This window comes from Enoplosus armatus, chromosome 8 (assembly GCF_043641665.1).
Source record: "Enoplosus armatus isolate fEnoArm2 chromosome 8, fEnoArm2.hap1, whole genome shotgun sequence".
Lineage (NCBI taxonomy): Eukaryota > Metazoa > Chordata > Actinopteri > Centrarchiformes > Enoplosidae > Enoplosus > Enoplosus armatus.
The window spans coordinates 15,916,465-15,977,412 of NC_092187.1; the positions used below are offsets into that span (position 1 = coordinate 15,916,465).

The following is a 60,948-nucleotide window of genomic DNA, read 5'->3' on the forward strand; positions in this document are numbered from 1 at the left end:
TATTCTCTCCACCCCGCTCCGCCTGGCATCGACGGTGCAAGTGTGGTTAAGGCAAAGCCAAGGCTGTCCCCTCACATTAGCCGGGGCTGAGCCAGACAAGCCGTCATCCCCCCCGCAAGACTGTCCTCCACTGCTCATCTCAACAAACCCCCGCCCCCCCTCACACTCTCTCCTCTCTCGCTCTCTCATCCTCTTTCCTCCTCTCCTCCGCTCAGCTCAGCTCTGCCATGGGCACCGGTCCCCAATCTCCAAGGTGATTATGACAAAAACGAACGACCCCCAAGAGACGGGGCCAGCAGAGATAAGACAGAAAGAAGAGGATGGCAGAGGGAGAGAACGAGGAGGAGGAGGAAGGGATTGGAGATGGATGATGTAACAGGGAATTTTGGCTGTGCATTATGATTTGGATTGAGAGTTTCAGAACCAGCAGTTCATATCAGCCCAAATCTATCTATATCTCCATCTCGCCATCATTTTCAAATTGTTTTTTGCAGAAGGAAAGAAGCAAGTGATGGTAGGTAGGTAGCAGTGGTGGAGAGTAACTAAGTATATACACTCATGTACTGTACTTCAATACAATTTTGAAGAACTTGTACTTGAGTATTTCCATTTTATGCTACTTTATACTTCAACTCTACTATATTGTAGAGGAAAATGTTACACTTTTTACTCCACTATAGCTATGTAACAGCTGTAGTTAATAGTTACTTTAGATGGATCTAATACTAATACCTTTGTCGTTTTACTTTTCTTGTGTGGTTTTGATACTTTTACTCAAACCTGCAGTAACTGTAACCTCCGGGGGGCAGTGAAAACTAGTTGTGAACACAACATTGACATATCATCACCTTTTGGGTTGATTTATTAGCATTAGCATTAGAAATAGTCACTTATTTACTCATCCAGCAGTAACAGAGCAACATCATCATTCATTTGGAGTCGTGTTTCTGGCGACCTGGTGAATGTAAGTTGAATATTCACTCTCTTTTAGCTCTGTTTCTGGTCTCTACCAACTCCCTAGGGAAATACCTGGCTATTTAGCAGCTAAATGCTCCATTATGTTCACCAGCTATTCTCCGTCTGCTGTTTGGTGCCAAACAGGTAGTGTACAGTGGGATTGTAGGGCTTTTTCACTGAAAACAGCTGCCTCTTATGGCTGAAAATGATGCAATGAGAGCCGTTGGAGTGAACCATAACAGTAAAATTGTGAGCTGGACAGTGAAAACAATGAGCTGAAACTCACTATGAAGCTCCATAAAGCCAAGGGGAGCTGCAGATTCAGGTGATAATTCTCTGTAGGTCCATCACTACGAGCAACCCCCATTGTATTGTAAAAAATATTGATGAAAGCCGCTTTAAGTCAATTATTTGAATACTTCTTTCATAGATAGATAGATAGATAGATAGATAGATAGATGTTGCTTACTGTACATAATTACAGGATCCTAGCCCTTCCATAAGATAAATTATCTTTGTGGTGTGTAATGGGGTTGTGACCCCACACGGTCAGCGGGGTCAACTCAAACAGCAGCTCTGAGCCCAAGAAGGTCAAAAGAGAAAGAGAGACCTGATGGGGGGAGCTGAGCAGGGGATGCTGTTAACCCCTTCCCCTGCCTCCCTGCAGAAATGAGAGAAGCAATGAGAAAGGAAATGTAGTGGAGGAGAAGAGATGAGAGGTCATATTATTGTAGCATAGCAACCCAGGTTTCAGTGTGGGTTGAGGCAAGCAATAATATATAATATTGCTGAGAGGTTAGACAGCTTAGAAGAACCTTTCAAGATGGATGTGGAAAGAGAGGTGCACTTTCTGCGCAGAAGAGGGGGAGGGAAGGTAGGAGAGGGGGTGGGGGTGAACAGAGTCGGTAGAAAAAAATAGCCCAATCCTCCCATCTCCATCCACTCCCCCCTTCTTCTCTCTCTCTCTCTCTCCTTCTCTGTTAGTCTCCCTCTCTCTCCCTTTCTTTCCCTCCCTCTCCCTCCGCTCTGTGCATCATTAAAACAAGCAGAGTAGTGTTCAGAGCGTGGGGCTGCACTGAGACGGTGACCTCCACAATAAGAAGATGTTCTTGCTTCGGGGAAGAGAAGGTTGTTTTGTACTCCTCTCTCTCTCTCTCTCTCTCTCTCTCTCTCTCTCTCTCTCTCTTTCTCCTACTTCTTCCAATGGAGTAAATGAGATTTGGAGGGGGGTAGGCTAGTGGAGGAAGGGATCAAGAGGGTAGACATGCAGAAAGGGAGACGGAGATAGCGAGATGCAGAGCGAGAGAGGGCAGTTTAATGTAGGATTCATAACACAGAGAGCTAAGATATGATAAACAGGGAAAGATCTGAATTCCCCTGAAGAAAAGTGGCTAGGAGGGTTAGAATGAAGCAGACAGAGGCTGAAACCTCAGAAATCCAGGGCATGAAAAGCCTCAATATGAGTCTGCCTATTTTTCATTTGGGAGGAAGATTATTTCTGCCCTGAACTGGGGGGAAATACATGTGTTTTCTCTACGCATGCAGATGGACACAGTGAGGTCAGCCAGAAGTTGTCCTTATCAAAGAGCACCACGACTTGAGGGATGATGAGCGTGCTATCTGCGTCCTCGTCCAGAGGCATCTCTCCATCATATACATACAATAGACACAAAGGCCTGTGGCTGTAGGGAGGACAGGAAGTCCTATGGGTGACATGAGGACAAGCAGTGGTGTGAACAGCCCCAGTACCCCCCCCCCCCCCGCATGTCGCCTTCACGCAGGAACAAAATGTGTGGGCAGCGAGCACAAACACATTCTCTGTATCCTCCAGATGATTATACATCCTTTAAATCCAATAACCTCGATTCATTCTGCTTCTCCCGGTGTCATTCTTCATTGGAATTCATTCATTTACACTTTCTTTGAGAAATCTTTCCTCTCCTCCTTTTCCTTTCCTCCTTTATTAATGCCATCCTTCCTTCCTTTCCTCTTGCCCCTCAATCCTTTCCATCCTCGCTTCCTTCCTACCATCAATGCACTTGGTTCCCATACTCTTAATTTGCTCTTTCTCTCTGAGGGAGGACTCCTTCTAAAAGCCTTGTCGTTTCCCAATACTGATTTGAGTATCACTAAGCTGCACCTTCACACATATTGTTGTCTCACACCTTGTGCCAAATATTCCTTTGTAAAGCCTTCCCCCATCCCCTGCCTGCACCTGGTAGAGATAGTGTTCTTTCAGCTGCAGGCTCTGCTTTCTATACAAGCAGGGCTAGGATGGCACAAGCAGCACACAGCTGTTCCCCTTGGTAAATTGATAGTGAAGGGTAGTGGATGGGGCTCTGAAAGCGCCTCGTGCTATTTTTATGACAGTTGTAGATTTTTTTTGCTGTTTAATTCGATGTGACCAATTACGCTGCAGCGTTCCTCAGCAGGGGGGCACTCCGGGAGAGCAAATTAATGCTTGACTTCAAAAAGTTTTCCTAAAGTGCGTTAACGTACCTCATTCCTTTGCTGCGGTTCAAATGCAAGCCTTCACAAACGGACCTGGTCTCACTCCCTGCGCTGAGCAAAGATGTGTGTGTTTCTCTTCTCTGTGTCTGTTTTTTGAATGTTTTCTCCCTGGCCTCAGTGACAAACTTATAAAGTGAAAACAACGTGCTCGCTTTCATTGTTTTAAAGTCAAACCCGAGTAGGAAATGCAGAATACAGTAAAAGAGCGACTGTCCCTTTGGCTAATCAGCAATTCAGCCTTATACACTGACCCCCCTCCTCAATGCAAACACACATGCAAGTCCACAACACACCCATCACCTTGTGTTTCAAGGACTCTTTGTGAATATAAGTACCACACACACACACACACACACACAGAGGAACAAAACCACCATCGTACAGAATTCTCCCTTTCCCCCTCACACCACTACTATCCCTGCTGAGTGGATAGCTGTGATGAGTGTTCCTAGGACTGAATACATGTGTAAGTGGCCTAATGATGCCTAAACCCATCCATGAGCAGACAAAGGGGGGGTCGGGATTGTGGAGGTGACTTGGGGGGGGGGGGTCATGCTTGCCGTGTCAGGCAGATTGTAAGGCCACATTGGCGTGAGGGAGCACAGCTTTGAGTAAAGCAGCTTGTTTCAGGCAGGGATTGTGTTTGCGGACCCTACACAGAGAGAGAGAGAGAGAGAGAGAGAGATCTGTGCCTGGGCATTACAGACCTACAGCCTTAATCCACATGGCCTGACATTCTCCATTATCCAGCCCTCGGCGGCCAACTACCCAGACTGACGGAGGCCCGGCTCTGCCCCCATGCTGTGTCATGCCACACACACACACACACTACATGTTTTGCTGTGCCACCCGCTCTCTTCCCCATAAACTTTTCCCACTTCCTCAAACCTACAACGATTCCTGGTCACGGCACGTATACTCTTATTTCCTGCGAAACAAGCCCCTCCACAGTTCCTCATTACTACAGACATTCACACACAAGGGTGGACTATATGAACTGACAGTGACACACACACCCACTTTCACTAAGAACAACAAAGTACATTTACTCAAGTACTGTACTTGCAGTGCAGTTTCGAAGCACTTTTACTTTACTTGAATATATTCATTTTATGTATTGTATACTTCTTCTCTGCGACCTTTCAGAGGAAAATATTGTACTCTATTACATTTATCTCACAGCTGTAGTTGCTAGTTACTTCTCAGATTAAGATTTGACATTAAAAAAACATGATGAACTCATAAAATGCAACACAGTGTCAAAGATTAAACCAGTGACTCCCAACCTTTTTTTGTCTTGTGACCCTCCACAAAACATCTGTCTGATTGAGGCCCCTGGTCACATTTCATATGTCGAAGCCCGAACAGGTAAAAATACACAATATTTCACAAAAAAGCAAAGATTAGACAAATGAATACAAATTTGTGTGGCATAACTTTTTTTTCCCTTTTTTCTTTCACACTTCCTGAATCATCTCATGACCTCACTATCTTGTGACCCTTTGGAGGGGCCCGACCCCTAACTTGAAAACCACAGGACTAAACTACCTAACTGTATATAAAGTATTTAAAACTAGACCCACCTGGACCAACTATATAAATATAATGATGCTGATAATACTTTTGGTACTTTTACATAAGTAAAGGGTCCAAATACTCAGTGGTACTTCTTCCACCACTGAGTATTTGGCCAATTAAGGTGATTCTGATTCTAAAGCTGCAGTCCTGCACATATAATACTAGGAAGTACCTTGAAATACATGTTCTACTTTCTAGCTGTTTAGGAAACCACGTATTTTTCTCTCTATTGTCTCTCACACACATTAAAAAAAGTTTGTCACCTCATAATCCCACCCCATAACTTAAAAACAAAGTGCAATAAGAAAAGTCCATCATGTGTGGAAAGGAAGCGGTCCGGCTTTAGTGGAATTACCCCAGACTTTTTGCCAAAACATTGGCCTGTAGACTACACATCACATGGCTTTCAAAGGTGTTTTCCAGCCAAACAGTGTCAAACTGCAAATGTCAGTCTTCTGTTTTTGTATGTGACAGACTGGTGTTTTCTTGTTGTTGCCACAAGGGGGGGGTAAGTTACACTAAGCCCCCGGTCCTTACTGAGCCCTATGGCAACAGACGCACAAACCAGAAGCCCCATGAACCACACAGGACTCCTGACAACCCCACTGCTGACATCATGACACAGAAATATCCTCATTATGATTAGTATTATTATTGTTCTTATTATTATTATCATTATTATAATGTAAAATGACAGAATTTGCCTGAGTGTCTCTGATAAGAGTGGGACTCGTCCTAGATCAGATGGATACGCGCGGTGTGTGCGTTCACGTTGTCTCATTTCCTGACTCTGCCCAGAGAGAGAGAGAGAGAGAGAGAGAGAGAGAGAGAGAGGAGATACGGGGACACGGAGAGAGAGAGAGTGTAGGGGGAGAGTGAGATAGAGAGAGAGGAAGAGAGAGAGACATAGACATGCACCGAGGAGGAGGAGGAGGAGGAGGGGGAGGCTCCTGATAGCAAGACACGGAAAAGCAGGGGAGGGAAAGAGAGAAAGAAAAAAGGGGCTGGTGGAGGAAGGAGAGCGGGGAGTGGGAGAAAACAGGGGGAATAACACTTAAAGAAAAGCATACACAGGAGAGGAAGGACAGTGCCTAGTGCTTTGGACATCCCCTCCTTTCTTCTCTCAGGCTGTCACACCAGATTGGACTCCGAAGGACCGACACCGCGTCCAACCCCAGACCCCATGGGGTAACAGGTATGTCTGACTTCCTTATCTTAGTAGTAGCCCCCTTTTATGTCAAAAGAATCAGCATTCAGCCCCGCTCCACATGCTCTCAGCTTTGAGATTTCATTCAGACGCGGCGGATATGGCAGGATTTCCAAGCCTTTTATATGTCATGTCAACAATTAGTTTTCTGCCTCACGGAGCCATCGCGTCTGTGCAGCTGATAGTTGCGAGGGCGCACAGGTTGGAGACATGACACAATGCAACTCTTCGCAATCGTGGCACTGCTATAGTTGGCGATCGGAAAAGCTACTGTATGGAGGCCTGTCTGTCTGGCTTCTTTTCCCCGCTGCTTATTATTATTTTTTGTTGCTGTTTAATTCCGGTCCATTGGGATCACGTTAGCCACAGCATGAGTGTATTTTGACAGCTAAATACCCGACCGAGTGAGCAGGCGACAGTCTGAAAGTACGCCTACCTGTTCCATACGTGACAGCCAGCTGTCTATTGCGCTTGTTGATATTTGGAGAAGCTGTCACCCGTTGACGGGATTCGCACATTGTACATTTCACACATTATGTAGCTGATTAAGGGACAGAGACAGTTGTCTTACAGTGGGGGGGAAATGCGATTGATATCTACTTTCTAATGCGTCTGGGTATGTGTTTGAATATGTGCAGCCAAACTGCTCTGAAATGGAATATAATTTGATATTTAGTGGACTAAATGGATATTTGGAAATACTTTTAAATGGTGTGTTGTTGACAGCGCGCAGGAGGGAAATGCATCCCCAGCTTTAAGAATTATTATTTGGAATGAGTGTCATCCACCTGCACACGTTTATTGTCTGTATACTTTTTTAGAAATAGCTCTCAACGCGCGCTCATTGTGTGACACTTGCAGTGCAGACACATAAATCACCCTCTGCTGGGTTTCATCCCAGCTGATCGAGTTGGAAGAAACCAGCGGATCATGGTGAAATTTGCAAAGTTTTTTGAGCGGCGTGACAGCCTACTGCCACATCGGCTGATTGGGGAAATCGTCGTGCACAGATGATCGTGCCACATTGAAGCACGGGTGATGCTCCGTGCAGACCGTCTGGACGGGATTCAAAATGAAAGCGCTCAGAGGCTGGAAGACAAGGGCTTAAACCCTCCTCCTTCTCCCCTCGATTAACCTCCAAAAGGGGGATTTCTCCAGCTGGAAATTTCTGCTGCGTCAACACCCAACCCTAGAGTGCTAGACCAGACTGGGGGGGGGGGGGGGGGGGTTGTTTGCAGATGGTGCTCTCGGGTAATTTTTTGTAATTGTTGAGTAGCCGCTGATCATCATCTGATCTGTATTAAGAGTTGAAAAGTGTGGCGTCAAGTGTTTTCTGTTTTATTGGCGACTGAAGCTGAAAGCGTCTCTCCCTCGCCGCTGTTCTGTCTGCCTCCCGTGCTGTGTGTGTGTGTGTGTGTGTGTGTATATTTATATATATGTCTACGTCTATGTCTGCTGTCTGTGTCTGCCCTCTCAAACCGGTCAGTTCCGTCTTCCTCCATTTTCTACCATGCTTACCGTGCGAGTAGGGGAGCAACCCCACTCCACTCACGCTCTGTGTGCAGGCAGCACCTCCAGTGCAGCCTGCAGCCAGGTGTGCCTTCATCTGATGAGCTGGAAAAGTCCCAGTGTCGCTCCTCATGTGATGATAGTCTTTGCATTTCCAAACTTTTTTTCATAATGTGAGACAAACTCAGATTGACAGAGGGGTTCCTTTTTCAGAAGGATTACACCTTGTTATATCATGTAAAGCCTTGTTGTTGTTGAGGAGATGATTAAGCCATCAGCCGAGAGGACGCTTTGCCATTGTTGCACTAACTTTAAGCAACTGAAACCACTCTGACTCTCACAGTTTGGGAGCTGCTCTATCTGAATACTCTGTGTTTCAGTTATTTGTTTGAGGAACTTTTGCAGAGCCAGCGAGCCATTTTTAAAGTGCACCCTCTCCGTTTATGGCTGTAACTGTAACAGCCAGTTAGATCTAATCTTTTCCTCTGTTTGACAATGGCTAACTGGATCTTTGGGATTAAGAGACCATCTAGCGATTTTTCCAAATTGTCTCAGGCCTCTCTGGATTTGTCTGGTTGTTTTGTCCTTCCTACTACAGAGTTAAGGGTTGGCTCTGGCTTGATATGATAAACCCTCCAAAGTCTTTTATTTAGTAATTCAATTACTGTGGGCTTGTGTGCGTGTGTCCATCTGTGCACATTTCGTCCTCGTGAGCAGAAGATGGCTTATCGCGGCTTTTAATGTTGACGATCCCCAACTATCGTGACATTAAAACAAAATAAACTTGCCAGCCACACCTTGGCATTGGCTGTCTCCCATGATGCTTTGTGTCCTGTGGGGTTTGCACCCCCTGCTGAGGCTCGCTTCCCCCAGGCGGGGCTGTGCAGTATCACAAGAGCAGTGGACATCAGCGTGTGCACGAGTGTGTGTGTGCACCTTCTCCATCTGTGTGTTCCGCGGGGAAAATATAATACAGACCAAGACAACAGCTACAAGGATGAGTGGAGGAGGAGTGTAGGCGAGATCGGCCGAAAGATGGAAAAAATATTAGCTGCTCGTGTGCTTGTGGGATTGCAAAGGAGGATTTTGAAGCACTTTCCCACTTGTGTTATCTCTCATGAATGGGCCTTTCAGAACTGATTAAACAAGATAAGTGAGTTAAATTTACCTTGCGGTTTCTTTTTCTTGGTTGAAGCTAAAGTTGCGTGTGGTGTTTGTCGAAGGTGGTGGAGGTTGTTACAGTGAATATTGTCCACACACACGGTTGCAGAGTTCGAGAGGGTTGTTGGGAAAGGCGTGGCAGGGTGTGAAAAGAGGATAAGAAAATTAGATAGAGGGGCTTGGTTTGGGTGGTAGTCAGGTTTGAAGCTTGTGACACTTGGCTGTGTGTGTGCCTGCTGGTATGTAGGTGGTGCTCAGTGGGCTGAACTGTGTGGTAGCAGGTAGTATACTACCCCCTCACAAGAGTATGTGTTTATGTAGACAAACTGTACAGTAAGTTTACCTCTTCTAGCGTACATTCCCCAGAAATAGAGAAAAGAGGGCAAATGCTTCATAAAGACACATTTGTTTTCCCTGTTAGCAACCTTGTACTCCATTCATCTCCCGTGTCTATCTCTCTCTGCCAGTTTTCTCGTCCCGGTCCCCCCTCGGAGCTCACTTGTTAATGGGAACACCTGTTTGGGTAACACACTGCAAAATGAACCGTTTACACTCGCATGTAGACACGTCTTACATGACACGTCTCTCCAGAGTTTTCTGACAACTCTGTCTCCTATTTGTCGCTTCGTGAATATTATCATTCTCACGTCTGATTTTCGTGTCAAGACAGTTTGGCACACATTAACCCCCGCATCCAAACCAGCCCCATCCCCCATCCACTAATAACTCCCAAGGCCTTTTAGCTTAACTGCTTCTATAGCTCATTGTGCAGTGCTGAATACAGGTGTTCCTAATCTCCATGGGGTTACACGGATGCTGTGGGGGATGTGTGTGCGCGTGTGTGTGTGTTTGTGTGTAACAGCTGTCTTCCCTGTCCACCTATCTGACCCCCCCCCAGCAGAGAGAACAGGTGAGTTTAAGCCATCTCCACCCTAAACCACACACACACACACACACACACACACACACACAGAAATACGGCTCCACCACCCCACTTGTCTTTTCACGTAGGTGTTAATATTTCATAGCTGTGTATGTGTGTGTGTGCATGCACCTGCGCATAAGATAGGATGTCAATGAAAGCAATAAGCTCTCTTGTTCTTTTCTTTTGTTCTTTTGTCCCTGAATTTTAAATTGGAAGGTAATTTGCAGCTTTCGCTCTAATTTTTGTAATCTGCGAGTAAGAATTCAGAAGTCCAGAAGCAAAATTATAATTCGATTGTTGCTAAAAATAAATACAAGAGGGTGCAGTGGAAATGGCAAGATGTCAGAATTATTTTTTTTTTCTTGGGAGTTGTTGATATTGCAAAACACCTTTTGGATCACACATTCCTGAGGAAACAGATGAGGGTTTTCAGTTGCACTTTCATCAGGGTGTGTTTTTCTTTTATTTAGGAATGCGGAGCAGATCGGCTCTCTCCAACCAGAGCCTCATAATCACACAATGCTTATCAGCATCATGAGTTATTTTCAGGATTTTTTTAGATTTGTCAAGTGCATCACTGTCCAAAGTCAGGCCAGCCTTGAAATCTTATCCGTCCCTCCTCTATTTCTGTTTCCTCCTTTAATGCATACACCTAATTGTTGGTTTTATACACTGTATGTTTTCACTTGTTCAGATGCTGTCAAAACAAATATTGCAACAACTAAAGTGATGACAGCAGTTGTTTTGCACATCAGGTAATGCAAGCAAGATAGATAACATGCACATATTATCCTTTCAATTAGGTTGGTGTTAATGAAAGAACAAAGGAAGGGATCAAAATTGTGCCTATTTTAGCTCTTCAGGTTTTGTGCTAATGTTTCTCTGTATAGAGCAGTTAGCAACAATGTTGTTTACGTATCCAAAGCTTTACATTTTCAATCGACTCCAATCATTTTTAAACCATGAATCACTTTAGGTTTTAGGATATTCTGACGGAAACATTTTATATTCCTGCAGGAATTACAAAAGAAACAGTATTTTTAAAGTTAAAATGTTTTTTTTCTGTCAAAGATCACATTGATTTACATGATTCGACACATGAGCATGTTTTAAAGCATCAACCACTGACATCGCTATTCCCTGGTAATGAGCTGACGTGGGACTGATTATTGTTGTTTGCGTGATTTGCATTCTTTTACCAGAAAACGACTGAATATTTTGTCTTCCCAAACAGACTTTCTGACTTATTCCTGCATGATTCACTTATTTCTAAATCTCTTACAAATTGTATTGTTTGTCCTTGAATGGTTCCAGTTGTCACTTTATTTGGCTCGGTGTTGTGGACAGTGCAGGTTGGACATCATTAATGCAACTAAAATTACCTAGCAGGACAGGACTGGTAAACCAGTGGGAAAGAACTGTCTGCACAAACACCCACACTCACTCGAAGTACTCTATTGACAAGGTAGTTAGTGTCCCCAGCTGTCCACTTTACAGAAAGATCACCATCTTTTTGGACAAATTTATATAAGCTATTAAGAACTTGAAGGTTTGGGCTTGGAAAAATCTCTTTGTTGAAGTCTGGGGTTTGCAGACTGCTGAAAGCCCTGTATAAGTACGCGGTTGTTAGTTGTTATTTTCCCAGTGAAAGAGTTTGTCTTTTATACACACAATGTGAGCATTTGATGAGAAATTGAGCGGCTTTGAGCAAATACATCTTTAGAAACAGTCAACTAGCCTCAGGCTGTGGCTGGTGAGAGATTTCCATATCAAAGCTCAGGTGAGAGAGGGAGACAGGGAAGGCAGAGAGAGGAAGGAAAAGAGGGAATGTGAAGGAGAGAGAATGGGGAGAAGGAGGGAGAAAGAGGAGGAGGAGGGGGGGGGTGATGAAACAGACATCCACTCCAAAAGAGTCCTAGCCCTTGTTATTCTGTCGCTTTTTTGTGCAGCACAGTTTAGTCTGTGTGTGTCAGTGCTGTCTGTCTCAATCTAAACTCCTGCGTCAAAAAAAACACACAGAGGGAAGGTTGGAAAGACTCAAACACAAACCAACACCTTTCTCTACTCTGTACCACACAGATACTGTCTCTACAACCTTGTGTTGACTGGTGCTGACCACCGAAACAGTGCGTGGAGCAGAACATTCTCCCACTAATACCGCGTAACATCTGACCTGTGAGCTTCTGCCAATATTTGGATCCCTGTTTAATATTATTACTGAAGCATAAAACCATCATTTTCCCTGGAAATATTTCTCTTCTTTAGCTATAAGTATCTGACCTGACCCCATGGAATTGATGGCGACACTCTAATTAATGGATGGAGTTTTCGTTTGGGCGCTTTCAAAGATGTGTGTGTGCCTCTGTATGTGTGTGTGTTTCTGACGAACATTATCCTGCTTTGTAGAGTTTTGTAATCCAGCCATGGACTCTGGCTAGAGTGCTAAAGTGCTGCTAACAAGGCCTGTTTAACATTCTCTTCCCTGCTCAACATACAATTATTCCACTTCGCTGCCATTAACATGTACAGTAGGACTGGGCTTTTAATTGGCCTGATATGACTAATGCCAGATCAACTTGGATTTGCTAATTAGTTTTTGCTTTAAAAGTGCCATCAGGACATGAAATATTCATTGATGTGAGGTGGAGCGAGGACTGTGGGTGGTATTAGTGGGATATTAGTGGTATAGGCAGGCTGTTCGAATGTGCCGGGAGAAGAGATTGAACCTACATTGGCCTGTTGTGGTCGGTTATTCATACTTTGGGTGAGGTGTTAGTTTTTCGTCATAATTTTAGACACCCACACACACACACACACACACACACACACACACAAAGAGACGCGCACATTCATCCCGCACACGCACACACCACCTCCATTCTCAGCATCACAAGGCCACCTCTTCTTCTCCAGCCCCCACCTCCTCTCTCTTTCTCTCTGCCTCTCCTGCTCTCACCTCCCCCCTGTGCCCTCCACCCCCTTCCCATTATTTCATCTGTTCTTTTTTTTTCTTGCCTCCACGTGTCACATCCTTTTTCTCTCCTCACCTTTTCCCGTTCCTTCACTTCACCCCAGCCCCCGTCCTCAACGTGCCCTCTGCTCTGTCCCAGCTGCACCTCAGGTTTTTTTTTTTTCCTCCAGGTTTCCTCCTCCTCCTCCTCCTCCTCCTCCTCCCTCCTTTTCCTACTCCTCCACCTTCTCCTTTTCTTTTTCCCTCCCACTCCTTAATCTTCCACCTCTCCTCCTCCTCCACCACCCCCTCCTCTGCTGTAAGTGGGCCAGGTGCCTCCTGTGGCCTCCCCTACTCCATTTCTCATTTTTACCCTTCCTCTACTCCCTTTCTCATTTTTACCCTCTCCCTGTTCTGTTTCTCATTTTTATCCTTCCCCCTGACCCTAGCTCATATTTATACATCCCCTTAATGCAACAGCTTGCAACAGTGAAAGCAGGGTCCAGTTTTCTGCTAAAACACAAACATTTGTTTTGGCCTGATGCAGTGTCTTTGCACCTTCAAACTCTTTAAGTTCGAAGGTGACGTCTCCGAGGGGAAGTTGGATTATTTTCATTTATAAAGGCCTTTTCACTAAAAAACTAAACTTTCGTGTATTATTATGTGAACTTTACAAATTGGTGAGGAAAGCCCTGTCATTGTTGGTGGACATTTTATGATCTCCCCCATGTCAGCATAGTTCCCTTTATGAACAAGAGAGGTGAAGCCGCTCCATATGTGAACAGAAGTGAGTAGGTTCACATCCCCTTTTCAGTGGCGAGGGGAAAAGATCCCCCAACGGCCTTCTCACTGCTCTTCCCAATGTTGCAAGCGTACACACACACACACACACACACACACAAACATGCATATACATGGAAGTCTCATTGTTGCTGTCTTTTTGTTTCTTCCTCTGTGAATGTGCACGGTGAGCTGGCAATGCGCTTTTCACCTCATCTCGTCCTCTCTATTTTCTTTCTCCCCCCCCCCCCCCCTCTTCCTTTCACTCATTGCCATTCTCTCTGCCTTTGTCTGTCTCTGGCTCTTTCTCTTGCCCTCTTCTTTTTACTCTCACTTTCTCACCCCCGCACGCATCCCTCCCTCCCTCCTGTCTTCTCCCCCCGGTTGTTTTGGTGTGTGTGCGCTGGTGTGTCACGAAGGGGGTGGCGGTTGATTGGTAGTTGGTGTTTTGGACGGACACCTGATACTGGCACTGCCTCACAATGTGGGAATGTGTAACTTGTTCAAAATTAGGTTTCCAAGGTGGGTGTTGTCCTTAGCGATGGTGAGCACGATCATGAGAGTTTACACAGTGGTCCTTTTGTCTCTACCTCTCTCTTTGTGTCTCTTATGTCTGGCTATGGCACTTCTTTACATGAATTTGCAGTTCTTTCCATCGGGGAAAAAAAAAGCAGCAATGGTTCCAAAAGCCTGCAAGCCATGGCAGCCGTTCATGTTAGTCAACAGGTGACAGTCAAACGTCAAGTCAAGTAAACACGCTCTGAGTGAAAAGACAGACAGATAAGGGGGGGGGGGGGGGGGGGGGTGACAGAAGAGGAGAGGACAGGATAGAAGTGAGAATCCAGGTGAGGCATTTGTCTGGTCAAACCTCGCTCGTCGTCAATCACAGTGGATGTGCTAGCCTGAAGCCACACACCACCGTCCATAAAAAAAAAAGTTGCTTCCTTTAAGCAATTCCGTTTCAGCAGAAGAAGAAACTTTGCTTGAAACCTACTGTTTGTTTGTTTTTGTCAGTGGCTTTAGCAATTCCTCCCTGAGTGACCAATGACATTAAAGCACAGAAATACAGAGACAAAGAACTTCAATGATTTTGCATCTTCAGTGATTACTACCAGAATTTACTCTGAAGACGGAGCGCAGCCAGTCTGCGTTGAAAACGCTGAAACGATCACTGAAGGGGCAGACCTTCAGTATCGACGCACATATTGATGAACGTATGTGGTGATACACTGTGCGGCATATTGAACTCTCAAGTCTTGCACACAAAATTGAGTGTCCTCCGTGTCCAGTTCTGCGGTAGTCCACTAAGCAACGCCACAGTAGATAAGAAACCCACCAAGGCTTTGCAAACATCGATCTCGAGCTACGCTTCTATCTTCTATTCTTCGTTTGCTGCTTCAACACTACTTTTCTTCCACCTCTATTCCTTTCTTATTCGTTCCCCATCTCTCCACTTTTCCATTCCCTCTTCTTTCCTTCTTGCATCGCCTGTCTCCCTCCCTCTTTCTTACCCTTCACTGTCTCTTTTCTGACTCCAAAATGTGAGTCTCTCTATATTTAGATGCTCCTCTCCTCTCCCCTTGATTTCACTCCCTTTATCTCACCTCCTTTTTTTTTTACTCTTGAAGGACAGATTTGCAAAAGCGCTCCGAGATTCATCAGTGTTGTATAGTAGCTGCTTTTTTGATCAGCTTGATGAGTGACAACGCAGCCTTGGGCTATTATATACAAATGTGTTTTCATAAACACTTCTCTATCTATATGTAAATCACTGTGCTGCTCAGTTGTTGTACAGCAGGCTGTGGGAACGTTAGTTATTAGTAGATGTTGCATGTCGAGGGCTAAGTTACTATAGTAAAATTATGTGTTTTCCTTGTTTGTGTGTGCTCTGGAGTGTTTGTGAATTAGATTAGCTGGGAGTGAAGTCTCTTTTAATATTTGCTCAGGGGGGATGGAGGGTGTGCCTGTTGTCCTTGTGAGTACACACTTAAGCCGCGGCTTTTTTGCTCCCCTCTTTGCATGAGCTCATTGTAAGCTGCAGCCCAGTGTGGATTTGAGAAAGATGCCTCTGTTTGCTGTCTGACAGAGCGACAGTCACACCAAGTTACCCTTACACACACAGACACACTCTCTGGACACCCGCCTCGGCACCAGAAAGCGACTGGCCACCAGCAGTGAGTCACCATTATTCAGTCATTCATTTGCACATTCAAAAACCACACATTTTAACAAACAACAATTAGCTTTTAGTCCCCCGACATTTCAGATATTTATTCCTTTAGGATTGGTTTTGTTGTACGATATATTAATTTTTTACATTATCTTCCGCCTGGTAACCCTCTGTTTCATTTCCTCCATACTGTTCACTTACTCTATGTGTGTGTGTGTTCTTGTCTGAGACCTTTGTAGCTGGTGGCTGCATTGACTGTTTCAACAGCTCGGGAACAGGCTGCCTGTGTTCTGTGTGGTACAGTCATGAACAGTCTTGTCTAGCTGAGTCGTGACAGGTTGCTTTTTTGCTGTGACAGTTTTGTGTTAAGACCTATGGAAGGGTCTGGACAACCACACACACACACACACACTCACTCGCGCTCTCCCCCAGAGTGGCTCGCTGGCAGAGAGAGAGAGATCAGGGTGGATGTTAAATGCAAGTTTTGAGCCGCTTCATAGCCTTATATTGTCAACATCACTTTAGCCACAAAGCCATTTGATGCTTTTCAAAACATTCGCCAAATGACAAAAGATGGAGTGAAACTGGAGGGGAAAAGGAAAAGGGATGTAAAAGTGTTTTTTAAAAGAATTTTTAGTGTCTCAGTGTAAAGAAAGCAGACGATCACAAAGGTTGGGGGTGAAAATAAAAGTGGGTGCACCCAAAGCTCAAAAGTGAGTTATGATCTTTTATTGCCAGTGGCAGAATAAGTACTCAGATCCTTTACTTAAGTAAAAGTAGAAATACCATGGTCTAAAAATACTCCAGAATTCAGAAAGTTACTTAAGTAAAAGTATTGTCAGCAAAATGTACTTTAAGTAACAAAAGTAAAAGTACTATAATGCAGAATGGCTCCTTTCATATTATTCTGTTTTTATCACTAACCCTAACCCCACAAACAAATGCGTGTAAGAGCATTTTAATGTTGTAGTTTGTCAATGTGGAGCCAAATTGATTTACTTTGTAAACTACTGGGTAGATTAGTGGTATAGTAGTGCGTTCTTTTATGTAAAAAGTAACCTGTAACCAAGTGTCAAATAAATGTAGTGGAGTAAAAAGTACAATATTTCAATCTGAAATGTAGTGGAGTAGAATTATTAAGTAGCACAGACTGGAAGTAAAGTGCAAGTATGTACTTACATCTAGTAAGTAGAGCACTTGAGTAAATGTACTATATTACACCGCTACTTATTGCATTGAAAAACTGTGAATAACTTGAGTACACTATATGGCCAAAAGTATGTGGACAGCCCTGTCTACGTACACTAGACAGTATACTGTGCCTTAGGTCTGGGGCTGTCATGTTAAGGGTTACGTCTCTTAATTCCAATTATGGGAAAGAATCAGCCTTCTTTCATGTTTTAGACAATAGTGTGCTTCTAATTTTGCAACAACAGTTCAGAGAAGAAGAGAGAAGGCCTTCTCCTGTTTCTACAAGACAAAGAAATGGTTTTTCCATTTTGGTGAGCCCTGAACTCAACCCCATTAAACACCTTTGGGATGAACTGGACCACCGACTGCGAGCCAGGCCTTATCGTCCAACATCCCAGCAGCCTGGTCCTTCCCAGACAATTACAGGCTGTTACAGCAGCGTATTCATGTCCATGTTTTTTTGAGATGAGATGTTCAACAATCACAAATGGGTGGTCAATTGGATGTTCACGGTTGGATACGTTTAATGTTTGTCTTCATTATCCCTTCCAAACAAGTACGATAAAACTCATGTGACCGCTCATGTCTGCTGCTAGATAGGACACTGCATTTTTAAAACCCTGATTTTAAAAACCAGAGGAATTTACATTTAAGTGAAAATGAGTAAGACCAATTAGTTCCCACACGTCTAACCCTGGTTAGGAAAGAAAAAATATGATGCATCTCTGACCAGAAAAAAACCCTTACACAAATGCAGAGTTCCCAGAAGTTAGGAACTATTAGCTATTAGACAATGTCACACCTTAAACCACCACCCATGACTTCCCTCATGATATCAGGGGTTTGTACATCAGTAGATGAGTCTCCAATCTGTTGCAGTGATGAAACTGGGTTTTGCACCTAGAGACCACACAAGGTGATGTGGTCATTGTCACATGAACCCCCCCCCACCACCACCGCCACACCCCACACCAATCTCCTCCCACCTGCAAAACCAAATACAGACACTTCCTGTAGATGATTTCACTTCCCTGTACCACACAGATATGTTTTTCAAAGAAGTAGCCCTTTCCTGTCTTCAAATTATACCTAAACCTGAGTAATTACGGGAAAGTACTGTCATGCATTTTTGTTTAGCCGGTGTAGTTCTGCTGTGATTAATGATGGAGCTGTGAAGATAAAAAATGAAACTCAGTAACTAATAATCCTCTTGGGGCATAATAAAATGATCAATCAACATGGATACATATGTACAAATATTCTTTTTGGTCTCTTCTTGAGAAGCGTATACATGACCTGCACATATGTTACTTGCAGCTGCAATGAAAAACTTTAGTATGAAGTAGATAAGTTGGAGGTTCTAGTGCTGGTCGTTTGACATTTGAGTGACGCCTCCGAACTCACAGCTCGCTTCATCAGGGCTCCACCCCTGTTTGCATAGGTGGCCAATCCTGGCTGCTCTCTATGTTAATGGCAAAACATATCAAACAAAAGACTCCCTGTCTGGCTCTCTGTTCCTGTCCCTTCACCTCTCCTCTCCTCTCCTTTCCTCCCCCCTCTCTGCCTTTCACATCCTCCCTTCCCTGTTCTTCTCCCATCCTTTCCTCCTCTTATTCCACTCCTTTATTTCCGGCCCTCACTCTTGTTTCTCCCTGTCCTCTCACCTTCCCTCCTCTGCCTCCCTCCCTCCCATATAGCCCTCTTTCTCCTGCCGCTTCGTTGTCTTACAGTCCTCCTCATCTGCCCCTCTCTGCTCCTCCCTCCTGCTCTCCCCCTCCTTTCATTTTGGGTTCTCCGACAGTGGTAATGAGATGTTTCATTATTTGCATTTCACAGCTTTTAATAGAGAGAGAATTTAGGCTAAGCCCCGGGTCGTCAGTCAGGGAGTTACCATGGGAGACATAGCAGGCTTAGGGGCCTAGAGAGAAAGATAGCCCAGAAACTACACACACATACGCGCACACATGCACAAGTGTAAAGGAGGAAGACACAGAAAAAAAGACAAACAGGGTAAAACAGTATCACTGACACTTTGTGGGTCATTGGAGGAACTTGAGGTGATTCATTAGTGGTTAGGCTAAAGGACTTCAAAATCATCGTCTTAGAGTCACACCTCTTTTCCGGTCACTCTAGGATGATCCCAGTCCATCCTTACCATGGCTGGATTTCCATAAGATCACTCTAGGCTTAACACCTGTGTGGCTGAAGGTGAGAGGACAAGGTGGCAGAGAAGGCACGGACCTGCTGTCCACATTAGTGTAATAAGCTGGAAGGGAGGTTTATAGAGGCAGATATTTTTGCAGGTGCACTGATGGGAACATGATGAGCAGCGTGGAGGTCTTCAGGTGTAGATGTGGAGGGGCCAGGTATTGTTTTGGGGCGGTGCATGTAGGACTGGAGTGAGGGAGTGAGGGATGAAGCAAGTAGCGCTAAGTCTCCCTAAGCCTCCTGGATCCTCTTTGGTCCCTCTCCACATGACATGGCTATCCTTCTTTGAGTCAATCTCTTCCTCCACCTTGACTCCCTGGACGTCGGCCAAAGAAACAGAGAGTGGGCCAGAGAAAGGGAGAGCGAGGTAGAGAGGTGCAAAATGTGGCATGATTAGAGCTGGTGGGGAAGGTGGAGAAAATAAAGGTGGACAGATGGAGGGTGTGTGATAAAAGAAACAAGGGGAACTGGCAACACGAACGCTTGCAGGGAGATATAAAGAAGTCAGACACAGAGATAAAATGAGAGACAAACAGGAACAGTAGCTTATTTCCAACAGAAAATAAAGAAGCTAAGAAACAAGCCTTTCACAGCTAATAGCTTTGTTGTGTTATTTTTTTTCCCCCTAATTGCAGCCTGCCTGTGTCTAGCTGTGTGTGCGCATGTGTGTCATGTGCATGTGTGTGAGTATGTGTGCGTTATTTTTGTCCGTGCTTGCCTTGTTGATGGGCTGCCACCCTGGCTTGTCCCGGAAGGCTGCCAGCTCCGTCGGATTGGGGATTAACCCCGGGATAATGGCCTTGATGCCCAGTTGAGTGGAAGCAAAGCTGTTTAAAAAATATTGGCTGCCTGAGTCACTCTCCCCTCTCTTCCTGTCTCCCCCTCTTTTCTATCTTCTGTCTCTATCTTTCCAGCCTTGCTGTCTCTGCGATGCTGCTCTATCGCTTTTCTCTCTGTTTTTCACTGTTCTTTATCTGTCTCATTCTCCGGCTCTTTAGCTCTTTCCTTTTCACTTGGCTTCATTTCTGTGTAACCTCAACCCATGTTCACACTGACCTTACATGCCCTCCCCCCTCCCCACCCCTCCCTGACCTGTTTACATCAGCAACATTTATCACACTTTCAGTATTATATTGTGGATTTGAAAATAATAGTTGTAAACTTTTAAATCTAGTACAACTTTCATTCTTCATTCTTTAGGAACTAGGGAAGTAATGGCTGTCCTCTGTCTTACTGTCATGTGTTTGAAGAACAGTGGCTCCATTGTACGGCTGAATATCATTTTAATTCCACTTATGCATGCTGTCATTTCTTTCCAGTATTTTCTCTCATTATATGGGAAAAAGTCCACTTGCAAGCAAACGAATTTGTTCTTCCTGTACCTTTTTTTAATTTTTCATAGACATTAGCATATCATGTCAGAGATTCCCTTAATATCTTTTTCTTGAGGTTAACATAGTTTATTTCTCTTTGTTTGGAACGCTTTACCTAATATATAATTCATTTAGTGCAGACCTGACAACCTGTTTGCCTTTTCCACAGAAACTGCCTGCTATGATGTGGCAGTGTGCTGGTACAAGTCACTACTAGAAAATATGCAAAGAGGAACGTGTTGCTTTTTTAGCTTAAGTGATAACATTTTGCAGCTGAGGCATGAAGCTGGGATGGTTGACAACATAAATGCCAACTCTTGGATACTGAATCCTGACTTGATATCCCCCTCCTCCTTCCTTTTCACATTCATTCACTTCACTTCAAACTCTGGCCAGTTTTTACTGTGTCCTCCCTGCTGATTTTCAACGACAGTGCCAAGATAAAAGTAGGGATGTGCAAAGGAGGGAATTCACTGCTAATAGAGGATCCTTAAAAGCAGAAATGAGATGAACCGATAATGTGTTGGTACATAAAGATTAGAGATTTTTTGCGGCACCATGCTTAGATGAGTCAAACTAGTCTTTTTATGAATGTTTTCTTTTCAGACTATCAACTGACTGTCCATTAACTGATTGTTGGCCATTTGCAGCAGCCTAAAGATCTGCAAACATAACATTCACATATTGTCATCATCATAAAGTTGATAGAATGAGTTAGCACACAGTTATTTACACATGCAGCAGATATGCTGCAACATTTGGAGCTGTGTTTCTGGCCACCTGATGAATGTATTCCCTCTCTTCTAGCTGTTTTTTGGTCTCCACCAACTCCTGAGAAGAATACCAGGCTGCTAAATTCTGGTTGCTAACTGTGTCTACCTTCTGTTTGGTGCTGGACAGGTAGCATGCAGTCAGTATTAAACCTGTTTCACTGGACAGCTGCTTCTGCTGTTGAAAAAAGATACTAAAACAACCCTGGAGCTGGGAAAAAATACAGGTTATAATTATCTGTTAATACGAACAACCCCTTTCACATTACACATAATAATATTAATAAAAATAGATTAGTGCAGATATGCAAAGACAGAAAATGCACATATTATTTGCAGCAAACCTACATTAGCAGGAACAAGTTCAGTTATTTTTTTATGTTAACATTGTGTTGTTGCTCTTTATTTATTAATGGCTTTTTATTTATTTTGCTACTCACATGAGGGGCTCTGTGAACGCTGTGTTCACTCAGTTTGACATGCTCGTCCAACCAAAGTCGTTTTTATCAAATAATGAGCAGGATTGCTACATTTGTTGAGCGGAGGGCCACAATTTGAATGAAGTGTGATTAGCTGAGGGTGGCAATTTTGCAAGCAGCACACTGGCCACTAAATGATAATTTGCCCTGACCAACTGGAAATCCCTTAATTCAAAATAAATATATGATATATGAAACTACTCGGATAGTGCTAACACACATGAAGGAACCTGCAGGAATGTTAATGAGGAGTGAATCAACACGGACAGGTTTTACCAAAGAAAGAGGGTGCTGCAAGTGAGTTTTATTTGCCAAAATGTGTTGGGTAATCTTGTTTTATCACCCTGTGTGAAGATGTTTCACGCGTTGTAACGTTTTCTTCCAGTGTGGTGTCTGAATACCTCGTGAAATCACAGCATGAGCCCGCTGTGAAAGCTGTCTATGTTAAACCCCGCACAAACAAAGTATCGCTCTGCCTTTGATCCAGAAGGACCTTGCGCTCTGTCTCCCCACGGTCCTGTGCGGTCAAGGAGGCAGAGAAGTGGCTCGGAGGGACAGGCTGCATTAAGAGAAGCACAAGAAGGAGGAAGCCCCATTCTCTCACTCCATCACACGTCTCATCTCTTTTATCGTCTGGCTGGGGCCTAAAGTGACTTTGCTTTGATGTGACCACGACAAACCGGGTGTGATGCCATGACGGCCCTGCTAAGTGTGTGAACGTGTGTGTTTTTAGTTCTTGCGTGTGTTTGTGTATTTAGGGGCAGGGGCTGGATATCTTGTGTGTGTTATGAGGGGAACAGGGCTCTTGATTGTGTGTGTTTTGGTGTGTGTGTGTGTGTGTGTGTGTGTGGGGGGGGGGGGGGGGGGGGGGGGGGGGGGTAAAGGAGGACATTCACTTTTGATTTGGCCTCAGAAGGGTGACGGGGACTTGGATTTCTGGTGGCATGCCTCTACTGAAACAATCGTCTCTGACCACAAATAAGCGCTCACAGACTGTCAGTCTGCCTCCTGATGACTTTTTTCTTTTTTTTTGCGGTGAAATTTCATAGAGGGATGAAAAGCAATTTTTTTCTGCTCTGTGACATCCTGAAAGCAGGCTTTAGTTTCTGTAGCCTTGGTGAAACTGCTAATGCTGTGGTTGAGACACAAAAGTCTCTGCCTTTCTCTCTTTACTTGATTGTCTGACAAGTTCATTTTATCTTACTTTCCCATCTTGTGTCAAGTGCGTATTTAAAAAAAAAAAAAAAAAAAAAAGGAAAAGAAAGCGTGCTATAAATCAAGGCTGTACTCCCATGGTTGAGGGAGTGGGTTTTGGATGTTGATGGTCTAAGCTCGTGGGGGAAAGATGGAGTAGCTCTCTGAGGAAATGAAAAGCCAGAATGAACACTGGAGAGGTTTTTGTGGGTGTTTATGTACTGTAGTAAGGGGTAGCGCTGGGATTGGTTCCTCTGGAAAGGGGGTCTTTGACTGGAGGGAATTGGACATGCTGAAATTAAACAAGCCAATTAGGCAAGCAAAGAGTTTAGAGGTCAAAGCACACTCCATTAAAGTTCCTCTTCTCTGCCTAACTACTAACTCAGTATGTCTGTGAGTCTGTTGAAGCAATAAATCTGATTAGACCTCTCCCTGTCTTTCTCTCTCTTTCTCTCAGTCCTTTTTCTGTTGTTTTACCCTCCACTGATCATTGTTTTTGTCAAATTTGAGGCACCATTTAACCTGTCTTTGGCCGCAATCCTAGCCAAACATCCACTCCACATACACACAAACTCACACTCGCACACTTTGCCTGAAAAACCGTAATACTCACTTAGAAACATGGCCTCCTGTATCAGTCAGAGTGACATTATCAATAGCTATTTGGACATGCATTATCACATAGAATGAAATGCTAATGAACTTAAGTCCCAGTTACTAGATTTACTCTATTCCCGCACACATGTTGTTTGAATTTCTAAAAACTTGCAAAGTTGTCAAGGTTTGTGCTTTACTGCAGTACAGGGTTGTACCAAAAATATATTTTCTCTCTTACCTTTTGTGCTATCTAGCCATGCAGATGGTTTTGGTTTTATTTGTCCAGATTTTGAGATTTGAGATTTCTGCCTCCACATCAGTCCAATAGAGGTGAATGGAATTTAGTTTGGAACTACTTTCTACCAAGAAAAATAAAAGTCCCCGAAAACTGTTGACTGTGTGTTCTGTGGATTATCTTGAGTAATTAGCACACTGTTTCTGGAGAGAGATACTGCTGTTACATTTTTTTTTTTTTAATCAATTTTCAAAGCCGTGAGCACCACAAATTAAATTCCATTCACCTCCATTGCATTGGAGCGGAGGCAGAAATCTCAGACATTCTGCAGGGCTGTAATTCGAGAAGTAAGTGAGAAAATGAACCTTCTCTTTAAATTTGCGTGCGCTGATGCTGCGTACAGTGCTGCGGCTGTCATTAGCATGTTGCTTGTTTGCTCGAGTGCTTGTCATTGTTGTTGCTCATTGATACTGGGACTTTAAAAATGGCAACAGAGATGGACATGGAGATCTGGGGGGGCGTGAACCATGTAAGACTTGATTTGTTGTAGCTGGCTTTCTTCCACTGCTTCCTCTGAGCTGCCGATAGATATGTGTTTTAAATAGAGACTGCTGACCGCTGTGCGCTACAGTGACCCTGTAAAGAACAAGGAATAGCAGGGTATTGAGGTATTTCTCAGAGAATAAATGACTTCTTCGGCATTTTATCTGGCTTTGAGAGGGAGCCTATACTATACTGTAGACCAGGCTATACAATTGAATGTGCCAGTGGCCTTGAGAGAAGAAGAGCAGAGAGAGGAGGAGGGGAGCTGCTGTGTCTTTAAAGCCGCTCGGTTTGTCTCTAAAGGTGAGAGGTGAGGACTCTCAATATCTCCATCAGGACAACGCAGAAAGGAAAGAATATCTCAAGGTTAGACCGCCAATAGATTTTTTTCTAAGAAAATGTGAGCTGGAGGATAAAAACACTTGCGTCAAAAGTTGCCTTTTGAGACTCCGAGGGACACTGTTTTTCTGCATTCACATCCAAGTTTCTTCCTCCTCACAATGCTTTCTTTGACTAGAAGAAATGCCAGTCAAAGTGAAAGGTTGTGAGTTAGTCGTGCATTGATCAGACCCAGGACAGAGAGGCTTCAGCACTTGTCACCATCACTCCATCGGCTCGTCCACTGCTGTTCATAGGAGGTGTGTTTGTCCAAGTGGACGTTGGAGACACTGTGGATTTATCTGATCTTACAAGCCATCAGGTTGAGCAGAGCTTTGCTAAACATGACCTGAAGTGTGCCGGCCCCCGAGCAAACGCTGCTGTCACCTTGGCCAACCCGAGCTGTCATCTCTCAGAATGGCCCATGAGAGCTGACAGCTGTAGCGTTCCCAAAACAAATCACTGCTGCGTTTGGTAACACTCTGCGTCCCCGCGATTTAGCCCTCACCAAGACGAGAGCGGCAGCGGCGGCTGCTAATGCTCTGGCTAATGCACTGCCTGCGTGTGTGTGTGTGTGTTCATCTTCTTCCTCTATGTGTGTGTGTGTGTTTGTTTGTGTTCGCAAGGGCTTATGCTGTTTCTCTTTGTTTTTCCGCCACCTCGTTGAATGGTTCAACATAGCGATGTGCACATCTTTGTCTCCTTCCGCTGTCCTGTGGCCTTCACCTGCATCCCCTCTGCTGTATGAGCTCAAAATGACTCTTGTACATCATCTAACCTGTACACAGAAAAACCACAGGCGATGTTTTATCTACGCTCAAGGAAAAACCCATTTACATCCTAGATCAATATTTGTGAGCCCAAAAGCCAGAAGTTGAGAGTCTTTACGGGATAATAAATCGTACAAATTCAAATCTTGAGCTTTTCTGTGGCTTTTTTTTGTGAGATGAACAATTAAATATGCCAGTATGCCTGTCACACTATCACGAATCCTGTCAATGAATACTTAAAAGTTGGATCTTCATTCACTGACAGTTGAGCAGCTCTAGAAATTGTCATTAAGGGTCTTTTCTCTGTAGTTTTCAGAAAAACTTTGTGTTCACAACCTAGACTGAACTGCATAAGATGAGAAACTCGAAGGTGAAGGTTCAAGAGTGAATTTTCGTCTTAACTAGACAGTTGATTGAATATTCACAGTCAAAGGAGAGATGGGGAAAAAAAATAACAAGGAACTGAGGCTGTGTTTATTGATAAATTTAATGGTAAAGTGGTCTGTACTAAATGAGGTGTTTTTCTCCCTCTCAACTGTTTTGTGAAAGTGTCACGCTTTTTAACTGACATTTTTAATGAGCTTACACACACTCTCTCTCTCACACACATACACACACTCCCACGCACGCACACACACACACACACACACACACACACACACACACACACATAAATGAACCTGTCAGACACGGTTTAAACACAGCGATTTTTGACTATTTGTTACTGGGCTGTTTTTAGACATCAAACTACTGCAGTTGAGATGTGGTTTCTATTGATGCCATTGTTTTTATGTCACAGTCATTACTGAGATATCCTTACCCTGGCTCGTCTTTAAAGGAGTATTCAGCTAAATTTGTCTATTTTTCCCCCCTTACATGAAAATGAGACCAACGCTATATGCAAAGGGTTTGAATATAGCTACGACCATCAACCGTATACATGGATTTAGAGAGAATATATAGGAGAAATACCTGAATGTGACACCAGAAAGAAATCTTGTTTTCTTTCCTAGAAATGTACAAAATGGCTTAGACTTCATTGCTCCTGTACAGTATCTTTCTGCTACTGTACAGTCAATGGTACAACATACTGCATACTTAGAATATTTTGATATTACACAAGGTTACACCTGAAGTTCATTTCTTGCGTGTCTTCTTTTGTTTCCCAGCAGATGTTTGGAGGAGAGGCTTTTGTTCAGCTACACAGATGAACAACAGGAAGGAGGACATGGAGATCGCCTCTCACTATCGTCAGCTCCTCAGAGAGCTCAATGAGCAGAGGCAGCATGGCATCCTCTGCGACGCCTGTGTCATTGTGGACGGAAAGATCTTCAAGGCCCATAAGAACGTCCTCCTGGGCTCCTCACGCTACTTCAAGACTCTTTACTGCCAGGTAAGGGACTGCTACACTTGGGAAGGGTCAAGGGAGTCTGATGAGTGCTTGTTTTTCCTCTCAGATCATAGTAGTTTTGTTCTGTGTCTTTTCCGATTGAGAAAGCAATGTCAGAAGTTGCGTCATCCTGCATGTGATAAATAAACAAGAATACACTCTTTCTCACCATTCAGGTTAAAAAAGGGGCAGAGCCTCACCACCAGACTACTGTCACTCACCTGGACATCGTCACAGCGACAGGCTTCAAAGCCATCCTGGACTTCATGTACTCAGCGCACCTCGCCCTCACCAGTAAGAACGTGATCGAGGTCATGTCAGCCGCCAGCTACCTGCAGATGACAGACATTGTCCAGGCCTGCCACAGCTTCATCAAGGCCGCGCTAGACATCAGCATCCGCTCTGAGATGGCTGATGAACTGGCCGATTTTGAGATGGGAGCTGCTGCTGGCATAGGCGGAGGCGTAGGAGGTGGAGGTGGAGGAGGAGTAGTGGGTATAGCAGGACCAGGGGGTGTTGCGGGAGCGGGTTTAGGAGGAGGAGGAGGAGGAGGAATAGTGGGCATGGCTTCTGAAGCCCTGGCCTCCATCATGTCTGGTCGCAGCACCTCCCCTTGGCTGGCGCGCCGCACCAGTCCGGCCAACTCTTCTGGGGACTCGGCCATCGCCAGCTGCCACGAGGGAGGCAGCACGTATGGCAAGGAGGACCAAGAACCCCCCAAGAGCCACGAGAGCCAGGAGGAAGCCTGCCATGACTCCCAGCCCGCCTGGCCGCACGACTACAGGCCTGTCACCGTCAAAGAGGAACAGGTGTCCCCCGCCTCCTCCTCTCATCCCCGGGACACTCCCAGGGGGGCAGCCCAAAGCCAGGGGGAGCAAGGGGCTGGAGGGGCTGCTGGAGGAGGTGGAGAGGGACCCTGGCAACCCCTATCAGGGTCAGGGCGGAGAAAGAACAGGAAGAACAAAGACACGGTCAGACATATTACCCAGCAGGCTGAGAGGAACTGGGACAGGGAGCGGGACAGGGAGAGGGACAGGGACAGTAGGCCTGGATCTCCTCTGCCCTCCATGCTGGCTGTGGCTGGATGGAACTACAACGGACAGGAAATCCCAGGTAAGGCTGATAAACCTGCTCCTTACAGTGTTTGCTCTCTCCTGTCTTTGGGAAGTGCTACTGCATATTTTTATGTGATATAGATAAAACTGACAGTGCAGTAGATTTGGGTCATCTCACAGCAATGATGAAAGCAAGCCGTGTTTTTTCAGGTCCAAATAGTCACAACAACAGATGAAATTAACTTAGACTTGCTCTCAAAATGGGAAGGATGGACGCAGGCCAAAAGAAATGCAGACCTGCACTTCTTGGAACGGAATTTGGGGTGCTGATTTGATGACTTTGAGGCTTTAGAGTTTCCCAGAGCTGCTGCAGTTTTGTAATGTTGGTACCTACTTAATTAGTTATCCAGTCATGTAATTAGTGAATGACTGGTGAGATAATAAGATTAGGTTAAATAATTAGGTGAGAGTGTTGTCCCAACACCTAACTACAATAGAACACTTTCTAACCAACAGGACAGCAGCTGCGTGCAAGTGATCAAACTGCTTTGTTGACTTTGCTTGAACTCAAGTTCAACAGAGTGCACATGACGCCTTACAGTACATATGCACTTAGACTTTGAGTCCTGCGTGGATATTTCAATGCAATGCAGCCATCCGCACAGTTTACTAGTATAAAATGACCTCTTTTCCTCCTCCGGGGTTGAGATTAGTGAGCTTCTACACTAACGTGTTAGGCCTAAGATGATTATCTCAAATCTTGGAGGTGTGAGGTAAAGCCTGGGTAAATGCAGATGGATAATACAATCCTCTTCTTACTGCAGTTTATGTAACTCACACTCCCACATAAACAAGCAAATGCAAACACAACACAAACACACTTAAGCACACATATTTATTTTGAGAACGTGTCTCTTGATCCTCAGCCTTGCAGAATTGTTTAGTGAATTCCTTTACACTAAAAACTAATACATGAAAAACACTTAACAGCGTGTGTTTGTGTGTCTATGTGTGTGTGTGTGTGTGTGTGTGTGTGTGTGTGTGTGCACTAGCAGGCCCAAGGCGTCGATAGGTAGATCATTAAAAGTAAGAGAAGCTAATCCTGGGCGCATTAAGGGAGTTGGCTGTGAAATGGGCACACGCGTCGCACAGCGAAAGAAAACAGGATAATTGAATTGACCTGGGTCACTGCGCGGATTACCAGCGCGTCCTCGCCATCCCAGGCTCCTCCCCCTCTCTCTGGGGTTTAGGGAAGGACCTTCTCGAAAGGGCAAGAGGAGGGAAAAGGGAGAGAGAGTGGTAGATGAGAGGGGTAATGACAGTGAGAGAGAGAAAAAACAGAGAAAGGCGGAGAAGACAGAGCATCCGTACGGGCTTATGAGGGTTTGTCTGCTTAGCTCCAAGTGTCCTAAGTCCCCGATTTTGTGACCTGCAGTCAGACCTTATTATGGTGTCCAAGTACATCTTGTCTTGAGCTTCAGAGTCACACACATGCAAAACCACATACACCCACAAAGTAAATAGCACTATTAAGCCAGTTGGCCAGTTCCATGGTTCTGCGCTGTGGTAGAAGGTAGAGTTTTAGTTTGGCTGTGGTGAAGCAACCATTACCAAGAGAAGTGTTTCCTCACCTAAAGGTTAGAGGAAGTCTAGTGTTGCTGCTGGTATAGACTCACCTGGTGTTAGCCAAAAGACAACCATTTATCTCCGCTTTCAACTGGGTTTCGGGACTAGGCTCACAATGGAGAAGCGCGGGGGGAAGGAGGAAACAAGAGCCCTTGTATCATGAGATTATCAACTATTTGGGTCTCCTTCAAAGGGCCGACCTCGCCATTTAGCAGTAAAATATCATGTTACCAGTGGGCTTACATGACTTTTAAGAGTGGTAGTGTATGACAGTCAGGATATGTGTCACTATTGTGTGTTGAGTGAAAGTTTGGGGGTTTGCTAAACAGGTTTAGTGAGGTCATTATTGGAGCCTGTATGGGGGTGTTGGTGTGATGTTTTGATTGTGGGAGTGCTCTTCTATTTCTGTCATTGTGATGCCAATAAGTTCTTACATTGAAAAACCTTTTAAAGTGAGGACATTTTTGTTACTTTGGCCAAGTCAGGGTCAAAAATACACAAGATCTCTACAGGCTTATCAGAGTTTGTCTACTTAAGTCTTAAGTCTCCTTAAGTCCGGATTTTGTCACCTACAGTAGGAGATCCAAATCAGATGTACGGGCATATGGAAGGGCCAAGTAATTAGAAATGATGTACGATTCTATTTAAAGTTTCTATTTACAACACTGCACAGCACTGCAACTGTAGGCCAGGTAGACAGCAAAGAGCTGTCACATGCTCGGCGTGACACAGTTTGGAAATGCTGGCTAGCACGTAAAATAATATTAACTTGATAATGAATAAAAACAAATATAATGAAAACATGACAATATCACTGTGATTGTTGGATTTTAGGCAATAAAATGCATCAAAATGATTACACTTTAATTCATTCATTCATTACTTCATTACTTCTACTGGCGTGTGCGCTCATCCAAGCAAACAAAAAGCAAATTATTTACTTTTCAATTATATAAAATGGAGACAAGCAGAAAAATTTGGGGCATTGCTTGATAAATGACTTCAACGATTTATCGATTTTCAATACATTTTCTGTCAATCGAGTAATAGACCATTTTTTTGCAGCGGACATTTTGACTAGTCACAGCAGGAAAGCCACCGGTGTCCCAATAAGCTTCGACAGTAATACGGCAGGCACACTGATATCACCTCAACTCACCTAAATAGAATGCAGCCATTATTAACGTCATCAATTACACCCTGTGCGTTTCCTGCTATCACATGTCAAGATGTCTGTTGCGAGAAAGGTCTGTTATTGATTAAGCAGCTGATCATTTCAGCAGTCCCTTTTTGTTTAGGGTTAGGTCAACAGTTTAACTATTTAGGTCAATGTGGAAAGGTATTTGGGAAGCAGGATAACAGAACTTGAAGATATGTGTTGTTCCATGAAGTCCAGTTGTTGGTTTCCATGAAGGGATATAGTAGGCATAACGGAGAAAGGGCACCTTCAGTCTGAGATGAGTTTAATTGCTTCATTCTTTATTGATGAGAAGTGCCGAGACACTCTCTCTCTCTCTCTCTCTCATTCATCTGTGATCGGTGTCCATGCTTTACTATTAGAAACGCTTATATTACATGCAACGCAGGGGGCTGCTTGACCGAGGATTTCGCTGGATTATTCTGTAATATAAGGATCATATATAGCTGTGTAAAGGCTCAGTGTATTAGCGTGGAGCCGCTTCGAAGCGCTTGCATGAAAATGCCGTGTGCCTGTGTTGACATAAACAGCTGCAGGAATTAGGATTTGTTTTCTTTAGATCCCCTTCCCTTGCAAACATCTGCTGTGTTCACTTGATGTCATTATTGAGGCCACTAAGCACTCAACTTCCTTTTCTCTCTCTCCCGCTTAACGCTTGATCTCACTCTTTCTTCCGCTCACCTTGTCTGCTGACACAAATATTTGAAATCTTACTTGTGAATTAGGAGGAAGAAATCAGGACTGCATTCCAGTGATCTGATCATGTGCGTATATTTTTTTCTGCGCAATACTATATTAGAGGTGACAATTTTTGAGGAGGGGAGTTTTTAAATAGTCTCTTCTGCTGCCTGCTTATGTTGTAAACCTTGAAATAATTACCTGGAATTATTTTTAGTTTGGCCCCCGCTGCTTCTTCCAGACCTGGATTAAAAAGCATCTGCAAATCAAAGACAAGAGTGTTTTTAATTTAAGCGTCAAGCTTTTTAAAATAATTCAATATATTCTTCTTTGATGCCCCATATCAGCCTCTCCTCTTGTAATCCATGTGGTGCTGAAACGACGAGTCGATTAATGAATTTGTTGATCGACAGAAAATAATGATTATGAAAATGCAAAAATGTCAAACATTTGCTGGTTCCAGCTTCTCAAATGTGAGGATGGGCTGCTTTTTTCAGCTTTGTTTGACTGTAAATTGAATATTCTAAACTAATTTCTGACATTTTATCAACTAAATGAATTGATTAATTGAAAAAATAATCACCAGATTAACAGATAATGAAAATAATCTCAAAGTGCACCCTTAATTCCATGCTATTTGTGATACATTCTGACCATAAAGTACACTCCAGTATAATTGACATAAGCTATGTCTGGTTGCATCCTTGCTAAAATATGCTTGCCACAATATTTCAGTATTCACTCTTATTCAGTTCCCTTCAAAATGGATAGGTCTTTTTTAAAGAGCAATATATAAAGAAATAATTACATGAAAGTCATGATTGAGTATCTCTAAAATATAGATTTTTCAGTCTGTAAATGTGTCATTTTGTTCACAAAGGCTTTCAGTATTTTCCTTACAGTCTATGCTATTATTCATTTTATTAAAGTAGGTGTCACCCCTTCAAAAGACATGTCGTTTTGGAGGCCGAACCCGTTCGTTCTGTGGCACCTTCACTCTCAGACTGAGAGGAAGCCTGAGCTGGTGAAAAACATGAGTTAACGATTGATTTCTCTCCTACGTCTTTTATACTTGGGGCAAACACCAACTTGATCTTTATCCCACATAATAACAGCACTGGAAATACTTTTTGTTTGTTTTTTTTTTCCTACACACACACACACACACACACACACACACGGGGTGACCTTTAGTGGCAGCTTGGGGGATTTTGGCAATCCGGTACATGGCCAGTGTGATGTACACGCACACTCTCTCTCTCTCACACACACACACACACACACACACACACAGCTTAGAGCATCTGATTATGTAGACGTGAACAGTTCAATCACACGTGGGCTGTTTTTTCCATTTCCCTCTAGCTGTTGCACATTGATTACATCGAGAATCTTTTTTGAAATCCAACATCTTTATCTGACTCTCTTCCTCTCCTCTCTGTGGCCTCAGAGTTCCCCTCCTCAACCACTAATACGTACACTGACACACATGCACATGCCCACAAAGAGATACAAAAAAAAAAAGAAAGTCAAATCGTTTTTTCCGTAGAACCTTTTCCTGTTTATTCCAGCGAGCTCTGAAGCGCTGCAGTTAGCGCTGCATGTTTTGGCTTGTTTGAGTTCAGATCTTCATCCTCTGGAGCTCCGGAGCCTCCTGGACTCACCTGGGGCCCCGCAGACAGGCGCTCTCAGAAATGCCCTCTAGTTTGCACTTCCGCATAAACTTTGTCTTTTTTTCTCTCTCTCCCACTCTCTCTCTCTCTCTCTCCCTCCCTGCGCTCCTCTCCCCAAGTCTCAGCAGTCTAAAGGTGAACACTTGAAATAATGAATCGGATCCCCCGTTCGCCCCCTTCCTCTCTGTATTCCAGTTAAGACTCTCCCCATAGTATTTGCACTTCATTAAACTTGAAATAGGTTTAATATTTAAAACACCGTGAACAGATTTCAACCCCCTCACCCCTCGCACACCTCTCCACTTCTTCTCTCCCTTCTCCTCGCTCTCAGTTTAATAATCTACTCTCATATTTCCTCCCTAATTCACTCCTCCTTCATTAAAAACCAAAATAGATTTAATATTTCAGACTGTGTGGACTTAATTTTTAACCTTGGTGCTTGACACGCTATGGGTTAGATAACTACATCGTGTTGAGGCCTCTCCCCCTGTATTTTCTCCTCTCTACCCATGTCTTTCTAATTTTTTTTGTTGTGGCTCCTGGTTCATCTTTCTTACTTTTTCCACAGTCTATTATCAGTTCCGTCTCTCACTGTCTTTGTACTCCAGCCCATTTTCTGTGTCTCGCTCTGTCTCCCCCACCCCCTATTTGCTCTGTCTCTTTGTCCTCTGACTGCACAGATGATTTCAGCCCTTTCCTCCCACCCTATTGACTTTTGTGGCCTGCTCACCCCACCTCCCTCAGTTTCCCTTATTCCCTCCGTCCTCTCCTCCCCCCTTTTGTGCCCTGCTAACACACATACAATACCGTTCTTTCCCCCTTTTTCCTCTTTCTGTCTTTCTCTCTTATGTCAGCCTCCTTTTCGGCCCCCATGAAAGTTCCATTATCACCGTGGAAACCAATCATTTCTCACCGCCCACCAACCATCTTTGTCATATGACCTCACATCCTGCTGGACATTATGGGCAGTCCACCAGCTAAAAGCCCCTTCTCCTACTCCACCACGCCATCACACCACACCACACACACATTCACACAATTTTTCACACTCTTGCTGTCTGTCTTTTTCTCTCGCAGCTCTCTCTCTCTCTCTCTCTCAGTTTTCAATACTGACACCTGCTCTATTTATAATTCTCTGGCTTTAAAAGAGCCATTTTGGACAGGAAGCTGCCCCCTCCCCACTCCTGACCGTGGCTTTTTTCCAAAACGTCAGCACCCCCCTACCTCTCCACCTCCTGCCCCTGGAACAGGCCGGAGAAGGATTGCTGGGAGGAGAAAAGAAGGAGGAGTGTGTGTGTGTGTGTGTGTGTGTGTGAGGTGGGGGGGGTTAAAGATTAGCCATCCCACCCTGAGTGCACCTGGGTTTGGCCCATGTGTGTGCTTTAGTCAGCCACGGCCCACACACATACTGCACACACTAACTTACACGCAAGCATATAAACACATGCATTTCGTAACACCTGCAAATGTCCTGTGAAATATGTGTAGAGTACAATCCCTACATTACACTTCAAAATGCATGTGGTCTACACACACACACACACACACACACACACACACATCTCTTGGCATTGATCACTCAGGTCTAAGAATTAAACTACCCAGAATGCATCCTGACAGGATGTCCTGTTGGAACAGCGCAGGGGTGGGTGGTTCAGGAGGTTTCTGCGGTTGAACATTCACAGCAGTACCCCCACAGCTCAAGCCTTGCCCCCACACGTCAACACACACTTTCAAACTCCATGACATACCCCAAATGTCTATACACAGATATATCAAGGGTTGCGGTTAACTTTGTAGATCACACACACACACACACACACACACACGCGTGTGCGCACACACACCTATAGATTCAGCAAACATCCTCTTTAACTCAGCTCAGTTATTTATTCTAATGCTCAATTCCATCTTTAAAGGAAGATAATACCTGAGGGGCTTTGGATCATTTCCCATTGCTTCCCTGCTTACTTTCCAAAACACACTTTTCCTTTCATACCAAGGAAGAAATACTATATGATTTCAGCTTAATTTCGTCTAATTTTTTGGTGTCTAAAAAATCATTAATACCCTGAATCCTGGTCAAAACAGATTTTTGAAATACCATTTGCCTGGCAAACACTCTGTAATTCAACCATTAATATGTTTTTTTTTTTACATACTGAGAGGGTTTGAGTATTAAGTGGGTGAATAATCAGCAGGGCATTTGCATTTCCCACTTTCTGTTACTGGAAGCATAAGCCAGGGGTTTTCAAGGTCTGATACTGTGCCCCCCCTTAGACAAAATTGAGACAACTGTGCCCCCCCAATACCCTTCTCTACTCTATTTATATAGTGCAACATGAAAAAAGTTTATATTAAGGGATTTGTCACTCCTATTACTATTTTTTGTCTTACTTCTGTTTGCAGGATAAGCATGCTCCAAGTTTGTAACTACATTTCCCATAATGCTTTGGGAGCTGTAAACAGGAAGTATATAAAAGTATGCTGAATTAGCAGTTCCTGTTTGCACCCATGGATGTAGAGACAACTATCAGTGGATTACTTTGATACTGAAGAAAACTTTCCAAGTCGAATTATGGACGTTTATTTGCGATGGACATCCAAGTTAATTAAAGTGTAAGTCACTGAATCTATAAATATGTGGCTGAGCATGACTTTTGATGGATTGTCTTTCACTTCATGCCATATCTTTGCCTCATGTGACATCTTTCTCTCTCTCTCTGCCCTCCTCCTTTGGGTGCATTTGGAGGCTTAAACCTTGTGTAAAATTGCCTCTCATATGAGCGAGGCCTCCTTCTCCTCTTCGATGAGAGATCCGTGACGAGGCTCCTCTTTTGGAGATATGAGATGGAGATGTGATGTGATGTGAGCTAGGATGCCTCTCTCCTCTCTCCTCCAGTGATCTGATAGCCAGTAATGGGCCCTGTAGCTGTGAGCCTGGCAGCACTGCTCACTGTGGCTTATGTGTCATACTGTAACCCAGCATTCACCGAGAGTTAGTCGAGCAGCCGGGATATTGAAACTAGTAAAATGTGTGTGAGAGAAAGAGGGGCAGATATATACACTGGCAGACTGACTGACATGAAGAAGCAGAAACAGTAACTTTCGTGAAGAGTTGAACCTTAAAAAAAAAAAAAAGAAGAAGTGCTGTACAGTAAGCCCTTGGCTGGGATCTGTGCTCTCTTTCTCTCTCATTTTCAGTCAACCTGGAGTTCCTCTTTCCCAGTCTGTTTATTTTAGAAAGGTGGCTTTGTTCTATTTACCGTACCCACTCCCTCGGCGGCCTCTACCCCCGTCAGACCAGTTAGAAAAGGGGAGCGACGAGGAAGAGGAGGGGGGGATGGGGTGGGGGGGTGGGGGGGCATGATGTTTGGACAAACGGACAACCCGAACAGGATATAGAGGTCTACAGCCTGTGGGTGTGTCGGTTTGGCCGAGGTGCAGCTCGCACACAAACACACACACACACACGTACGCACAATCGTGGGAGTGTTCCCGCTGGAGGGCAAAGTCTCCCTTCCTCTTACACATTCATTCTCTCCTTTTCCCTCCTTCCCTTCATTCCCCCTTTCCGCCGTCACACCCCTCCACACCTCCTTCCTTTAGACCTCTCTTTCTCCTTCATCCCTCATTCCTTCTCTTGTGACAACCCCCCCCCCCCCTCTCTCTCTCTCTCTCCTCCTCCTCCTCCTTTTGAAAAGAGGAAAAAAAGAAAGTGTTAAAGATACAGAAGAGTTGGCCAACAGCAATGAGAAACTAGGAGGGAGAGGCCAAAATCACCACAGGGGACAATTATGGCTTGGGCTGTGTACATACAAGTGTGTGCCTGTGAATTTGTGTGTACATGTGTGTGGTTCTTTTTGGGTTTGATAGTTATAGAGGCGTTGAAGACAGTCCTGGAAGCCACTATCTGTCCTTCACAACTATTTGTCCCCTCCTCCTCTCCTCCATCCCTCCTTCCCTCTGTCTGTTTGGACCTTCCTTTCCATCCCGTCAGTTCACGCTGTCACTTCTGTTTTCACTCATCTCGTACACTGGAGCTACGGCCGCTGCTTGAGTACAGTATGTGTGTGTGTGTGTGGTTTCACATTGAGTCTATGGGCTTTAAATAAAGGCAGGGCTGTGGATTCAACTTCCTCCTCATCAGTAGAATCCATGAGCTTCTGTATCTGTTTGTTTGCTCGTGTCAAACTTGAACTTACTGGTTCTGTTAAAGTAAGAAACTGACTTCATGATCACATTGATGTTTGTAATAATGTTCTATACAACAATATACAGCTCAACTGTATGTCACGCAATTTATTCCATTTCAGGATGGTACATTTTGAAAAAGCAATGCCTTATAGTTGTTTATTTAATATTTCTGTTTTTAGCTCCTTTTAACAAACAGGATTTTCCACAAGGCTAAAACCGTTGCGGGTTAACGGTCAGCAGCTTGACAGACTGAAGTCAGTCAAGTGGCGAGCTGTGAGAATGGACTTGTCAATCTCCTTTGTCCAGACATGGCTGTGACAATAGCACACCATCTTGCCTTTTTTAAAGCAGATATAATCCAACAATCAAATAACTATGTGTAACGAGAAGGGGGGTCATTGTGACGAACTCGCAGACAAATATCACCCAACTCTGCAGCTCCCCTCAGCTCTGTTGAACTTTTTAGCATCTTGCAGCTCATTGTTTTGGTTCTCCAGCCCACAAACTTTACTGTTTTGGTTCACTAGCACTGCTCTCGTTAGTGTCTCATCAGCACAGAAACCCAACAGCATCAACATGTAGACGAAGTTAGCGACTAGCTGGTGAACATAGTTTATCAGCCAGGTATTCTCCTCAGGAGCTGATGGAGGCGAAAAAAGAACAAAAAAATGAGTGGATATTGGACTTACACCCGCCAGGTCACCAGTAACACGACTCCTAATGAATGCTAATATTGCTCGGTATCTGTTGGATGTGGAAATAGGCAACTGCTTGCTGACAAGTTCGCCATAGCAACTTACAAGGCGATAATATTTCAGTGTTTAGAACTTGTTATAATGACACGGAAGGGTTATATGCACATTGTCTCGCTGGAAAAACATCATGGGTGTTGGAGTTTTATGAATGCTAATTGTTGTTTAAGTTTATTAAAATCACGATGGGTTCAAATTCTTATCGCAGCACCTGTAGTAGATACTCATTTAGCTTAACCCAAGTCACCTTTTCAGAATGACAGATAAAAGAGAGATCGTATTGAGTTACAGAAGCTTGTAGAACAGCAGCTAGCCAGGAACCGACGGCAGGACTTTGGCTCTCTCTATCCTCAGCTCGTTGTCATTAAACATGATGCTGGTTTTACAAAAAGGGGCCAAAACTCTCCTTTGTTCCCTCTGTCTCCCCCAACCCCTTTGCCCCAGATCACCTGCCTGCCCGTACTCCTCATTGTTTCCACCTTCCTCCACCTCTCTCTGCAACTCTGTCCTCCTCGCTACACCCTTGTACACCAGCAGCAGCATGTAAAGAATAACTTCATCTGATCCATTTGATCTCCTTTCCACTCTCTCCATCTCCCTCCTCTGCCCCCGTCCCTCTCCCTCGTAAGTCAGTATCTCTGAATCTAAAATGGTTCATGGGCTCGTTTCACAGGAGGCCTCCTGCAACAGGGGTACCCGTAAGTTTTTTTTCTTTTTATTAACACTAATTCTCCAGTGGAGACTACATCTGACCTGAGTGGAAAAAAAACTTTAAGGAAGTGAATTCAGAGTGAAAGAGAGAATACTTCAGAGTGCTATAAGGTAAATGAGGGTTTCAGAGTTTGTTCTAAGAGTGTGTGTGGGAAAGCATGTGAGATAGATAGAGAGGTGGAGAGACAGAGTGTATGGTGTAATTGTCTGTGACCCTGGCAGTTTTTTTTTTCTTTTCGTGGTTAGACTGTTTGGCCTTCCCATAGTTCCTCTGGCCTCAGAGACATCCAGCTTCAAGGTTTAGCGTGTGTTTCTGTGTGTGTGTGTGTGTGTGTGTGTGTGTGTGTGTGTGTGTGTGTGTGTGTGTGTGTGTGTGTGTTGTACAGGAGAGGAGAAAGGGGGTTAGAGGTGGATTTGATAGCGCAGGACACCCAGACCTCCCTCTCCACCCTCTCCCTCTCCATACCCCTCTGTTCAGGCCTTGATAAGTGGAGCCTGAGTCTGTGGGGGTTAGGGATTCCTGTCTGGCACAAACACACACATACACATAGAAACACACACACACACACACGCTGGGATCCGCCCGCTCTACATTCCTGTGTCCGACTAAGGAAGCAGCCTAGCCGTCTTCCCCTCCACTCCCAAATTATCCCCTTCTCCTAAAGTCACTGCATACTTATCGCACGCCTCTCTACCTCTCTCTTGCATTCTGACTCATACATACCTCCTCTGTCTACCGTGTTTTCACTCTCTCTGTCCTTCCACTGAGCACGCTGCAAACAGGGAGTCGTAAAAACGTTAAAAAGGAAAAACATTTGCCAGTACTGTGACATAATGTCACCAGTGGAAATACCTGTTCAAAACATGTCTTGTATCATGTTCATGGTGGTTGTGATCTGTCACTCATGAGAAACTGCAGAAACTGCAGTGGAATTAATTCAGTAAATAGCCAGATATTTCACATTTAATGAAAAATAAAATACAAAAGCCCAATTTCAAATATTTCTGCTGCTCATCTCTCTGTCCCTGTGGGTTTTTTTGTTTGATCTATCTCTGCTCACCTTTTTTTTTTTTTTTCAATCTTCTTCTCAAACTCTTACATACACTCTCAACTTTTCCCCTTTCACCCTCCTATCGTTCCCTCTTTTCTCTACCTCCCCTTTCACTATCTGACTCTGTTCATATATTTTACCCCTTTCTTTCCTTCTCTCCCTCCCTCCCTCATCCTACTCCTCCCTCCCTTCCAGGGGTGTGTAACAGGGGTTAGGAAGGGGTCATGTGGTCTTGCACTGCCCTTCTCTCTAATGGCTTCTTAATGAGAGAGTCAGAGAGGGAGAGGGGAGCAGTTTTGAGAAGCTGGGTGAGATATCAGTAGTTCTGCTTAGGGCACTGACTCTGTGTGTGTGTGTGTGTGTGTGTGTGTGTGTGTGTGTGTGCGCGTGTGCATGTCAATGTGAGGCAGTGTGTGTGTGGCTGCACTTTTTGACCGACCCCTTGCTCCATTTCGAGCCCTCTCTGAGCTCCATGTTCCTCTGCGGGGAAAGAGGAAATGACACGTTTGTAGCCTTGAATAAGCGCTGTGGCTCATCACACGCACTGTCCACTGGGTCTGGCTCAGGGGTGGGTGGGAGATGTTGTGGAGGTGAGGGAGGAGGGATGGGGGTGGGGAACGGGCCTGCTCTTTAATTTGCACAGCTTCTGCTGATTTGATCATAAGCAATTAATCTCAATGGCTCGGCTCGGCTGCAGTGGGGGAAGAGAGGATGAACACCGTTCTCTACATGCATGCGCCCCTCGCTCTTGTTTTCCCCTCCGTCCACACAGTGTGGTTTCTACTGTTCTGACCTCATGTACTCTCGTGTCATGGAGGGAGCATGCTGTGGCAAATTGCCATCCAACTTTGATCAGCTCAAGAGTGACACAGATCTCCACTGATCCACTAACACTAAGCTCGCAGCTTGCACAGGTTTGGCTCCCTCATCCACGTCTCATCTGTCTCACTTCCTTCCCCTTGTTGTTCCCCCCGCTCTGTATCCTCATTTTGACCTGGGCGTCTGTGCGCGACAAACACTGCAACTCGTTCCTTCACTTTCCCTTACTGTCCAGTCTTTCCGTCAGTTTTCCTTCTCCCTCTATCTCCCTCGCCCCTTGCTTTTCCTCTCCATGGCACCGTACTCCTCACATGCTGAGGCCAGAACTCTCTCCATTGTTGGAGGCAGGTTGCCAAGGATACAAGCACAGAGAGGCACAGTCTTAATGTTATGAGATGGGAGAGATGAGCAGAGAGAGGGGAGAGGGGCAATAGCTCTTGTACTCTCTGGTCACTGGGCAGCCCGACAACACACTAATGCTCTACGGGGAACACGTAACACCCCCCGCTCCCCGCTCTGTGGAGTGTCTCTCTGTGGACGGAGCACAGTGACATCGACTGTTTGTAGAGGAACCTCTTGTGCTGCTGGTCATCTGCTCTCTGCGCCTGTTGTGACTGTAGTGTGTGATTGCAGTGTACGTCTTCATGTGCTGCGTCTTTGTTAGGCAGCCACTTGATGGGAGGGCTCTTGAGCGGACGGTCTACACAGCATTTGTTCATCTTAACAAAAACCTGAAAAAGTCAAACAATCAAGACTAAAAAATATTTGAGGACATTACAGTTATAAGAGGTCTTGTTTTTTGCTGTACAACAACAGGGGTCTTGATGCTACAAACTAACACAAAGCAAATATCACAATTCATCTTTGTCTATAAGTCTTATTTTCTTTTGACAAGGTGAAAGAATCAGTTCAGTAGTATTGTAGTTCCAACCTAGTATGATAGTCCCATTCTATTTCCAATACAAATCAACCTGTCTCCTAAGTTTCCAGTTTTCTGCCTTATTCTGTCTCTTTCTGTGTGACACTAATTTTGGGTACATTTGTGAATGCTTTGAAGAAGCATTGCACTCTCAACATAATGCTAACAGCCTTAGAATACATGAAGAGCAAGGCTCTGCACACTTAGGTCCAATGCAAGTATTTGATGATAAAGCCTGATTCTTGAGGCGAGTTGATTTGTCTTGGGAACATGGTTATGCTAAACAGGATTTTTGTGGTATTTATGCCTGTTTGATAGCAGAGAGGTTGATATAACATGCAACAACTGGAATCACTGGGAACATTACAGTTATATGGAATGTGGCTTAACCATTTGACTATCAAGACACCCCCGACTGGTCATTTTTAAACAGACAGCAGATACACACACTGATCTGTGCATCCTACATTGGGTGTCCTGGACTTGAGCATTTAGTTTCCTATCTCATGTATAGTTTTATAATCCGCTTCAGATGGAAATATGTTCATTCTGCCAACTTTGCTGTGTTGTTAAACTCGTCCTAAATTCATTTCCAGGGAGCAGTAAAGAAGTAATTATGGCTAGTTAGTTGCCTCGAGCTTCTGAGCTGGTCAGCGTGAGTCGATGAGTGCGTTAACCCACACACCAATAACCCACAGGCTCTGTACAGCATCCCCACCCAGAGTCTTTGTCGTTCTCCTCCTCCACTTTCCATTATCCCTCCTCTCAACCTCTCTCTCTCCCACCTCACCCTTCCAATACGACCCTGGACCGGGCTGGATGGGGCTTTTGGGCACGTGCCCGCTTCACCAGTTCCTCCCTTGTGCATAAAGCCAAGACATAACCTCTGTCTCAATCTCTCCATCTCTCTCTCTCTTTGCTTTTAGCACAAAGCCCTGCGTGTCTGCCTTCCTTCCCCACCCAGCATTCTTTCCCCATGCAGACCTCTCCCCCGCTCTCTCTCTCGCTCTCTCTCTCTGTCGACTTCCCTCCTACCCGCCAACTCGCTCAGCCTCACCCTACCTTTCATTAGCCCACTCTTTATCTCACACACTCACTCGGCTCGCTCTCTCCCCCCTCCACTCTCCTATCTCTCCAGCTTTTACACTCCCTGCACTCTCTCTCTTTTTCTCTTATTCTCCCCCCCTCAGTTGCTTCGGCTTTTGTTTCTGATACATCTTCATTTATTCCTCTATCCCTCTCTTTCCCTGCTGACCCTATTATTTTTATATTCTCTCTCCCTCTGCCATCACTCCCCCTCTCTCTCTCTCTCTCTCTCTCTCTACCTCCCTCCCACTCCTCTCAGTCCCTCTAAGCTGCATTAACTCCCCAGATTACCTTGAGCCCTGCAATCCTCCATCCCCCACGCACTCACCGCTCCCTCTTTCCCTCCCTTCCTTCACTCATTCACTTGCTCACTCAGACTACGTCCACACCATGGCGGCTAATTTTGAAAACGCAGTTTCAAACGTTTGAAAAGGACTTGTGACCACACCAGGATTTTCATGTTCAGCGGTCTACATCCTCACTGAAACACTGAAATAATAGGAAACTTGATGAATCTGTTCTTTGTAGACAGAAAACAATAAAAGTGTGCTTCACTGCCAACATCTGGTAAACAGTGGGACAGACACAGCCATGTTAAGCCTGTGGTCTGTCACCTCCTGCTCTCCATGATGACCTATACTTTGTTTTAATAAAGCAGAACACACAACAATAATTGTTCTCTTTTATATGTTTTTCTGTTTTTGTTGTCAGACAACTGAATGAGCATAAAATAGCTATTTGATCGCGGGTCATCAAAGCCAGATGAACTTCACTCTGCTGCGCTGATAGTGTTGTATTGTGTGATAGTGTGACATTGACAAAATGAGTGATCACAGAGTGAATCGGTGGCAAACGAAATAATAAAAGTCCACTTTTATTTAACCTTCTCTGTCAAGAGTATTATCCATTCTACAAAAGAGAAATAGTGACAGTTATGAGACAGTCAATGGTACAAACAAGTCTTTTGAATAAACTGTGTGAACTCATTTTCCTGTTTGTGACCAAGCAAATCCACTTGCTAACCGCCTTTCATTAACTCTTCATTAAATAATATATTGTTCAATTCTGAGATGAAACAGCCCAGTACAGAGAAAGACTGGCTATACTGGTCTGGCTAGCTCGCCAGCTACAGACTATGGCCCCTTTATGGTAAGACCAGGCCTTAAAGTATATCCACCAGGCAGCAGGTGAGGGCCGAATCAGCGCACTATCTTTTAGAACTTCCAATTTAGCCAAATGTAAAGGTAACAAAACATGGCGACAGGTTACTATATTCTTAATGAGATAACGGCAGAAAACAGCGGCAGCGGCTACCAGGCTTCACATCCTGATATAATGCCCCTGCTGCTCATGTGTTTAATTGTAACTTTCAGATGCATATTTCCAAGCACGCACACAACCACTGTCTTCGAAAAGCTTAGTTTTTTTGGGAGTCAAAAACACGAGCACGGAGGACCAAAACATGGTGGAAAAACATGCATTTTCAAATTTAGCTGGCTTACTGTAGACGTACTCTCACACACTCACTTGCCCCCCCCCCCCCCCCCCCCCCCATCACTAACCCACCCTCCCTCCCTCTCACAGCCTCTGTAACCTCCCCCTCACCTCTCCTCACCCCCCCCTTCACTCACCCACCCACCCACACTCCATCACCCCACCGTCCACCTCTCACCCCACCACTCTTGCAATCGCTGTGCTCCTCTTCTCTCCTCTCCTCCCCTCCACCCACACTCTCTCTTTTTCTCCGAGCCCCCAGCAGTACCACCATCACCACCAGCACCATCATCTCTCTCTCCCTCTCCCTTCCCTGTCTTTTACCACTCTCTTCCCTCTGTCCCTCCCTCCTCTAAAGCCTTCAGGCTCTGCTTGATTTATGCTTGCCCTCCCTATCCACACACACCCCACCACCACCACCCACCCTTCCCTATCTCTCCTGGAGGTTGTGGCCCGGCTAGTCCCTAAAAACAACAGAGAGAGAGAGAGAGAGAGAGAGAGCAAGTGAGAGAGAGGAAGACGGAGAGAAAGAGAGAGAGAGAATAACAACCTCTTTTACTTTCCATCCTCCCTCCTTTTTAACCCAGCATTTTTTTCATTCCCCTCTCCCACACTGCTTTTTAAATTGCCTCTGAATTCTTGAGCTGTTTTAGTGCCTCACTCCCCCTTCTCGGCTGAAATTACTTTTTTACCCTCTCAAACTCTGGCATGCTGAGGAAGCAAGTTCCACCTTCCCTCCCCTCTTTGTCCACTCGAGGACAAACACACACTAATCACATGTACAGTGTGTGGAGCTGTGGAAAAAAAAAAAGGTGAAGGAGAGACTTGCGTTTTCTCGTTTGGAAGCATGTCGCAGCAACGTCGCGTAGACAATACAGCGAGTGGTGGAGTCTTGTGACAACACGGCTCTTGTAATGCCTTGTCCTTTTCAACCTCAGGCTAGCCGAGCCATTAACCAGGCCGACTTAGGGGCAAGGCTTCTTTCTGTGTCTCTCTCTCTGTCACACACACACACACACACATATACACACAAAGATACACAGTGAGAGAGTCTTTCTCTTTTGTTTGCACTCCCATACTCAAACATGCACACAAGCCCTACTTTCTTCTCTGACAGCTCTCTTGTGGTCGACAAGCCTCAGTAACTCGTTGCTTAACCACCCTGGACTTTTTTCTCTCCATTGTGTTTGGCTACTGTCTCTGTTGATTTGAAGGAGTGGTGTGTTGCGTGTGTGTTGTGTGTGACTGGAGGTGTTAAAGGAGTGTGTCCATCAGCAGCCAGGTCATGTGTGTGCATGCGAGTAGGGGGTGTATATCAATTTACATTTGTTCATCCATTTATCTATCAAAAACCTGTATCTTTGGAAAATGGAAACTCCCTCACACAGCAGTGTTTGGCTTCATTTAGAGGGGCATTTGTAGACACACACACACACACACACACACACACACACACACACACACACACACACGGACACACACGGACACACTCCTTGAGCACAATCAGAACAGAAGATCAGAGGTCAAACTGGGTCAGCTGACCCTTCCCTCCCTTTTCAGGCCTTCTCTCTCCTCCTCTTTACTGCGTCAAAGCACGCTCTCTAATAACACAACTCCCCTTGTGAAACACACACACACACACACACACACACACACACTTCACTCAGATATACAGTGCAGCCTCCAACCACACCACATAAAACTGTATCTTCTATCCATTAGCTGTAACTCTCTCAATGGATGATAAATGCAGTATCCCTCACAACACATTTGAAGTATAGTTCAACACACACACATCTTTTATTCCAAGGCAAGTCTTATTCCGCCTTTGCTTTTTCCCACTCAAGCCCCCACACAGCTTGCAGCATCGCTTACACGTGTGCACACACACACACGCAAACACACACATGAACAAAGAGAACCACCATTTCCACATATTTGTCTCTCCTTTTAAAAGGGGGTTTTATTTAGCATAAATGTTGAAGCCAAGGGTGCCCGGCTACCATGGCAACCAAATTAAACGGAGGATCTCTTCAGAAAGCAGAAATCTAAATTATTCGGACTCTTTTATGAAGGGGAAAATGAAAATTCCCTTCACTGTACAGACACCGCTGCACTGTAAAGGCAGAAGAAAGAAAGGGGGAAAAAAAGATGAAGAAAATGCTATTGTTTTTTGTATCTGACCATGCAGTTCAAAGCCATATCCCATGCCATTGAAATTCATAGGTTGTCTCATGACAACCAGTACGTTAACACTCAGCATATGACACAAAGGAATGATGTAACCACAGTGTCTCTAAAACTCCAGATAAACCTATTGCCTCTGAAAGACACCACAATATGTGTGTCTACAAATCCTCAGCAAAACCCAGCACACGTATGATGAAATCCATAAGCTGCGTGCATGGGATTAGGTGCGACTGTTTCTGGTGTGGTAAATGATTTTATCTGTCGGAACAGGATGAGGTTTGAGTAACACACCATCTACGCAGGGCCCGATAAAGCTTACATAAGTGAAGGAGGATTATGTAGTATATTCCGATTATTTGGCGCGGAAGCCTGTTTGTGGTCAGCTGAATACTAATTTCTAATATCTCACGCTTAGTCTCGGAAATGTGGATAAATCCTCAGAAAGCAGGATACTGTATAATGCACGGCAGAGTGTTAGCAGGACAGAGAGAGATTGGCTAATGTGTTTCTGTTGGCTAATGTGTAAAACACAGATTCATTTCACACCTTTTCAGAGTTTTGACTGTCATGCGCGAAGAAATCGTCAAGCAATCACTTTTCCATAACTCCTCCGTTTAATCTGCAGTGTGTGTGAGTGAAGCATTGTTACTGTATGACTGCGAGGAGGGCGGACATGTTCCATCTGTAGATGCACGTGTCCAGGGGATGCTGGGAAAAGTGGTCAGGGGTCATTCACTCGTCCAATGAACAGATGAGTGGAGGGAGATGGGGGTCAGAGGTGACCCTCTTTTCTCTCTCCCCTCTGCTTCCTCTCCTTCCATTTGTCTGCCTCTCCTTTCTCCATATATGTGTACATGTGTGTGTGTTTGCGCGTGTGTGTGTGTGTTTGTTGTTGGCCCACAGCAGATCTATGTTATTGATTGACTCCTGTGGCTGCTGGGCTGCCCACTGAAGGAGGGGGCAGAGCTCTAATGAATTCCTGCACCTCGTGCCCCTTGCGCCAACCCCTGCACCCCCTCCTTAATTAACTTTGTGTGTGTTTGTGCGGGTGGGACAGAGGTGTGCGTGGATGCATGCGTGTGTGTTTTGTGTGTATCTTCTGTACTTCCTCCACAGCTCAACACCCCCGCTTCTACACTCCCCTGCCTTTTTTTTTCTTTCTCTCTCTGTCCGTGCCTCCTCTCTTCTTTCTTCATTCCTCCTACAGTACTTTATCTCCTCTTTTTATATCTTCCCCTGCGTCTGCTAGTAGTTTGATGGCCGCTGATTACTTCGGATGTATGTCACTCTTATCTGTTGCGCCCCCACCGTCCTCAATATCTCCCTCATATCTCTACACCTTTCAGACCTATGAGTGTATGTGCAACCGTGCATACAGAGCGTGATCACAGATCTGTGATCATTTATCTATACTGCGCTTGAAAAATGACTGACAGTGTGTGTGTGTGTGTGTGTGTGTGTGTGTGTGTGTGTGTGTGCGTGCGTGTGAGGCAGAGTGGTCAACATTGACCCAGTAGGCTGGGAAGAGGCTGCATACCCATCGGTATTCCAGACGTGGAGGCAAACTACTGTCTCTGTCACCTTGACTCCCCCTGCAGCAGATGAGCACTGGGCTGCGTAGGAAACACTTAGCACTACCTGACTGTAGTTAAAATGGACAATAGGGCTATTTTGTTCTCTTGCTCCCATTTGATTTTTTCACCCTTTCTTTCTTCCTTTGCTTTTCCACCTCTTTCTGTTCCCCCACGTCACCCCTGCTCCCTGTCCTCACTTTGTTTATCCCCCATTAGCTTTAAATGTGATTTCAGCTGTCACCGCATGGGCTTTGTGGAGCGGTAGACTTATATATTAGGATGTCAGAAGGTTTCTGTCCAAAACAATCACACATAATTATGTACACCCCCCCCCCACCCCACCCCTTTAAGGCAACAACACGCAAGTCTGCATTGGTGCTAAGCCGTCCGTGTGTTTGTTTTAAGCGTAGACAAGCCATTCTTTCAAAGTCTCTAAGCTTGTGATGTGCGTGGTGTGTATTTTTGTCTAAGTCTTTGTTAGAGAAAGCAACCTGTCATCAGTTAAATGTCAATTAGGAGGCAATGAAAGTGTGTGTGTGTGTGTGTGTGTGTGTGTGTGTGTGTGTGTGTGTGTGTGTGTGTGTGTGTGTGTGTGTGTGTGTGTGTGTCTCTGCTTTGAGCGGAGCTGTCGTCAGCAGTGTGGCCTGACAGTCTTGTAGATCTACAGTGGAACCTCCAGCGACATGTCTACTGCTGACAGCTTCTCTACAAGCTCTGCTTTCAACGACACTGACGGCTAAACACACACACAAACACACACACACCACGTCTGTGTCTGCCTTTCCCTCTCTCGCTGTCTCCTTATGATCTCCCTGTATTTTTGTTGACTGGTGATGATGAGGTATGTTAGGGAGTCGAGGAGAGAGAGAGATGATTCAGAGCGGTGACGTGTTGGTAGTTGCTACCGAAAACACTTGGTGTGAACGATGACTCGGCTGAGAGGTTTGAAAGAATTGTTTTAATATGGTGTGGGTTTTTTTGTATTTTCACTCAAGCTGCTATTACTGTCGGGTGAAACCTTTAAATTCACTAAGCGACAACTATTCAAGTACAATGTTAGGGTCTTTTTTACTTCGATCACCATCCCTTTTTATTCCTTTTGAAAGGGTTTCACAAGAGTGGCAGGAATCCCAGCCTACAGAGAAGCATGTAATCCCTCGAATTTAGTTTAAACGGCGCTGTGTGAAATGTTTTGAGGCATTGTCCCTTACCACCTACTTGGATTTCCCTGCTTTAGTTTGTGTTGTTTTAAAAGCCATGTTAATGTCAATCATTGATGGCTGCAGAGGAACCTCACCCATCTTCTGTTACTTCGTCTCTATTCAGGGGCAGACGTGACCGAACCCAACAGCTCAGACAGCCGCGGCGAACGCCTCGACTTCTTCCTCAAGCAGGAAGAGGCTCTCACCACAGAGCCCAGCTACCTGGGTTCCAACGAATCGGAGGAGGCCGGAGGAGGAGCCGGGGGCGGAACGATCTCATCTGTGGCCAATCTGAAGGCAGCGCTGATGAGTAAGAACAGCCTGCTGTCACTGCGGGCTGAGATGATGGGAGATGATAACCCCTTGCTGTACGAGTACCTGCCCAAAGGAGCACACTCCCTGTCTTGTAAGTCACTATTTACTAACGCTGTGCTCACACTGATTGTTACGCGCACACACCCAACCAGCCACACACCTTATTATAACTTAAAACCCAGGTACACACAAACTTGCTTCAAATCTACTAGTGTATTTTGGAGTACCTGCTCATGTGGTCACCTGTGAGACATAAAACATACAGGCTTGACCGCTTTTGACATGAGTATCCTCTGCAGAGTATTTTCCCTCATCAGCCACTGTATTTGGATAACTCTGAATGCATGTGTGTGCGTGTGTGTGGTGCCACTTGAGTGTGTAAAGGGTTTGTGTGGCAATGCCAGTGATGACTAGTCAGCGGTGACTCAGTGAGAGAACATTTTGCTGGGATCGCTCTCACTGTCGTGATAAAAATTTGTTTGGTTTTATGTGACAGTGTCTTTGTGCGTATCAGTGGGTCTACAGCTGTATTTCACAGCCGCAAAATAACACAACAGAGCTGCAGGAAGTGTTCAGATATTATTTACTTACCGTATTTCAGTACCAAAGGTGATGAAGCGACTTGCTCTACTCAACTACGGCACAAACCTCTACATCCTGTTAAAAGCACCTTCAAAATAAGGAGTACTTTCTTTAAATGTAATCCCTAAAAATAAGAGAAATGTGATGTCATGTGAGATTTAAATTTAAGCTTTATTCAAGTGTTTGTTTACAGTCGAATTTCAATTTTTTTTTTTCATTATGCATGTGTGCAATCTATACGTGAATAATGTTATGTTAATGGGCCTTCAACAACCTTCCTCCGCTCTTTGAGTGTCTGAATATTTCTCTACATAAGTAGTAAAATAACTCTTTTTATCAGCTAAAATGTTCCACTTTAAGCGTCCACTTACTTTAGAATAAACCATTTTCTAATCAAGTCAATATTAGATCAATAAACATCCTTATTTGTGCTTTTGTCCACACTAACAAAAGATTTTTTCCTTCGTTTAGTCAGTTTTTTGGTGCCTTCAGTGAGGGTGTCTGCATGTGTGTGTGTGTATGTGCCAGCGTGAGCGTTTATTTGCTTGAGTCCATGTCCGCGTGGGCACATTTGTGTGTGTGTGCAACTCGTGTGTTTCTTTTGCTTTTACTGGCTAGTAATTGGATCTTTTGTCCCCGAGTTCTGCCTGTCTTTGTGAGCGGAAGAAAAGCAAAGGAAGGGTACAACTCCGAGCCTAGTCGTGCCTTTTGAGTTGAGCCCCACTCACCTACAAAATAAAAGACAGGGCCAAGACTGAATAGACCAAAACACACGTCCGTAGTTGCACAAACGCGCTCACACACGCACGTCACATCACATCACCCCTTTTGTGCAAGTGTTAAGTGTGTGGGATTGAGATGTTTCTGTTGGCTTAAAGAGGAGAATCAGATGCTGTCACAGCGACAGCCTCACAAGCTCCAGAAAAGAGAAGGAAAGGCTTTTTGATACACGCTCACACTTTACAGATACACCCAGCCTTGACTATATGAATAAGAGATTTGGAGAATTCAGAGAATGTTAATCATTTGTGCCCTGCATGGGGAAAGAAACATGTTGAATGAGTCTTATAGCTGTATTTCAGTTGTCACCAAAGAAACCTCTGGGAGGTTTTTGGTTAGCCAAGCCCTATTTTGAATTCCCTACACAATAGGAGTTTGGGGAAATGGGCTTGTCGAGATGGCCAACAACCTCCCCTCCCTCCCCGGGTCTGTCGCTGTGTCTAAATGAGGACAGAAAATAAACAAACACTGTACCTCAGATTACTGGGCGGAGGATAAGTCTGCCTGGTTTGACAGATCGCTGCTCCCTCCATCCCTCCCTCTTCCCCCCCCTCCTCCTGTTCTCCTCCCTGCTTCTCCTTCACCCCTGCTTAACATCCTTCCTGTCCTTTTTTCCCTCCCGTACTCCCCCTCACGCCATCCATCCCTCCCTCCGTCCCTCCATCTATTTCTCCTTCACCCCTCCTTAACACTCATCCCTCACACTCTCCCTCACTCCCTCCCCTTCTGGCGGGCTCCTGCAGTTCCTCCATATTTGTCTCACTCCCCTCTCTTTCCCCCTCTTTTACTTCGGCTGCGGAGCATCAAAGTATGTTGGTTTAAAATCCTGGGAAAGTATTGATCTAGGCAGAGAGTAGGTAGCAAGGTCACCTGGCCCAATTCAAGAGAGACCACTGAATATCAGCAAAGGGCCTTGACATAGAGCTTGTCTCCCCCTCCCTCCCTCCCTTGTCCTCTCTCTCTCTCTCATTCTCTTTTCTGTATAATTGGCTGTTTAATAAAACATGTTCCTCCTAAAGATTCATACATCCAAAATCGTCCCAAACCGAGAATCAATGTTCTGCAGTTTAACCGTTGAATGCCTTTCTCTCTTTACATTTAGCAATTCAAACTGATCCGACACCCTCCTTGTTGACGGGAGCATGCGATTCAAATGCACAGCTCTCCCTCTTTGCTATCCTTTGCATGGGTCACGGACGACATCCTCCTAGCATGTAGACTGCCAAAATACAGTGGAACCAGTCTGTATGTCAATCAGCCTCCTGAATCCAATTAAGATCATTGGGATTTGGCCCAGCTACCCCTTTGTGAGTCAGACAATCAATGCCAGACAATGGGTTTTGCCGGACCGTCCCTGCGCACCTGTCCACACTGCCACCCCGTACCTGCTGTAAAGAACATCCAATTAACTATAGGGATCATACTGACATTATTGAACTTTTCTCTCCACTGCCTGCTCTCATCACTTCACATCTACTTTTGAAAATTGACTCACCCTGTACAGTAGCTCCCAGTGGCTCCATAGCTCCTCTCCAGAGGTTTTATGATTTTTATTTATGATTGTGACACAAATGTTGTCAATCTGGTGGAAGAGACTTATCAGATTAAAACATTTGGATCCTATATAGCAAACGCCATACCCTCTGCCTTCTCCTTTTAAATGCAAGAGGAAAGGAAGAGCAGTAAGGGTCAATGTAAAATCGATACAGGAGATGGTAATAACTTTCAATCTGGTAGTGGGATTTTCAGTAAAGGTCCCTTAATCCACTTTATATATAATTTTTTTATTTTCCAGAAATCTCTTACCAGCAGGAGATACACAGTGTCTGAAACATGAATCCAAATCCAGGTTTGCTTTCCTTCTTCATTTATAAAAAAAGCATCATTAAGCCTTTTCACCATGGAGTCAGGGAGGACCCCAGTCCTATCTGGCTATTTCCTCCTAATAGATCTATCAAGTTTTAGATTGATTAGCTATTGGCAATTGGTGAGTCACCGTACAGTAATTGCTTCCCTAAAGCATTAACAGACCTTATAGGTCTTGACCCCCATGCTGACGGCAGGTGGAGGAGAGGGCGCAGGTTGTATTTTACTTCATTCTGTGTTGAAGTAATTCAGTTACTCTACATTCATGTATTTTCCTCCTTTTCTATTTCTTTTACTCTTGTCGCTGTGCAGTGAGTCAGCCTGCTGTTATTTGTATTCTTTACGGCTTGCCAGACACAACTGCAATATTAAACTTAGTGGGACAAGATTGCAAAAATTACAGTCGTATGTTGGAAGTCTTTGAGAGGATTGAACGGAGACAGTTTAACGCAGTTAACGCAGATAGTCCTTTCGTGAGAAGTGTCCACTGCCAGAGCACCATTTGTTAATGAGCTGCTCCCTCTCACCTGTAGCTCATCTCTTTACTCTCTGTCTCCATTTCTTCCTCCCTCTTAATGTTGTTCCTCCCGTCACTGCCGGGGGTGGGGAAGAGGAGATGGGGAGTTGAGCATTTGTATGTGTGTTCTCAGTAAGTGGGAGTGGGGAGTGTCGGGCGCGGTAGTTTAACATTCCAGGAATCCGTCCACGGTCGAGCCTCATGGTTGTGTGATTCTGTCCGTTGTGCAGAGGAGGGCAATGAATGGCTAACCCACTGCATAACTCTGAAGACATTCCCCAAAATGCTGCCCACACTCGCACATACTCGTATGCGCACACACACAATCCAGACTGACCTGCAACACATTATACTTTGATTCATATGCACTATAAGAAAAAGAGATGCACTCTCAGTACCAGCTAATGGTGATATTAATGTAGCAGAAAAAGCTTCTGTGTGAATAGTTATGGGGAGCTAAAGGCTCTGTGAGAAATTTGAAATTCTTTATCCAGCATGCCTTAACTTGTTGCTGGTAAACATCTTACATGGTCGATATAGTCGTCCTTTACCCTGCGTGCACAAAAAGTCTTCACTTGAGCTGCAAGATGGCTCCTCTCCAAAACAATCTCCCTCCACGCTACAGAGGATCCTCAAGCCCTCTCCTTATATGCATTTTACTCGCTCACACAGCACATGCACACTCGCTCACGAAACACACACACTGCCATCCTCTGCGCACGCATGTGGGTGGAAGGAGAAGGAGAGCAGAGGAGCGAAAGAAAAAGAGAGAGAAAGAGAGAAGAGAAGCCCTAACCCTTTCCCCTCGGCTGGTGGAAAGTGAAACTTCAGAGTTTTTCTTCCTCCCCCTCTCCATAGTGTTTGATAGTGTAGCACTGGCAGCCTCTGTGTGCCCCCCTGCCCACTCTCTCCCGTTGTGTTCTGGTGGCCAGCTGCTAGCAGAGTTGCAGTTGTACGTGAGTGGGTGGGTGAGACTCGTTTCCTGTGCTCCTCAGGGCTCCGCTCCAACAACTACTGCAGCACGCTCCGGCCAGGGGCCACGGGGGCCACTATTCATAACAAACAGGGGGCTGGCTCCTCTCCTCCTCCTCCTCCTCTTCCTCTTCTTCCTCCTCATCTTCCACCATCACCACCACCACCGCCACAACCACTACCGCTATCATCATCATCAACATCAGCATACTGCCCACCCACTCCACCCACGCCACTGCACCCCTCTGAGCCTCGGCCCCTGGAGGCCCCCGGTCTGCGGGCTGGGGCACCCCCGCTGCGCTCAGAAGGGTTGGACATGGAAGTGGAAGAGGCCCCCGAGGGCCCGGAGCCCTCCACCTTGCCTGAGGTAAGCACACAGAGCCTGGCTCATCTCCAGGGCGGAGGCTGTTCTCTGGGTAGCACTCCTCCAGTCAGATGAAAAGTTTGTAAGAGTGAGTGGGGATAAGCATCCAGGGGGCAGCTTCACCCTGTTCCTGCACAACACACTGAGGGGGGTTGAGGTGATGGAGAACAGAAAGTGACCAGTGATGTGGTGGGAGGGTGGGGCTATGGGTCTTTATGAGGAGAAGTGGAGGTTAATGGGGTTATTTTTCATCATTGGAAAGTCTTTTTCACACTCAAGCACATCATTGCTCAACCCCTCTCTGTGTCTCCTTCTCTGTGTGGAATTTGGCATATTTCCTGCTACACCGGAGAAGAAACGCTGTCTTTTTTTGTTTCTTTTGTTTGTCTTTCCTTTTGGTGTGCTTTGTTTGCTTTCTCTTTTCTTTCAGATTTCCAGTTCTTCACTCCTCTCGTCTCCCTTTTCATATAATCTTTTTTAATATAGCTAGACCCGAATTCAACCGCCAAGCCAAGAGTCTTTGCTCAGCATTAGCGGTAATGTAGTTTATAGTGGTTACATTAGAGATGACACATCTAGTCACAATGGCAGCGTGTGCTTAGAGATGGCAGATAACGGGCAAGGTAGTGAGATGAGACTAGAGTAGAATCAATACAAGTAGACAATGAGAGGTTTGCTCTCGCAGCCCAGGAAATTGTTTGTTCTGTTCGGTGTGTGTGAGTGTGGGCGTGTGTGTGTGTGAGCATGGCAGTATGAGCATGTGTGGATGTGAGTTTTGTGCCAGTCTGTGTGTGTGTGTGTGTGTGTGTGTGTGTGTGTGTGTGTGTACGCTGTGTGTGTGTGTGTGTGTGTACGCTGTGTGTGCGGGTGAGCATTTAGGAGCAGCATTTGATTTCAGTGGACCTGCCTCCCAACAAGCTTCCCTATCTCTACGGACAAGCCATCTGTTTGCCCGGTGCATGGTGTTCTGTTCTTAGAGAGGAGGAGGAGGAGGAGGAGGTGGTGGTGTAGTGTAGGGGGCAGAGGAAATGGGTGGGGGTGAAGGAATGGCAGGAACATGGAGTAGATGAAGGAAGGATAGAGTTTAGATGAGTTGTAGATGAGAGAAAAGAGAGGGGACAGGTGTTTGGTGCGCCTTGCTAACACCCAGGGGGGGTTGAGTGTATGAGTGTCAGGCAGATAATATTATGAATCCTGTAGATCAACCTAACTGCTCATTCCGTGTCTCATAGGACGGCTCTAGCATCCGGGAACTGTCAGCTATTCACAAGACTTTTTCTGTGTTTTCTTGCTAATCTTTCTGTGTCTTTAAATCATTCTGATCTCTCGTTTCTCTTTTCTTTTTTTCTTTTTTCTTTTTTCTGTTTTCATGTCTGTGTTTCTCACATGTGTGAAAAAAGGTTGTCTTCACAGCTTGTGTCACCTGCCTGCCTCCTGCATGCCCAGACAACATTCCATACACTCTGTATAAATGTGTGTGTGTGTGACATAACGGGATGTTTTGTGCTTACAGGAGGGCATAAAAGACAAAGAAGATGTGAAAGAATACAGCGCAGGTATGGTTCAGGCTTTAAAAGTGTCATAGATAACTTCAGAGAGAGTTTTTGTACTTTTTGTACTATTTCTCTCACTTTCACTCTCACTCTCCTTCTCGCTATCTCAGCCTTGGAAGGTGACCAGTCTCCTGTCGAGAGGGATCAGATGGGCGAGGAGAGCTATGTTGGTGGCTTGACTGTGCCTGCATCAGTGTCCGTGGCTGGCAGAGGGACTAAAGGGCTGATGGTGCTGGGCGAAGAGGCTGGGTCAGGGAAAAGAGTCCTGCCAGAGCCCGGTGCTTGGCCCTCACAGGGGTTTGCCTGCTCCCTGTGCAAACGGCTGTTCAGCAGCCTGGAGCATCTCAGGGAACACGAGTACCGCCACACCCTGTCTCTGATGGCCTTGTCCCTGGACTGGCCGAGCATGCAGGGTCCGCACCACCAACCTACCCAGCCCCATCACCAGCCACAATCCCAGCCTCTCCACTTCCACCAGTCTCTCTACCGCCCTGCGACATCTGAGCCTGCGCCGGCACGCTACCTCTGCTCCCAGTGCCCCGCCAGCTTTACCCTCAAATCCAATGCAGACCGACACGAGAAGACCATCCACTTCAAGAAGAAGCTGATGCAGTGTGTGTACTGTCTGAAACACTTCCGAGACCGCACAGACCTGCACAGGCACCTGTCCTCTGTGCACTCCAAAGAGAGAGGGCACACCTGCCCTGCCTGTGCCAAGGCTTTTAGCACCCAGAAAAACCTGGCGACACACGTTAAAGTGTGCTGCCAGGTGGGGTCAGTGCCAGGAGCTATACTGGGAGGCAGCACTGGGATGGAAATGTCTCAGGGTGGGGTTATAGATTCGCTGTGGCGACTTTCTCAAGAGATGAATGTGGAAAACTGAGACTGGATCTAGAGGCTGCCGGCTTATGTACACACATTTATACCCATCAATAAGCAACGTATCCTCGCATTAGTTGTACGTTCATGCCAAAACTGCTCTGTGTGATGTCATTGCACTGAGAAGGGAAGAATTCCTTTTAAAATCAAATGTCTGATGACATTATTATAAATACCTAGGGACACTTTTTTTTTTTACAACTTGTCAAATTTATGTCATTATATTATTTTTTAACGGGAGATTTAACATGAATTGACAGCTTACATGTCAAGAATGCACAATTGCTATGCAAAGCTGATCTGTTTGAACAACTGACTGAAATTATACGTAGGATTGTTTTTCAAATTATCTTCAGGTTTGTGAATAGTTTGCGTGTGCACTGATTGGAACCGTGAACAGGTGAATTACTTTCTGTTGTGGTGCCGGGTGGAGAGACGGGGATGGGGGGGTGGGGGTGGTGGTGGTGGGCGAGGGGGGGCGTATTTCCGCCTGCCAGACCTAAACCACTTGTCTGGCTCCTTGTCGCCAGTCACCAGTCTGACTAAACTCTTCTCTCCTTTTTTAGGCAGAGAGATCTTTATCTTTGTGTCCACCCCTGCATTACGGGCACAAAGACACTCAGACACAGTTCATATCTGCCAGGATGCACTGTGGCTCACAGCACACACAACCACACCACCTGCAGGAACTTTGTAGAATTGCATCATGAGAGCAGAATAAAGACCCAAATCAGATTATTTCTGTTGCCAGTGATAGTGCACCTATTAAAATGTTACTATTAATGTTAAACATTAGCATCAAACTCAATGGAATATATAAAAAAAGACATTTATTTAAACTGTAACTCAAAGAAAAAAAACAACAAAGTAATTCTGTCACAAATCCACCTCCAATGGACACGTAGACGCTTGTCCTCAGTCATCAGTCTGACATGATTACCTTCAGTCAGATCAGTGCAGATGGAGGGGATGTGCCCAACGAGACAAAGCCAGCTAAAACAATAGACCAGTAGCAGCTCAGATGGGGGTTGGGTGGTGTCATTTTCTCTCTCTGTCCATCTCCTCTGTCCCAGATCTGTAAGTCTTCTAGTGGCTGAGCGTGGCTGGAGCTGGACAGTAATTGGTCCTCCACGGCTCCGGCCCTTCTTAACCCCTGACCCTTCATCTCAAGAGGAAGTGGAGACTAAGGGGCAGATGCCCTTTTAAACTAGATGAGCTTAGTGATGTCACTGCAGCAGACAGATAATAGTGTGGTTGTGAGGACAGGGTAGAAAATGGGGGATCAAGGGAGACGAATGGAGGAAAATGCAGGAGAGGAATGAGGGAGATTGTGAAGACGGAGTTATTCGGAGGGGGTTGTAGAGCCGGAGCAGAGCCGCAGGATATTGGAATCAGAATGAACACTGGCTTCAAAATCATTGCTAATGTAAATTCACACCCATGTCTGCCAAAAATGTCTCCCTTAGAGTTTACAGCAGGCCTTTACCCTGCGATTATAAACCAAGATATTTTCTTGATACAGCCCAGTTATTAAAGTGTATTGTGTACACCCATACTGTGAATACTATACCCAAAGGGAAGACATCCACCTGTGTGTCCCTCTAATATTCCACGGCCACTCCCAACACATAGACCTGTAATTTCTATGTGCTCAGTAAAAGCAGAACTGGGGAACTATTGGGAATATATCCCCTTGCTGTTGTATATACACAGGGAACTCCCAAATGCCAAATCCTTTCTAATACAAAATCCCATTTCTCAGGTAGCACACTCTGTCCTAGCCAGCAGCTGAAACAGACTGGCAGGCTCAGAGAAGTCAGGAACTAATCAGGAACTCTGCAGTGCCAGCCATTGAGGGGAAATGGCAAATGCAGTACGGCTGTTGGCATGTGTTGTTGTAAATATTGAAAGATATTCTAGATTGTGAATTTTCTCATTGGAAAAAAAAACCCATGTACTGTACCAAGATATGTACTTTTCTAAACAGAATGAGATTGTGCTTGTAGTTTTTATGCTGTAATTAAACTGTGATGGAAAATGTGAAAATTTCTCTGTTGTTTTTATCTTTTATATCATGCGCACATTCACACAAACGCAACATTCCTTTTCTTTGTCTTTTGCATTTTTAACATTTAAAAAAATGTGAATAATACGGTCAAGTCTTGTTGTGCAGTTGATTTGTACTTGCATGTTTTTGTGCTGTCGAGTATTTAATCAGCAGAAGTCGCTTTGCAGATGGAGGTAATTATATTGTATCACTTAAAGCTTACAACCCTGAACTGTGTGTTTGAGCCCCTCCTTTATGTACAGTAGATGTGTGTGTGTGTGTGTGTGTGTGTGTGTGTGTTGTGCTTGTGTACTCATAAATCCAGTCCTGATCTCTCATGGTCATATACTATATGCCTTGACTGGCAAGTTTTTCACACACACACATTCACACATCATGCACAACCACACACACACAATCTGTTTACTTGGATGCCCTTCACCTGGCTTAACTACCATTTAAGTCTAGACCTTGAGATAATTGGCTTACCAGACCTCTACACAAGATTGGGACATGGTATTAACATTAGTTGTTTTTTATTATTTTTATTTATTTTTTTGCTGAAGCTTCCCTTCGTGTGTGTGATTTTATTTCCCAACCTACGGCCTCCTTGTCACTGTCTGTGTTTGTCTTTCTGTCTGTGTTTTTGCTGTCCATAGCAGAGACCTTCTAGAGCAACTAAGGCAGACTGACTGTTGTGTCGTGTTTATAGTATCTCTTTGCCTTTATTGCTTTAGTATGGAGGAAGAGCTGTTGCCAGGGCAACTGTAGCTTTGACTGGGATTGGGGTGGCCATGGGAATTGATGGTACATTTCTAGACCATGCCGCTAATTAAATGTAATAACTGAAAAGTGACATCTCGGTTTATTTAAACGAGCTTCATTCAACACTAATTCCCCCCCCCTTCTTTCTTCTCTCCACCATCCCTCCCCTCCTTCCTGTCTCTACAGTGAATGACTTCACGGTGATCCGTAAAAAGTTCAAGTGCCCCTACTGCAGTTTCTCTGCTATGCACCAGTGCATCCTAAAGAGGCACATGCGCTCCCACACCGGGGAGAGGCCCTACCCCTGTGAAATCTGTGGCAAGAAGTTCACCAGAAGGGAGCACATGAAGAGGCACACACTGGTGAGTGCAGCTTTATGATCACCAGTAGGAGGCGGTAAATCACACCTTAAATCATAGCGTGAATTACATTTTTCAAATTGTGTTTCCGTCCAACAGGTCCACAGCAAAGACAAGAAGTATGTGTGTAAAGTGTGCAGCCGAGTCTTCATGTCAGCAGCCAGCGTTGGAATCAAACATGGCTCGCGGCGTCACGGTGTCTGCGCTGACTGCTCTGGGCGGGGCATGGCCGCGCTGCTGGACCACAACGGGGAGGTGGGAGGGGACATCTCTCCGGAGGAGGAGCTGTATCCTGGCGATCGTTTCCATGATGACCAGGCAGAGTGCGATGGTGATGGAGAGGGGGAGGAGGAGATGATGGTCGAAGGGGACGGAGAAATGATGGGAGAAGGGGAGGAGGAAGGAGGGAAGTGGAAAGACTCGGGGATGACCGCCGAGGCACATGGAGCACTGGACAATGAGAAGGAGGAGAGCGACTCCTCGGCACAGGAGGGGGAGCAGCAGAACGGGAGCGAGAGGGACTTCGCCTGGATCTCCTAGAATCTGTCAGGCTCCCCGTTAGTGGCTCGTCGACCAATCTCTGAAGATCTCTTGCGATCTCTCGGGCGGGATCCTCTGCTCTCTTTACCCATTCGTCCCACCGTGGGCAGGCCTTCCTTTGAATGGAAATGCTGTAGGGTGATGCGCGACAATGATCTAAAACCATTATGAGTAACACACTCAAATGCACACACACACACACACACACACACACACACACACACACACACACACTTAGGCTATTCTCAACCTTGACTGCCATGGTAGAAGAGGAGCGGTCAAGAGATGGCTCGAGTGCAAGGCTTTT

General features: G+C 45.1%; 1 protein-coding gene across 1 annotated transcript; it reads left to right on the forward strand.

Moving 5' to 3' along the window:
- Positions 1-26,693: 26,693 nt before the first annotated feature.
- On the forward strand, positions 26,694-60,641 carry zbtb46 (zinc finger and BTB domain containing 46). The gene is made up of 8 exons (XM_070911067.1): positions 26,694-26,879; positions 27,053-27,989; positions 49,227-49,508; positions 54,158-54,501; positions 56,012-56,054; positions 56,162-56,287; positions 59,929-60,104; positions 60,201-60,641. The coding sequence occupies exons 1-8, from the start codon at positions 26,694-26,696 to the stop codon at positions 60,639-60,641; spliced, it is 2,535 nt and encodes an 844-aa protein (XP_070767168.1).
- Positions 60,642-60,948: the final 307 nt, after the last annotated feature.

Excerpts from the sequence above, each read along its gene's own strand:
- zbtb46 (XM_070911067.1), top strand. The coding sequence starts at position 26,694 with ATGAACAACAGGAAGGAGGACATGGAGATCGCCTCTCACTATCGTCAG. Across the intron at positions 54,502-56,011 it reads AGCCCTCCACCTTGCCTGAG|GAGGGCATAAAAGACAAAGA; the intron begins GTAAGCACACAG and ends TTGTGCTTACAG. Across the intron at positions 60,105-60,200 it reads ACATGAAGAGGCACACACTG|GTCCACAGCAAAGACAAGAA; the intron begins GTGAGTGCAGCT and ends TCCGTCCAACAG.